Source organism: Pecten maximus, chromosome 5 (assembly GCF_902652985.1).
Source record: "Pecten maximus chromosome 5, xPecMax1.1, whole genome shotgun sequence".
Classification (NCBI taxonomy): Eukaryota; Metazoa; Mollusca; class Bivalvia; order Pectinida; family Pectinidae; genus Pecten; species Pecten maximus.
In genome coordinates, this window is record NC_047019.1 from 18,080,152 (window position 1) to 18,152,240 (window position 72,089).

Below are 72,089 nucleotides of genomic sequence, written 5' to 3' on the forward strand. Positions count from 1 at the left end.
AACCCAATCTAACTAACAACCCTAATTCGTCGCTACTCAATCCGACACCAAAGATCCTACGAGGGATACACTTGTGATGGACGTTTGTGGAATTGAAATGTTCCTGATTTTGTCTAAGTTATATCTCGAAATAGTCCCGAGAAAACCGAAAACACTTAAATGTTCCAGATGATGCACCATACGCGTTGCCTGCAGTAAAGGACAATAACTTTTCGCTCTCCATTTTGAATGCCATAGACTGTCAAAGTTATTTCCTGGTATGTATTATTATTTATTTTTTATCTCTCCAAGAGGAATCAAAGATTGAGTGAGTGAGTAAGTGAGTGACTGAATGAATGAACCATTCAGGTTTGGCACAATGTCAAAACGATATATTCTACTATATGCCAAAGTTCATAATTGTGCATAAGCTACTCTGTCAGACACCAAAGCCTAGTCTCCAACTGGTCATTAAAGCACTGATGGAATTAGCCACTGGTCCGAGACTATATGTATTTCTGATCGACCAGTAGGTTTTTTTAACAAGCTATCCACACAGACCAGGAGATATTTTGTCCCTCGTTATGTAAAAATCCAATCCCTAAACTAGCAGCATCAGTAAACAAACTATAAATACAGGAACTGGACATTACCTTACAATTTCGTTAAATTATTTAAAATTTAAGCAGAGTTGAAAAGTTTTATTTTAGGAAAAAAAATGTTCCAAATTGCACTTATGCAAAGCTATTGCTTTTAGATTTTACAATACTCCGGACCATCCTAAACTGAGCTCTAGCTATTGCTAGCGGATCAATGGGCCTTCAGCATTTGTATGATCGATGTGCTGGAACAGTGCACTTCCAATTCGTCAAATGGATTCATATTTCAACTCTCTTCGGGGAAGTTCACACATTTTTAAAATTCCGCCACGGTGACCGAGATAGACAATTTGAATGAATGCGATCGTTGAATCGTGATGATGTTATCTCAACATCGATTTGGTTGTCTAATTATTGGTTAATTTTCTAAACCGGTGGAGCTATTTAGCGGTTTTTTTTTCGGAAATTTGGTAATGGATTGACCTGAGCTATCTTGAAATCAAGGAATATTCTTTACATTCTAAAATACATTTGTTTTTCAGCTATTGTTTTTTTTTTTTTTTAAACCGAAGAGGTATTTCATTAATTGTCTTACTCGCTAAAATACTCTGTCAATTGATGTGAAATTTATGTACTGCACGGTTTAGTGGAGATGCTGGTTATTCAGAAAGTAGCTTTGAAGAACAGACGCATCAAAAGATAGGGAGAGAGATATGGTATCCCATTCTGTCCGATTCGCCTGGAACGAAGAGGAATTCCCCCTGTTTATTTAAACAGGGAAGGTGCGTTGAGTTCTACACCAGATTTTCTTTTGTCTCTTGTCATGCCCTCTGTTTGTTCTTGTTTCGCCAAGAACTAGGACGTTATCTTTCACATTGCCAAAGTCTTTTGAACACTAGTGCGATGTACATATTATTTAGGATCGTTATAAAATCGAAGTGATTTGTTTGCAGTGATGTTGACAAAAGTGAGACATTAGGGAATTAAGTATATCTACCTTTGTGCGTTGTTGATTAATTATTGTTATGTGATTTATGTATAGTAATTCAAATATTATCGATGTAAGTGAGTATTTTTGTAATTATTTCTGTGAACGAGTGACCACGAATAACGTTTGGTGCTAAAGCGATACTACCAAAAATTGAACTTTATTAAAATGAGAACGCTATCTAAAATAGAACAATTTTTGAATGTTCAATACCATGAAAGTGTAAGTGTACTAAAAGGAAATCAATTAAAGCGACTTAATCGTCTTGACAGATCCCTGGTCTGTCAGGTTTTGAAATGGGGCAGCCTGGGCTGCCAAAGACGAAGCCCCCTCTTTGGAGATTTGTTGGCATGTCCCTTCAGCCCGTAACCCCAATACTGAGTGGAAAAATGAATTCTAGATGATGTAGTTTCCTGTATTCTAATTCACTCTGAGCACAACAATATTAGATCTTACACCAAAGGGTTTTATTTAGAAAATAAAATAAAATAAAAATAAAATTATTGAAGTAAATGAAGAAAACCTATCTGGACATTAAACTTTTGACTGAAAATGTTGGCAGCCCACAAGGCTGCTGGTCTGGACATTCTAGCAGCTCGACCACATTAAAGGCAGTCAAGGGCTGCATGGCTACTCGATCCCTTGAACTCATTAGTCGATCCCTGGACCGCAGATCTCATATTAATAAAAAAGATGATTAAACGGTGATATTATATCTGATAATATTTTCAAACAGTGATTTTGAAAGTTTTAGTCGTTATAAGGGATCAATCTATTTTCTTTTGTGTATCTCTTAAGCTCGTGTCTTTTGTAACTTATAAAAATAACGAGAGTGAAATAAAGACCATATCCAACAACCACTCGTTGTTTAACCTCTATAAGTAGTAGGTAGTTACATTGGATGGTTAAACTAGAGAAAGCAGTACCCATTACGAAGTCTCTTCTGGAATTCCAAAGGATATCATCTGAAACGTCATCTGGCGAATTATATACTAGCGGGTTGAGCTCAATAAATCTTTAGATACTATCTTTTTGTTTCTGTAACACATTAGCCTTTTCAATTAAAAAAAATAAACAGGAATACTTATGTTTCTGAATAAAACTTAACATTATCACAAACAATTTAAAACACTTTTTTCAGCGTTTCCTCAATGACAGTCGTTTTTTTCCGAAACAGAGGCAGTGACTATAAAATTTGCACTTTTGCTTAGAAACATAGTCGAGGTATTGTAATGTCTTCCTGTCTGAGTCAAATGCATGCTTTTCCTGGATAGGTCATCGCTAATCGGTTCACGAGAGGTTTTTAATCAAGACTCGGCAGATAAAGATATCGATCTGCTTAAACAAACGATAATTGTTATGGAAGGGGATGAGTTTCTATTATTGTTTAGCTTTATCATATACAAACTAACGACCTGGCGAACACCGAGGCAGTGTTGCGTGAAAAGATAGAATTTCTAGGGGAAACATGATAGATTGTGCTTATAAATCACAAAACAAAATATTTTGCAATCGATTAAAACAAATAAAAAATCAATGAAATCTCCACTTCCTCTATTTCACAGATTCCAAGATGGTGTTATATGTATGCTATGTATTGGGTGATGTTGAGATAATACTGTGGTAAGGGAGGTAAGCCAATCGGCAATTCCGGATAATGTTGCATCCGCATCCTTTGTTTATTATTATGTAATGATCCGGGTCACGGATATGCTTGGGCGAGAATAAACGATATGGCATCCCACAAAATTTGTTCTGCTGTATATATGACCATAAAACCCCCAAATTACTATTTTCTAGGTCGGCTCTGGTTTCAAAATAATTAAAAAAAAAATTCAATCATACGAAGTTAATTTGATCAGAATAAAAACAAACCTCCCTACCACCGCTATTAGCAACTGCTAGCAATTTTTATAATGGTCACTAATTCCCAAAATATGTGAGCTAGTTTGGACAATAAAAGAAACAGATGAACGACACAGGCCTGGTGGGACTCTTAAACAAGTTATTGGTTTTCCTTCGGGTTTTTTATGCATATTTCTGAGTCTAATTTCTGTTCTGTCCTTGTCGCTTGGTATTTCTTTTGTTTTTTGCCATGTTTGTTTGATTTAGCCTGTATTTGGATTATTTACTTTGGATTAGCTTTTTTGTGATTGTTACGTTTGGGTTGTATATTTTGTCATATAATGTATTTGTGTGTGTTTTACTGCTATGGTATACTTCGGGATGTTATTCTACCAAGGCAACATGTATCGGAAATCGAACAGCAATTCTGGCCAAGTCGAAAACTTCTATTTACAGAGAAACATCGATGAGTCCCGATTTTCAAACATTGGACATATTGAACTTATATAATACACATCAAATTTAATGCTTCTTCTGTGTCCCCATGAACACATTATGGCAACAAAACAAGAAAACAATTTGATAAATGTATTAATTTTACTGCTGTGTCGTGACGCAAGGGAGTTTGGCTCTGTGCACTATTCGCTTATCTACAGATATCTGCTTTCAACTGTTTCAATGTGCACATGATCGATTAATTCAAAGCTTAAATGCCCTTTAAATACCCGATAAGAGTTAATTTCGACTGTTTGTCTGGCGTCAACATTTCCCTTTCTCTTTACACAAGAGCTAAAACACACACGGCGAATCCTTTTATGATCGTGAGTTTATTTTTCACTTGATAAAAACAGATATATGAAATGTATGATTTCCTAAATATTGATCAAAAATATGTACAAAATGCTATTATTATGCATATGGTATTCTGAACAACTTCCGTTCTTTCCCTGGCCTATATCAGGAGGCTTAGGTAAAAATATATTTCTATAGAAATCAATGTTAGGAAAAAACGAAGGTTAATGTTTGCCTGAACTATTACAAACAAGCTTGATGCAATATTGTCTCGACCGAGGACGAGGGATATTGTTAGTAGCGATTTTTACGGAAACGTCCTTAGACGAAATTTGATGTTAGACTAACAATAGATTGAATATTGACCGGACTAAATTTCTTTACATAATTCTTTAAGCCAAAGAGCACCAGAGAACGAGCTACAAACATTCATGTGTTCGACGCAAATAGTATAATTAACAGTGATCGATTTCATGCCTATAACTTAGTGTGACAAATTCTGCTATCGTCTATAACGTTAAACTACAAAGCCCCTTGGAAACAGTTCGCCCTAGACAAAGCTCGGAGTTTGTAACACCAAGTGTATGATCCGGAGAGTTCCGTTTTCATTTATACATTAGATATGGTATTACATTTAATCATGACAGTGGAAACGCGTTGAAGATATTGAAGAATATTTTCGTTGAACTATATGGATATAATAATGATAATAATATTAATTAATTTATTTCAATTTTGATCTTCAGTTCGATAATAATTATTGGCGATTCATGGAAAGTGCATAAGTGATGATCAACAAGACCTTTGGAGAAATACATTTCGATCTGGGATATATTTGGCGACCAAAGCAAACGAATGCTTACATTATATCATATACATACTTGGAACTAATTATTTGCTATTTTTAAAGGTTTGTTATATGATCATAAGTGAATTAGTCAACTCCTATGATCGACCTGGAATTTATTTGCCGACGAAAACAAAGGCATATTTTGAACATTATTATATGACTGCAGAAACGAAAACGTTTAAGTGGTAAATGTTGATATCTAGTGTTCCGGATGTTTTCGCATGCTAGATGTGACTGATTTATATTGTGACTGTGCATTTTTGTCACTGGTTGGTCTCCCGGAGTTGTCTGTTACCTGGTACCCAGGTGGGGGAAACATTGATCGACCTTTACGTAAGCCAAGGATAAACAGAGAATGTACCAAATACTTTGATAGGGGCCAAGTACAAGGATTTCTAGTGTTGTACCTGTCATGGCGTTAGATTACCTGCACAGGTATGGGGATAAAACAGATAAGTGAATGTCTGTGCGTCTACACGTAACTAATTACACCCGAGGACATCCAAATGAATACCTTGCAGGTTTACATACATTTAGAATTCCAAAGGCAGTGCTCGTATCTGTGTACCTATCGATACGCACGAAAAGTAACAGTTTTACAGGAAGAAAATTCAAACAAGAATACCAACGTGTAAATACCTTAAACATGATTAATGATGAGATCTAAGTGCGAGATACACAGACTAAAGGGGAAACTAATATTTGAAGAAAGGTAATTTTTCTAATTGTAGAGAAGATAAAAAGGGTAAAAACACTGATGTATTGAGAAGAATGAAGATTGAATGAAAATATATGCATATAAAAGAAAGCGAGAGTAATAATATGTATATATTTACATAGAGAACACAGCGAGACAACATAAAAATCCAACGTATTATTGTCGGTAGCTCTTACTGTTCTACGAACAAACAGAGAAATATTGAGGTTCATGACAGTGACAAAACCTTTTGAATTGTATGTTGAATTTTAAATTCCATACAAATCTGTTGCGGCTTTATAAACCCCAACGTGAACACGGAGAGAGTGAAGAGGTATTGTGCTGCGGTCGGATACAGTGAAGTACATATACGTGTTATGGAGTTTTTTGTATCAAACTTATAAAAGTTGGTTGAAACCCACTCAATAACAAACTCCCGCTCCTTCTAAACTATCGACTGGAGTGTCATATTTGTTTGCATTCAGAACAACAACACGTGAACCTGGAGAACTTACGTCGGGCTTTTGATCATGACGGTGGCGGTTTAAATCATGAGAGTTTTAAAGAGGAAAGTTTTGACAGCATCTGTGGACTAGAGTAAACAAGAGGATAAGCGAATCCGTCCAATCCGCTATCGGTATGTCAACATTGAGTATACCCGACCGCGGGTCGGAAGGAATATTCATACGACAAAACTCAAACAAACCAAAACAGTCTACCAATAAGTTCAGGTTAACAGAGGGGGAAAGGAAGCTACCAAGACCGATCGTTTTTTGGAGCGATAACGAAAAAGATGCATTCCGGCGTAACAAAGTGGTACAGACGCGTTATTACATGCTTCTGGATGATATAGACAATCAGAAACGGTCAACCCAGAGAAGTATTAGGTTTGAAGCGCATAAATTTCGACAACGGAGTTCAAGACTAATGCAGGAGAGAAACATTTCGGATGGTAGTTCTTATCTCGGTTCAGAAATAATGAGCCAGTCTTCTAGGAATATAACATCCCAGGATCAGGATACACAAGACGACAATAATTCCCTAACGTCGTTTGGAAGTTCTGTGAGAGAGACAGGGATTTGGGATCATTCGCCTCCAAAGGGAGTTGTTACGAAAACTAGGAAACCAACTGTCAAATTTTCTGTTTATCGGGAATACATCCCATACGAAAATTCTCGTCTGAATGTAGAACATAAACCCGTAAATAAAGACATACAATTACGGAGTTTATCAGCATCCCATCCTCGGAACATTTCAGAACCATCCATATTCCCTAAAGAACGGAGTAAAAGTGTGATACCGGATGTGACGTCAAAGGACAAGATTTCACGTGAGAGCACTTTACCAAGTGTTTCTGGTGATTTGTCAAAACTCAGACCAATAAGATCAGCTTTTTCAAGTTCAAATACTCTGACGTCAAGTAATGACGTCAAGAAAAGTACTGCGGATATTAAAATGCGAACTCCAAACAAATTATTTTTTGATAAATCACAAGCGGCCTATCAGTTACGCAAAGAACTTCAACGTCTCGCAAGAATCAGGAAACAAAGTATTGCTTCCTCACCGTTCAGTATGGAACAAGCACTTAAAGAAGAAAAGGAGAAATACATTGCTAGCAGGGAAAAAGTCACGGAATACTTACAGCGAATGGACAGAGAGAAACCTTCCGAGTGGATATGTAGTAAGTGGAATTCACCGGAAGTAGAACAAAATTAGTAAGCATGATGGAACCTTATCGTGTGCAAAAGTGAGCTGAAACCCGACATATAAAGATATTACGTACATCTCTATGATGTGGTCTATGTGTGGTGAGGTGAAGTTGTATTAAATCTGATATGGTGGAAAACATTGCATGGTGACTTCATACACATGCTATTTGATATTGTGGAAGACATTGTCTAGTGACGGCGTACACATATTATATGGTATGGTGCACATTTGTGCCATATATTATCCTCTGTTATTTATTCAAAACATTTTTAGAAGAAAAAAAGAAATTCTTTAGTGACATAAAACCTTACTCTATACTTCAAAAAGACCAATCAGGAAACAAGTATCATTTAGCAGCACGACATTCTCTATTGTATACACTTAAAACCTATGTATTCAAGGGTCATGTAAAAATCAGACCATCATCGATATCGCTCTGTATACCGATATTAGTTTTGTTTGGTCCGAATAATTTGTAGGACTGAACATATCCGATTCAAATGTTGTATTTTTGATATACTATTCCTAATATATCATCTGAAGTCTTGAATCATTGATTTACATGGTTTTTAACCGGTTTGATATATATTCACACAAACTGGCATACTGATTCATACACGATTAATGTAAAAGGTGTTTTGGTCGATTAAACAGGTTTTACTGTGGATATGTTTGTACTCTTTAAGTTTCGGTTTAGACTTTCATTTATATTGCACGAGATCTATACATGATGACATGTCAGAGTGACAAATTTCTCTTCGTGGTCTTAAAAGGCACTGCGGGGTATCAGACAAAGGCAGTGGGGTCGGTATCCGTCACATTATTAGCATTAATATATATGCCAACACACTCAGGTACACAGAAACTCACAATGGTTGTTTATTTAAGGTGTATCGCACCTATAAATCAATCGATTGACACTTCGTCATCGGTTATTGTGTTCACAATCAATCGACAGTTACCAAGGTCTTCATTTCAATAACGAGACTTCACATAATGTTTAAGAACTCAGAACTAGATCTCGTCCGTGACATCTACAACACATGTTGTATTTACTTTTGACCTGGAAAAACACAAGCGAATACTAAAACTACTTTTATATTTTTTTATGTTTCGATTGTCTAATTAACGTCTCAACTATACCTTGAGTGGCATCTGACCAAGATTTTCATTCACTCTGTATTTTAAATGATGCACGTGTGTCAGTAGGATTTAACTCAATGTTATATTTATTATTAATGTAGACACCTATTCCCAAAAAACATTTGAAGATGATAAAATCTGTTTCATGAAAGAAAGTGTGTCAAACTGTCTCGGATTTTACTTATTTCCGGGGTATCGTATATCCGTGAAACGTATATAGATAAACAGCTCAAAAATAATTATCATATTAACTTCTGTGTTTATCTTCATTAAATTCCTTTCAAATCTGCTCATTTACGTCAGCAATTCATTAGTTAGGTACGTGTATGTAATGAACATCACAGTTTGCGCATGCGTGTATCAGATATTTTCCGTGGTCCATTTACATATAAAGTGAAGCACTGCATTAGAGATTCCCTGTAATTAGTGCGTATTTCCTGTTTTAATTGCAATTATGAAAGACTGAGGTATTGATTCTCACATTATATAATCATTAGAGTATTTATTCTATCATTCAACATATTTTGGGTGGTTTTTTTATGATTTTTATGTTACGAAAACAAGGGCTTTAAGATATATTTTAAACTAAAGTACGTTTAATGCCCCACATTAGACAAATTAATTAAGGAATGCATGTAAAATATACATATACTTTTATGTCTATCCCATTTTGGATATTAACTGCTGTGGGGACCAGTAATACAGACAGAAATCTGACCTTACAGCTAATAAAAAGAAACAAATCCAGACTGACTCATTGTAAAACTGATAGTATTGGAAAACGGAACTCTGTGGTTATAACATTCATTATACAACCCTGGTTAACAGCAGAGACAAACAAAATCTAATTAGGGTTGACTGGCGGATATTGCTTAAATAGGGTTTATGTGAGCGGAAAAGCAGTCCAGGAATTGCCTGGGAACCGACCCCTGGTCGATCCGGTCGTCATGGAGTCACTTCTATCCGCCGGAAATATAAGGATTTCTAATACGAAATAATCTTGTAGGTTCAAAATAGTTCCATTTATCACCAACTAGAAATCGGAGTTTAGCAGTTCATTACATCAAAATCAGCTTCGCTAGTAACTGATAATTTCACAGACATCATACAACTAAATAATTATCGAGATTTATGGAACTTCGTTCTCTTGATAACGAATCGGAACCATTGATGCTATTTCATTTTAGGTTCATACATAGTAACTCATAGTCTTTTCCTTGAGTTTAGTTTTGTAAACTTCCCAATCATCCAATTAATTATCTTTTGATTTGTCACCGGCTCAATGGTGGTACATTATGATACAGAATAACACAAAGCATCTGTATCACAGCAATAATTGAACTGAAACTTTTGATACCAAGGGAAATAATATATACCTAACATGACATATTATTTTCGTTGAGTGACATACTTAATCACGTTAACTATAAATATCTACCTTATCACGCCTGGTGATTTACATAATTTCTCATATATAATATGCCATAAGTATGTTGTATGCGTATATAAATGTTCATTTTGATATCACTCGTGACCTGATAAAAGGCAGATAAACATGTATGAAGTATACTCAAAATTCTCAAGATGTTTGCTTAACCTCGCCGAATTTCTGTTTTGAACATGTCTCGACCATAGTTTTACTAAATCGGACAAGAAGGATTTATAATCAAACGCCAAGCCAGGAAAACGGTATTTATCACCAGTACATCTATCTCCTGTGGCATGGATCACACATAATAAGTGTTACTTCTTCATAGCAGAATTATACATGATGAGTAGAGAAACAGTTACTGTTGTATTAAGAGGAACCCATATGTAATCAGTAGTTTACTTGAACTGATACACGCCTTTTTAAAAGCTATTAGTTTAGCATAGAAAAAATGTATAAAGAAACAAAATCTCAAAGGTCATTTGGGGATGTGACACCAATGAATAATGGCGGGCACATGTTCATTAAAATATAGTTAAGAATTAAGGTTATTTGACGGAGTAAAGTTTATGTACATTCGTAACACGCAGATATTGACACAACGGCCTATCACACAAAGGTGAGAATGTTCCTGAATTTATCTCTTATTGACACGATCTCAGGTTGTGTATCCGATATGTATTCTGACAGATATATTATTATAGTTTATGGCGTATGTACTATCCGGTGTTAACTACATATCAATACTAACGTGTTTTAGCAAGACGTTGTCTGTAGGTAGGATAAACTGGTGTATACAACGACAGACATTCGTCCATGTCCTCACACCACGAACAGATACAAAGTATAGAACTGGTATAGGAATATAGTTTATAGTATGAAAGAAAAGTCTCGCATTTTCTCATATTTCAACTTATCAAAATCAAAGAAAGTCCATTTCATATATCAAAAACGACATACGATAGCTTAATAACAATAGGCCGGTATGTTTACTACACACTGATGCAACAAAATATTGTCCTAAAGTTTTCATTATAGCTCGGCAAGGCTCACAAACAAAAATAAATAATTAAAAAATAAAAATCGTTCAATCAATGAAAACTCGTTTAAGATCTTTTATATTCACCAGTTTTCATTGAGTCTTCGATTAAAAATTTATATTAACATGGAAATTTCATAAAATTAAAATATTTCTACCACAAGGAACAATAATAAATGAAAATATGATAACAGGAATATGGCTATCGGAAAGATAGTCATCTTTTCCTTACGAATGTGAATGATATATAAATGTACACATTTTTAAGCATCTGACTACGATCAAGATAGCAGTAACCTACTTCTTGTATGCGGCACACCATACAGACCAACACATTCCGGAATCACATACAAAAATAAACGGAATATACAATATGGTGTCTTGTAGCTGACATGAAACACGACAATTTGTTTATTAATCACGTTTTATTAATCAAGCTGGTAGTTTTTAATACTACGTCATATAAAAACATTGCATCACTATTACTTTGTATACATATAGTTAAAGTGATCTAAATGTAAATAACATGCGAATGGAGCATGCAGTAAACCTTCACTTGATACTACAGTAGCGAAGATAAAACCAACACCAAGTTGGTGTTACATATAACAAACAGTAAATAAAATTACAAAAACAATATACGCCCGTCGAATACCACATAGTGCTAAATACTATCTGACATTGAGATTAGATTCGAATCACCTTTTGGGTTGTTAGGTGGCATGCTTTAACATCTACCTTTACTTTCACTACAAGATAACTGTTCAATTTTCTAACAGTTGGAGGAATACAAATAATCATTTTACACCATTTCAAATCATGATCATAATGCATAATATGTTTTAAAGAAATCCGTAGCCTGTAGAAAAAGTAGGAGATCGGACAGGATGTAATTATATAAAAAAGGAAGAAAATAAGGTGGGAATACCTTTTGCAAAATAGTCGAATCAAAATGCCTCTCAGAACATAACATGATTAAAAAGCCTACGAAGTTACACAGAAATCCATTGAAAAATGTAGACAAGAAATCAAATACTGAAATGAATAAAAGGGTATTGCAAAAATAGTGGAATCAAAATTCGTTTCAGGGAAACACAAGTGCATATCATGATTATAATGTATACCGAATATCAAAGATATAGGTCGATAAAATGTAGGGAAGATATCCAGACAAACAACAGTTTACTCCGAGTTGGACGAACGGACGGACGCACGACGCTATATCATAATTCTCTCTGCAAATTTTACGGGTGCATAAAAAGAACGCCATGCACTTAAACATTCAGGGTGAATATTATCAAACACAGAAACGAATATCATCAGAATAAGTTTACGGGTGGCTAAAAAAATGTGATGTAGTGTATATGTTTGTTGATAAAAAACAAATTCTTATATTTAAATTTGGTCCCAGCGGTAAATCCGGTAAACACTATGGTATACTTGCAATGAATATATATATATATAGCCAGCTATCTTAACATTCATTTACCATCAACCAGTTTTTGTCTCCATCTGTCTTTGTTAATACAACCTGCTAGAATTGCATACGTAAAACGTATTACGTACCATAATTCAAACACTACATACCTGTACAGGACTCCCAATGTAAAAAAATCTGTTACTATGAAAACTAACGTTTTTGCATCAAATAAATGATAACGTGTTACCCTGGTTACAAGTAATGACTAATACTAGGAATGGCTTGTGTATAAATAAACACGTAACGAGCTATAACTTTAATTGGTGATCACATTAGGGACAAATGACTTCAGCTGAGTAATTATACCACAAAGTAATCCGTACGTCATGCACTGCTTTAATCACCGATATCCTAAAACGTTTATGCAACGTAACAATAATTGAGATATCCAGTGGCCTTATAATACAGATATTGATATCAGGATAGTCATCAGTTCACTCTAAAATCGTATTCTAACTGAAATATAAAAAAAAGAAATAAGCATATACATATATATATATAGACTGGCACGAATACAAAACCTTGATCTGCGATGTAATGTAGCCATAGAAACGAGATAGTCAATGGTTAAGATGTTTATTACATGACCAGTCAATCTAGCGAAGGTTTATTTGTATCCAGTTAAAAATACATAAAAGATAAGTTAACAGATTACTAAAACTAAAACATGTACTTATGTACAAAAGCGTTTTTTACGTTAAAACACTAGATCATATTCTCAAATCAATACAAGGTAATTGTGATACAATTTATCCTTGCAATCTAAAATTACGTATTGTTACTCATCACAAAGAATGACCTTAGGCATGAAGAAATCTTCAGGTGAAAGCAATATCCCGATCAAAGTATTTTCAACATCATTTATATTTTGTTATTAGCTATTCAATCATAGGGAACGTGATAATGAACCGTTAAATAGAACGCAACGTTATTCTATGCTATATTCATATTTTAAATCTCGAACAGCTGATCAGAAGTGAGATTTAAGTTGTTAATCGAGAAATGATGCGAATTATTCATGTATTTAACAATGACCCTATTCACAAAGTCTTGCATAAAGAAAATTGGTATAATTTTCTACAGGATATAAATATCCTATCCTACATAATATATGTTGAATTTTCTTGTTTCGTGTGTAGTGTTTTCAAGGGTGTCATCAATTTACAACATTTTAGCCCGACATTGATACTTAGTATACAGACTAAAGAAGTAGACAGCATTTAACACGATAACAGTATTGGCGACATGGGGAAAATATAGAGCCCCCTTAATTCTATTTCCAATACCTTTACTATGCTGTTATGATTAAGGCTGTATTCCCAAGGGTGCTATTATTCCCTTTTGTTAATGATGTAAAAAAGCAGAAGAATTAAATACATATATATATATATACATATTGAAAACAAAACTAGAGAAAATGTTAAGCTTTAGATTTTGACAAATAGTTTATTCTATTTGCTTGTAAACTTGTAACAATCTGAACAATCGACAAATACCTTTCTATCATACTGTGTTCATTTGTTCGGCATTATAGAGAATATAATTTCGTTTTCGTCAAACTTCACCTATATTAGAAATTCGTGGACTAGACAAAATGCAATTGTTCTTTTGTTTTCTTAATTATATGAAGTGTAAAGAAAATTAAATCCATAGACACCAAAACTGTGTAAACATCATATGTTAAAAGTAAACGGATTCGGCAAAAAATCGAGACAATGTAACACGGCTAAGACCTACAAATGTCTGATGACGACTAGAGTATATAAGCAATGTATCTATTACAAGATATATCAGTTAATAGGAATCTGTCATTAAACATACAATTAATATATAGTATATAGTTTTCATAGTATGTAAGTATATGCAATTATGAAGGGGCTGCTAACGATTACCTACAGTATAGTATAATGGTTGTTTGCAATGTGTGTTCATAACCAAACACAGTCAATAACGAAAACAAGCTAAAAGATCAAACTAACAACCTATATAATAAAGGAGCCTTTTATAATTGTGTAGACTTGAGAATTAGTTAAACCTATTGAATGTGTAAAGTAGCACCGGTAACGAATGTACAGCAAAGAGATCTACAATAGATTCATATTATTCTCTGTAGGTACAAGGTGCGTAATTATACAACCACAACGGACATATTCTCACAATGAGAAAACAATAACAACGATATGGCATTAGTGCTATAGTAATCGAACAAATTAATGTCGAATTTGCATTGACATTCATTGGGAAGACATATTCAGCATAACCAACGTTTATGATCCACTCAAAGTACAAAAGATCTGACACCACCACTTTCTTACCTTAAAGAGAAGCTATGATAATAATACTCAATGGGCAGTAATAGCGAAATGATTCGTAAACTTATTTCAAAATGAATACTGAGGCAATATAATCGATATCGCATAAAAAGAAACTACATGTAATTATAATTTTGTTATTTAAATTCACGTTTAAAGGAAGTTCCAAAAGATGCGAAATCTACAAGATATGAAAATCAAATTGAGAATAAGTTGAACGTAGTATTTAATAAGTATTCCCAGAAAAGTTACTTTTTAAATAAAACCTGTAAATTCAAAAGGTGGAAAACTTTGGAGATTTACAAGCAATTTGAACATTTGATATTAATGTAATCACATCAAAATTAACAATAAACATATAAAAGTAGAATACATCCTTCGGGTAGTAGGCAGCATTTGAAAAACATAAAAAAAAACACCCAAAAAATCCTAAAAAACAATACTTGGAGGTGGGATTTCGACGAGAAAATTGCATTAACCGATTTGCGATGGACTACTCGCACTTAAATCGGTTGTTTGTTTCTACGGAGCTCAGCATCCTTGCAACAGCCAAGGTTATGAGGACGGTTACTAGTATGGACTTTTTTCTCCGCATAAATCTTGATAATAATATAAAAAGAGGGACCTTGTCTGTGAAAGGGTACGCGACCCAGCGGTTGCGTGTAGCCTCTAAACTTCACATGTTGTGCCATGTCTGGTGCTGATTGGCCATGGACGGGTTGTGGATCATGGACTCCATGGAAGGTACAGACACGGGCGGAAGCGGCGCTATGTGCTGGGCGAAGTTGAGAGCGTAAGCGGCATTGTAAACTTCCTGTTCGTGCGAGGTTGGAGGTGGCAAAGAGTGTGGTGTAGGATGGGGAGGCGGGTGGGGCAGATGTTGTGTGTGCATGGTGATTGGAGAGAGTGCGGATCCCGGGGAGTGTGACTGATGAGTGGATTGAGATGTCTGCGGTACCGAGTACACAGCTGACAAAGGCAAAGTCTGGGCAAGAGGAATTTTCATTGCTGCTGAATGAGGTACAGCATGTGGTATCGAAAGAGCTGCAGAATGTTGTGTTGTCTGTTGCACAAGATGAACAGCGGTAAGAGAAACCGGATGTGGTTCAACAATCGGTATCGGATGTGGAGAGGGAAGACCTGCCTGCGGCGGAACGGAATGCTGATGTTGTGGCGGGATTTGCTGGAGCTGTTGGTGGCTAACCACCATGGAATCGGGAGCCGGAACATGCACTGTCACAGTGTGATTTTGAGAGTCTACCTCAACCTCGGGGTTAGGGTAATGTGTATGCTTGGAAGATGACCCCGTATGTGTCATCATGTGTTTTTTCAGGTCTTTGGTGAACATGAACGATTTTTCACAGATATGACACGCCTTGGATTTATCTCCCTTATGGTTTCTTACATGCGTACGAAGATTGCTGCTGTCGGCAAAAGACTTTCCACAGATCTCACAAGCGTATGGTTTTTCACCGGTATGGATACGGATGTGACGGTCGTGGTTATGTCGCTCACGAAACACTTTGCCGCAATATTCACACTTATGCGTCTTGAACGAGCACGACGCCAGCTCCTCTGCACTCATATGCTGAGCGACCATATGTGTTTTCAGGGAAGACTCCATCTTGAACCCCTTTCCACAGTGTTTACACATGTGCTCGGGATGTTCTGCGTGGACAGACTGATGATTACGGAGATGAACAGGACGATGAAATCTTTTCCCACAAGTATGACACATGAACTTTTTAAAAGCACTATGGATGATTTTATGATTCCTAAGAGTATCTTTGAGACGGAAGGTGGCGTTGCAGATATTGCATTTGTACGGTTTGTCGCCAGTATGAACCCCGGCGTGGTTGGTCATTTGTTTCTGCGTGCGGAACGCCTTTCCACACTGATCACAAATAAACGGCTTCTCGTTCGTATGAGTGAGATAATGAGAGTCTCGATTTCGTCGCTCGAGGAATCCCTTGTGACATACGTCACATTTATAGGGTTTCTCAGGTAAGTGTATCTTGGCGTGTCTCCTGAGACTCTCCATAGTGTTGTACCTCTGTCCACACGTTTTACAAATGTACGTGCCTTTCCGGTCGTGTAGCTTCCTGTGTCGGTACAAGGCCACTGGACTAAGGTATTCCTTACCGCACATTTCACACGCGTGACTCTCTCTGTGATTGTCATGATTCTTTATATGGATTCGATAGTTTCTCAGGGCTGTGAACTGCTTTCCGCACCGTTCACACGTGTACCAAGGACGTCCAGCCTTGGGTTGATTCTGAACAGGCTCGAAAGGAGGTTCCTCCTTCTCGATATAGTGTGCAGGTCCAATGTCCTCCTGTTCTCCTTCGGTGGCAACAAGCTCCCTACTCTTGTTAAGAATTTTTACGTCATTTTTGTGGCAATTCTCGTGACTTTTGAGAGAGTAATACGACCCACACGTTCTTCCACAGATGCTGCATTTGTACGATTCCGAATTGCCTTTACCGGGTCCTTTTTCTCCATGGAAAATTATGCCGTGAATTTTCAGTCCGCCTTTACTCTTAAATGACTTGAAACAAAGGTCACACTTATACGGCTTCTCGTTTGTGTGTCGTACTATATGTTTGGCAAGGTTGTCTGAATCACGGAACGCCCTACCACAAATGTCGCATTTGTAGGGACGTTCGTCAGTGTGTGTCAACATATGACGTTTTAAATTAAACCTTGTTTTAAAGGCGGCGTCGCAGGATTCACATCCGTATTTCTTCCCGCCTTTATTAACATTTAAAATCTTTCCAACTGGAATTGGCACGGGTTTTTTCGTCATATTAACTTTATGAATTCTCTTTTTATGTCGAATCATTCCATCTCTAGTTTTGAATTTTTGAGAACATATGTCACAGTTGATTCCTCTATCCTTTGAATGTGATGCCATGTGTCTGTCAAGTTCGCTTTTCCGGGTGAAACATTTCTTACATCTCACACACGGGTGACTGGTTTTGGAGGCATGATCTTTAACGTGGCGTACTAGAGTCAAGTAACTTTCAAACGCAGCCTGGCAGTGAGGACATTTGTGAGAGTTCACTCCCTTGGCAGTAGATCGCGTATCACGTCGAGCCTCTCCTGAAAAAACATATACAGTAACGTTTATCAATATGATCTAATATATGGTTTAAATACTGTTTACGTTAAAACCCAATTTCTTATTTCAAATTTTAATTACGTCGTTTTTTTTTTTTATTAAACATTACAATGAATCCGCCTGTGGATTCCTTTATGGTAAGGCCATTCCAAATTAGGACTATAAGATACACAATGTAAAAATTATCGTCAGTTATTCCGGAAATTTTAACCAACTCTCCGAAAGAACGACGGTCGATTAGTAATGTTTAATATGGACACTGTGTCATAACTACTACATTTGTCTTGACGATATCTACCAGTAATGATGAAGTAATAATCCAGACCTCACTGGAATACTTGTTGTTACCAACAGAAGCAGTAGTACATAACCTTGCTAAGTGAACGTGACTTAAAAAAGAGTGGTCGGGTGCACGTGGCATAGTGGTAACACACTTGCCTTACACCTAGGCGGCCGAGGTTCGATTCCCCGATCGGACGCGAGAAGGTATGGGGTCACCTGCCCGACCACGTATAGTAGGTTTCCCCCGGGTACTCTGATTTACTCCGACAGTAATTATAAGAACCCTCGCGCGCTTCCATACGGGCCAACAAGCGTGATTAATATATATAACTTGTTTCGAAATTGTTGTAAAATAAATAAAGTTTACATTAAAATAGTACATCTTACATTATGTATCCTTAGTAACTGGTTTACAGTCTGTACGACTTATTGCTGGGTTCATTGACTATATGTATTTATCCTATATCCCACATATATATTTATCCAGACTATTTATGTATGTAACGTATAATGCATGTATTTTCTTTTGTAGTATAAATGTACACAGTATAGCAATAAAAATGGTAATGTGTATCAATTCGACCATATTTATCTGTGTTTTACGTTATGCTAAAAAGTCTTATGTTCCCATGACTTTCCAGGAAGAGTACACATTATTCAATACATTATCCTATCCATCCAGAGTACACTGTATGCAATGTTACCCTAGCTATAGCCATCCAGTGAGAGTACACAATATTCAATACGTTATATCCTAACCTGACAGAGAACATTATATTCAAAGTTGTTCTATCAGAGTGTACAGTATTCAAAACGTTATCCTATCCAGAGTATATAGTATTCAATAATCATAATATCCACTATCCAGACAGAGTACATTATATTCAATACGATTTCCTATCTAGAGTATACAGTATTCAATACTTTATCTTGACCCGAGTATATAGTATTCAATAATTATTCTATCCAGACAGAGCACATTGTATTCAATGTTATCCTTTTTAAAGTATATATACATATATTCAATAGCTATACTATCAAAACCGAGTACACGGTATTCAATGTTATCCTTTCAGACAGAGCATAAATTATTCAATAAGTGATCCTATCCATAGTACATAGTATTCAAAATTATCATATATCCTTCCACATATAGTACACTATATATTCATTCAATATTAATCCTACTCATACAGAGAATTATACTATACCTTTTTCAATAAGTTATCCTATCTAGAGTACACAGTATTCAATACGTTATCCTATCCAGAGTACACAGTATTCAATACGCTATCCTATCCAGAGTACACAGTATTTAATAAGTTATCCTATCTAGAGTACACAGTATTCAATGTTATCCTATCCAGAGTACACATTATTCAATGTTATCCTATCTAGAGTACACAGTATTCAATGTTATCCTATACAGAGTACACAGTATTCAATGTTATCCTATCCAGAGTACACAGTATTCAATAAGTTATCCTATCCAGAGTATATATTCAATAGTTATATAGTCCTGAGTAATCTGTATTCAATATACTATCCTTTTTGTTGTGGAAACTGGGCCGTAAATAATTAAATCAATTTTCCCTATGGCAATGTTCATGAATCAAAGTTATCAGTTCAATGAAACTTCATCATTCCTGTGAGTGATGAAGAGCATTTTACATAATGACATCACAAACTGATGTATTTTAAACTAGCGGAAGTCCAGACAAACCAGTGAATAGGGTAACAAAATCACAAACAATAGAAGATGTGCATGCATTTATTTGACATACAAATGAAATATTCAGCAAATACAGTGTTTGGTTTTATTCCATACGTGCATGCATAAAATAATATAATTATCTACATTGATTTAAGTACCACGTACATAGCACAGTGTAAAATTGCACTCTAAAATTAAACACAATGTAGTAAACATCAATTGTGCACAACACACAACTTCAACATATACTCAACCAATTACATATTGCTTGCAATTCTCTTAAGTCATAATTATATTCTAAAAGGCTGAAGACACTGATTCTTTAACATCTAAGGGCTATAATTACTTATGATTCATTTCACTGATGAAGTTAAAAATAATGAAGTAGAGTTTTTTTACAGGTTATATAAGAACACTGGCAATCATATTTGGAATCATAGTCCAGCTATATATCCATTCTGATTTTGAAATAGTTTTCTGACTGTCAAATGTTTTGATATAACAAAATATATGTTAAATTAATTCTTTAAAGTCTGAACTGAATTTTTACATCAAGCTAAATCCATGATTTTTGAGTTATCAGAGTTTGAAAATAACAAAGTTTGACAGTTCATTTATTCCAGAAGAAATTCAGATAAGTAGGTATATATAGGTAATTAAAATTAACAAGTATGTCCCCTCTAGGTACATTCATGTAGTAAGTAGCAGCAGTGTAATAATAAGCTTATTATTATCAGGAAGATTTGATGGGAAGCATTTCAAGATATTGAAGGAAATCCGGTAAAAACAAACACTTTTATGACATTACCTGTCCAGACATTCATACAAGTACAATCAATGATAGCGAAGCTCACCGGCAGCAGCAAAATCACACTATGTGCTATTTTTTTTATGTATGGATACGCATTTTGAAATTGTCACATAACCTCACTCCTAGACCTCTAATGAATGTATAAACCAAAATAGAAGAGTGACATGTGTATACTTTTGCACTTACAAGTTTTCCAAAAACTTTAAAGTGGGTTTTGGTGGCAAAAAACTAAGTTCACAAAATGGTAAAATTCGAAAAAATTATAATTTTTGTCTGCATGATTTTGCCATAACATCACTATCAGATATCTAATGAATGTATAAACCAAATTTGAAGGGCGTTAGACGTGTACTTTTGGACTTACAAGCTTTCCAAAAGCTTACCCCAAAACTTAAAAAATTCTTGTGGTGGGATTCATATTACTACATGTACATCCTAAAAAAAAATTTATGACATTACCTGTCAAGACATTTGTATTGCTACATGTACATGAGGGGATGCTTAGTTTTTGTAACCACAACCAGACACCAATGCTGTATTAATCTTAATTGTTTTTCAGCCCACCACCCCGTATATGATCTATTTAAAGTGACACCTTAATCCACTGCCCCACATTTATATGTAAAATAACATACAATACATCATGCAGAAATCACTGGAATTCCTTTCCTTGTTTGATTGAAGCTTTAAAGCAAGAGACCACTCCAAAATAGTTTGTGCAATAATGACTAGCTAATCAGCAGTTTATAACAATTTGCATTTCAACATATAAACTAACGTTTTAAACTGCTTGTTTCAATATCAATGAACACATTATACTTGAAGTGAATGACCCTTCAACATGAATGCTGTTGCTCAAAAATCAAAACTTTTGAAAATTGAGATTATATACATGTAGTATTAAAACTAAATGCAGTGTGATAAATTCTGCACACTAATGGCATTTAGGACATGGACCTCTATTGGTATGAACCTCTATTGTACTACATTCAGATAGTGGAATTTCTAGTACACAATGAAAATAAATAAAATATATGAAAAATTGCCACTGTGACATGTACAGTACATGTGAAAATATATATGAAGATTTGTTTTTTTTTGTGCATGTTATCAAATCCATTCCAAAGTCAACATGAAAATGTAATTATACAAACTCTGATACCAGATATACCATAAGAATATGTTAATATACAGTTGTATAAGCGTGGTATAGAGTAAATCTTTTATCAATGGCACATGGATATGTATATATGTAGAAGTGACAAACTCAGGATTTCTGAGACAGGGTTAACGTTGGGTACACCAGTACCAGTTCTATTTTCTTACCTTTACACTTTTCTGAATAAAGAAAGGCCTATATCCTATTTTAACAGAAAAATCCAAATAGTAATGAAAATTTATATCAAATGGATGCTACATTCATATGAACTTTTCATAAAATTGATCAAGTGATGTTTTATTTCTAAATTAAAAAGGTAATATTTTGTGATTTTAAAATAAGTTGTGTCATTTGTTTTCACACAAATGAATTTAACACCAGATAAAAATACCGCCAAATCTTTTTCCTGATGTTTTAAGACCATAACTGAAGCAAAAAGCAAATGTGGCAAAAAAAAACCAGAGACCCACAAAAATCAGCAGTTTTTGGTAATTTTTCACAGCACAGTGTATAAAAAAAAGTGTATCAATCATGAATCTAGTATCCTATAAAATTGACAAATTATAAATAACCGGGTATATCCGTACAGGAAAAATATTTACATACATTTTTTTTATGATGTAAAATTTAAACTTTATGTGTGGATAGATTATATATACATGTATATATAAATGTGTAAATGTTCTTCAAAGCTATCATTTTCTCCATTTCATTTCCATTGTCATATAATCTATAAATTAAACATACGGTATTCATATGCATATTATTGGAAATAACATACTGGTTATGAGTTTCTAAATACCACTATGTATACAAAATGTGTCGTTTCATGTTATTCTCTAATATACATTTTATCAGACTTAACACATTACATTATACAAGGAGTAAAAAGTTTAATAAATGTCCTAATCTTGAAAATACCAAATTATGACACACATAATGTATATATATCTTTGGGAGAAAATATTTCCAAAATACTGAATTCAGTATAAGTACTGAACAATTTCATCCTTGAGAATACTGAGATCTCACATTCATAAATATGGGATGTAATTATATATATATATGTATATATAATTAGGAAACAAGATGTACATACATGTACAGTTATAAATGTGTGAAACTTGCATAATATTCATATAGTAATTATTAAGACTAGATTTTCCACTGGCAGTACATTATAGTACACATACAGAAAATGTATGATAAATAGGTACATTCACTGTAATTTAGACACAAGAGTATATATACAAGTTGTTTTATATATATATGTAAAAGTTAACAATACCCCTACACAATATTAACATGCATATGTTACAGCATGATACAGTATGAACTTATTACTGTTTCAATCATATGTACATGTAAATATGCACTACACGATGAAGTATGATATAATTACTGTATATATAATTATATATATGTATACAGTAAGACCAAAATGACTTGAAGTATTGAACTTAATAAATAACCGGAGATTTATTTTGTACACGCTTCTTCCTTCAACTTATCAGTTACACTATTACATTACCATATTTTTTTCTCAAATGAGCTCCTCCCTCTTGTGCAGAATTTGTTTTCTACAGGTTGAATTGGTGATAGTTTATTTGTGAATCATGTTTTGGTTACTGTTTCAAATGGAAGATTCAGAAAATTCTGTATCACTTAAGAACAGGCTTGCTTGTGGATAGGGGCTTATTTGGGGATAAAGTTGGTACACCAATTTGGTAGTCACTCAATTTCAGTGATCGATCTTTCTATATACCAGTATATGGTTCCCTATATGAATACGGATCACTCGCCTGTAATCAATATGTTAACCAATTGTCAGGTCATTTTGTTCCCCTATATATATGCCTTACATTATACATGATATGCACATGTACAGTAATATCAATAGATTACTCGTAGATTTAAAACATTCAATTTCAGTATCTGGCCTTTCTACAACTAAAAATTATAATATTATTCTGATTTTTACTTTTTAAATTCAAGTATATTTCAAATCAGGTAAAAAAAAATTAAACTTTTGTGCTGTAGTTCAATGTGCAATCACACAAAAGTATAAGCAGTTTTGGTATATCTACTTTGTATACAATGTAGTGCATATATCTCAAATATAATTCTTCATATATATACAAAACATACAAAAGATATCTTGTTACATGGTCATCCATGTCTGGTGTGTAACAGGGTGAGATGATGATGGCATAATGGACTCCATATGTGTCACTGCTACTGGGGGGAGTGGCTGCAGATGCTGGGGAAAGCTGAGAGCAGCATATGCTGTGTTTAATGCCTCTTGATCAGCGACAGACATAGCCTGCTGTTGTTGGTGTGGTTGGGGAAGAGACTGTGGGTGTGGCTGGGGGAGAGGCTGTGGGTGTGGCTGCAAGATGGGCTGAGACATAGGTGGAGCCACCATGGTATCCTGGACGACCATCTGGTTCTGTATACTAGGGTTGTGTAACCTTTCAGTCATATCCTGATACAATGGCTGCGGATCGTTGTCCGAGTGTGTCAGCATGTGTTTGCGTAGGTCCTTGTTGAACATGAATGATTTGTGGCAGATGTGGCATGCCTTCGACTTATCTCCTTTATGATTTCGAACGTGAGTGCGTAGGTTGCTGCTATCAGAAAATGCCTTACCACACAACTCACATGCATAAGGCTTCTCACCGGTGTGCATCCGCAAATGTCGGTCGTGGTCTTGGCGCTCTCGGAATATTTTTCCGCAGTACTCACATTTGTGGGTTTTAAAGTTACAATGTGCCAACTCTTCAGCTGTCATGTGGTGAGCCACCATGTGGGTCTTCAGGGAGGTTGCCATCTTAAATGCCTTTCCACAGTGCTGACAAACGTGTTCCGGCACATCCATGTGGACAGATTGGTGATTTCTTAAGTGAGCAGGTCGGTGAAACCTCTTGCCACAAGTATGACACATGAACTTCTTAAAATCGCTGTGGACTAATTTATGATTTCTGAGTGTGTCTCTAAGTCTGAATGTCAGACCACATGTGTTACACTTGAATGGCCTCTCTCCGGTATGAATGCCCTGGTGATTCTTCATTTGCTGTTGAGTCCTAAAGGCCTTCCCACACTGGTCACAGATGAAGGGTTTCTCCTTTGTGTGGGTCAGGTAGTGTGAATCACGGTTCCGTCGTTCAATGAATCCTTTATGACAGACGCTACACTTGAATGGCTTATCCTCCAGATGTGTCTTAGCATGCCTCCATAGACTCTCCATGCTGTTATACCTCAATCCACAGGCTTTACACGTATAGGTACCATCCTTGTCGTGCAGCTTGCGATGTCGGTAAAGTGCAGTGATGTTAAGATACTCCTTCCCACACAGATCACAGGCGTGACTGACACGCTGACCAGCATGGTGCTTCATATGGTTCTTGTAGTCCCTGTTACAAGTAAACTGTTTATCACACTGATCACAGCTCAGCAGATTCTTCTTGGCCCTTGTTCTCAGATTTTGTCCATCTTCTTGATCTGTGCCAATGGTTTCAAAAACAAACTTTTCATCCATTGGTTGGGTCGACATCTCCATAGATGAATCTAACTCCATCCCCGATGACAAATCTTCAGTTGAATCTTCTATGTCAGCAGATCCATCATTCATTTCAACAAGTTTCCCTGACTTGCTCAGGACTTTCTCATCGTTCTTGTGACAGGCTATGTGACTTTTTAAAGCATAATAAGATCCACACACCCTCCCACATATGGCACATTTGAAGCTATCACCTTCAATCTTACTGAGACCTTTATCTCCATGGAACACGATGTGGTGTATTTTTAGTCCGCCTTTACTTTTAAATTGTTTGTTACAATCCTCACACTTGTATGGTTTATCTGTACTGTGTCGGACAAGATGCTTGGCAAGGTTGTCAGCGCCACGGAAATTCTTGCCACATATTTCACAAGAAAATGGACGAGAGTTCATGTGAACCATCATATGACGTCGTAAATTGAATCTAGTTTTAAATGAAGCCTCGCAAGTATCACAGTCAAATGACTTTGGTTTATCGAGAGTTTCTGATATCTTCGCTGAATCTTGATGAATGAATTTTTTATGCTTGGCGACACTCTCTATTGTTTTAAATTTCTTATCGCAAAGGTCACAAGGTACAAGTCTATCTTGAGAGTGGGAAGCCTTGTGTCTTTGTAGCTGGCTAGCTGTGGTGAATTCTTTATCACATTGTGGACATGAATGTCTTTTATTGAATTTTGTATGAGTAGGAAGATGTTTTTGTAATTTTGCCATAGTTTTAAACCTTGATGAACAGTAACGACAACTAAACATTTCTCTTGGTTCTGCGATTTCCAGAACTCCCTCCTCTGTGTCAGATGTGTACACATCAGCTTTTTCATCTGTAAAAAGAAAAACGAAAGAATTATGAAAAAATATCAATACATTTTTTTGAAAATTCAGATGTTGTAATGTTCGTGAATTTTCAGAAACAGATCTGCTTCCTTTAAAAACCATGATATAGATATGGTTTAAGTAGGCATTTTTGCAACAATATTTGTATAACAGCCTAAAAAAGGATGTTCATCGCTGTTTATTGCCAAGAGAAAGCTCAATATCATTTTATCAAAACATCTATCAGTTTAAAACATGGTAATTTTTACAAAAACTCATTTTGGATGCAGCATATGAACAATTTAGACCAAATTTAATTTTTATATTCCAAGGGAGATAACTAGAACCATACAATTTGATTAAACTCACCTGAGCAGATTTTGGCTTTACTTCTGGATAAATTCTTTCCTGGTCTTCCAAACACCTTGTAATATCTCGATAAATTTGGCAAAACGTTACGACACATTTCTTGTTTTAGTTTATATGAAGCATCCAACATGCATTTTGTCACAATTGAAAGTGATGTATTTCTAAAAAAGACAATGTTGTCCATAGTGTATTAGTTTTGGCAATGAACATCCCGAAGTCCCTAACTACAAAATATCTATGTAAAATCTTGCACAGTCAATGCACATAAAATCTTGTCCATTCAGCTCCATAAGTACTTATTTATGTGAGCATGCAAAACATACTGTTCAATTCATGAGATTATTTGAGAAAAACCAGTACATCTTATTGACTTAACTAGGTGTATTGTATCTATATTCTAATATTATAATTGTAGGGATATTTCATTTTCTTATCTTAGAATCCAATCCAATACACAGTCACAGGTGTATCAATAAATGAAGTGGATTTCGTTAGTTCAATTGGCTTTAGTCAGAAAAAGTGACAAAGGAAAATACTGGACAAGGTGTACTTTTGGATGGTTAGTGTAAACTGTGATATAAAATAAAAAAATCCAAACTGCAAAACTGTCATCTTTTTTATAAGCTTTCAAAATAAATTGTCCAGAGTTAAATACTGTTAGCTATATATATACCTTCAATTTCAAGTCTTCAGGAAAATCAAGAGACAAATTACTCAAGACATCAGTTAAAATTCATATGATAATAGTCAATATCTACATTAATTATATAGCGTATGATTTTATTTGTGAAATGAGCATTATATTGATTCCAAGAATTTAATGTAGACCTCTATACCTAAATATATATTGTTATTATATATTGATGTGAATATTGATAGTGTTTATGTTTATGAAGATATCACAAACAAATACAGCTAATTTGTTGAACAATGAATTACTGTTTGTCTGAACACTCACAATAATTCCAAGTATTTTTGTGTTTTTTTTTAAAAAACACAATGATTTCAAGTTTCTTTTTTTTAATGACTGAAAAGTCAAATAATGCTTAAAGTATGTAATTACCTTCTCCATTCTTGGTGCTATCGTCTACCGTCTCAATGGCATTGCCCTCTGCTTCTACACTTTCTACTTTCACCGACGATAACTTCAGTTTGATTTTCTTCAGTGGTGTTTTAGATTTGACGTCCTTTTCTGGTTCATTGGTTTTTGATACCAACTCTACACTGTAGTCTTCATCTCTTTCATCATCATCACCCCCAACACTTTCTAAAGGATCTGCAAAATCATCATCGTCCTTGTCTTCGTAACTGTCTTTATATGTAGCAGGAACTTTTCTCTTTCGTCTAGGACGTCTAGATGTTGTTGGACGGGCGACGCTGGCTCTTGTTACACGTTCAGGAGTCGTTTGGACATCAGAAACATTGTAATTGTCTGAATGATGAAAACATGTAACGTTAATAATTGAAGTTTCTCATATATAATTCCTAATACATACATGATGAAATTTGCCTACACATAAATTGTCCATTATCATCATAAAACATTTTAGCAACATTTGAATCATCAGAAATTTTAAATACTTAAACCTTTTCATTCCAGTATCAATGAAGAGGTTGAAAATATTTTACAACATTGTTTACAGAAAGTAGATTTTGAACCATTCTACTAGTCAACTGATATCTTATTTTATATTTTCATTTCACAAATTAAGCTCATCAGATAAATGTTGAATTGTTGTACCATTCAGTTACTTACACCTATATAAGACTGTATATTTACAAATAATCATTTATTCCAATACGTTTCATAAATATTGGCTCTTGCCTCTACATCATTTTTTTTCTTCAAATAATTAAATGTTGCCACAAGAAAAAACAATTTTGTATTTCAACACAATTACCTCATTTGAAACCAACACAAGTTGAAATGCTAAAACTCTTTACACGTACCTTATAGACTTCCAGACGGTGGCATACAGATGAAAATATGGACACAATACACTGACACTTGAATTAATAATATAGATTGAGTGTATATCTTACCTTTACAGAACTGGAGGAAAGTGTCAGTGATATCTCTGGCGTACAGTACGCCGACACTAGAGCCGAAGTGGGTCACTTTTTCCTCCGATATACTGGCAGTTAAAATCAGGGACTCTTCACCTGCCAGCTTCAGCTTTTCACACTGTTTGTAAATAACCCATTACAGTATAGTGTTAAATGTGATGCTTATCAAAATATCTTTGCAAATTTTAGTGGAAAACCAATTTTTGGACAAGAAATGTGTATGAAGCAAATTTCAAATGGATGGCATTTGCTTTCTTGATTAAGCATCATGATATATTGCTATTAAACTCATTTATAACACCAGAAACACTTCATTCAGTCCAGTTTATTTATTGCCTATTAATTTGGATTTGAATACACAGGACTCCGACCCATTCCGTTGTTTAACTGCTTAATCACCTTTTTAACAATTTGGCCCAGAATTGTACTGTAATTAATCAATAATCATACCAATGTTGATTTTTGACAATCGATTACAAAGATATAAGGTAATTCTTTACTTTTTCATTTGGTCTGTCAAACGACCTTTACAGTAACAACTTTTGGGTTTGTGCTTTCTGGGAAGGTCATGAGAGTTGACATACATGTTACCATACAGTATATATAGTTATGGTGATTATTACATAAATGTTATATGGACAATAAAGCAAATATATACATAATTATTATATAATTACTATTAAATATATGATATATATATATACACACCAGTGCTTCAATGTCACTCCTGTAAATGTCAGCCATGTTGTCAGGCTATGGCTCCAGCCAAAATCTGTTAGTTTTGACGTCACTCCAGATCTGAAAATTTATGTATACGTAAATTATTAATGGTGATCATATGCATGGTAATTAATTATAATTGCAGCATATATCATAACACTTCCATTGTGAAAACAAATAGAACGTCAATACTGGATTCAATAACCTTTGTCATTTCAAAACTGATGATCATGATCGATCGTGTAAGGTTTACGGTTATATCGCAGTATATCGTATGGGTTTTACCACTGCCAGCTGGATGCTGTCAGTAATAAAAACGTCAGCGAATGAAACTGTTTCAAATCATGTAATAATTTCAACTGAGGGGCTGATTATTAAAAAATATTGATCTATTTTTTTTCAATAATTTTAACTTAACATGATTATTTATTATGAAATTCAATTGTAAATACATTTTATCAAATGATCATGTGCAAGTGCAACAACTGGTTATTTGATAATTTCAACTCGAACTGATTATCCATCATTTGATTTTGATATATTTTATCTATAGTTGAAAGCTTTCCTTTTGAAAATAGTGTAAACCGATTTAAATTCCACTATCCACGATATACATAGGTATTTTTGTCCGTGTACAGTAGACAATATAGAGTATGATGTTGATATTGGAATTTACCAGCATCACTAGGCCTACATACCATATAGGAATACATTATACATCATTTTATTCAATCGGAATCCACAAATTAATTTCTCATATCTGTCTACATCAAAAATGGAAATGTCTTTTGCTATTTCATTATGAAAACTTCTGCATATCAAATCAGCTTGGCCAATGGCATTATCAAATTAATGTTAATATTTATAGATCTATATTCTAGGACTAGGAGTACTAGTGTTGTCAACCAGTGGCAATGCATGTTTTCGAAATATGCAATATTCTGTGAAGAGTATATTTGCCTCACTACTGCACAGGGACATGTCTAGTTTAAGACTAGATATATAGCACTAGACATGTCCCTGTGCTACTCAGCCTACTGTCAGTTATCTTGTACATGCCCCTAATGGGACCCTGATTGATGTTAATAAAACACAATTTACAACAAGCATCAACCACTTGCCACGGTTTTTTTTAAACGATTAAAGTGTTTAAACACGCGATAACGAACCGCATTGTACCACAGGTCTTATAAAATTTTATAACGGTATGAAATACAGTGAACACCGGTTGATCGACCTTGAATCATCACTCCAGCAGCTACGTGCGGTCAATAAATACTTGCCTGCGTCGTCCATTGCGGCGCACAAAACTGGGATAATACTATTGGAATTCAGCGACCAATTGGCATTTAAATGCAATTTCTTGATAAAATATGATACCCTGCACTATAATGCTAACGTGCCATGAACAACTTACCAAAATATAGATGGTTTCCTCACAATTAAGAAAACAACAGGCTCGACATTTATCTGACGAGCACCTGCGCCAGCAATATGGCGGCAGTGACTGGTGGGTGGTTCCCTAATGAAAATCTAGCCCATGTAAAAGTTCCGCCCGGATCATATTGCCAAATATATTTATGTTGATCATACTAATTATACACGAAAGTCAATTAGTCATAACTACATGACTTAACAGTTGTCGTCGTGGATTACTACTCTAAGATGGAAAAATAGAAATTAAAAAAAAAAAAAAAAATTCATGGCCAGTGTGGGGGTCGAACCCACGACATTCGCGTTATTAGCACGACGCTCTAACCGACTGAGCTAACCGGCCGATGTATAAATTTTCGACATTCTTGTTACTTCACTACAGACTACCTCATTTAGATTTGATAGACATGTCTCTGGTTTTACTAGCATTTATAGACTACTAAAAAAATGTGTTAATTAGAGTCTACGTCTAATAGAGTTCTTTGATTGGAATATAGACATCTCTCCTAAATAACAGATTTCAATTTGAAATAATGTTTAAAATGCTCTGCAAACACTCCTTTTTTTTATAATAAATGCATGAGACGACGGGAGGCAACCCTGTATTTCTTGTACTGTCATCATCAGATGTTCATCCTATGCCTCGTTAATGATGTTTTAAAGCCGCTATAATTCTCTTGTCATTGTTTATCAAGCACTATGCTGTATATATCTTGATCTTTAAAACAAATATTATCTTATTAATATTCTGACACTATACTTACAAGTGCATAATACTTTTTTTACTTCCTTTGTCAGCAATCCTGTACCTGTCCTATCACGTAGGCCTACAAATATTTGTTCCTTTAAATCGTTGAATATTCTTCATTCCTTGCTGTTTTCTAACTACCAAATAGACAAATGAAAATTATTTAATAATGAATAATAAAATAAAAAATAACAGAACACTATATATCTTCCATAATTTACATGTATCTCATGATTATTACTAGTATCACATTTCTATTCGTTATCATTTAATCATTATTTTAGCTTCCATTTTATTTCCACGATCTAAACATACAATATGCGAATGCTTTTAAAAATGAACACATTTCGATACCACTTTCCCGCCACCGTAGCATATGATGTCCCTTGCTCTATATACAATATTTGTATATAAGTTGAGAAAGTATGTAGCTGTAGTATCATTTTTTTCGTCCTTCAGAGATAGGAAGGACATTGATTATATATTAGATACAAATCCAACTGGAAAACATTTCCTGCGGGGTACAAACTTAGTTTAGGGCTGAATTGGACTATCAATTAATCATTGCTATACTCTCGAATCAGTTTCCAATGTAGTTCAAGTCTTCTCACTTTGTCAACATTCTGAATTTTGAGATATACAAGTAAGGTTATATGTAGGCCAAGTGAGACTAGGTGTGAAAGGTAGAACAATAAGAGATAATTACAGGTAAGGCCATTGACTGCTTCATAAAGCTTCTAACATTTATGAGAATGTCATCGTGATATATTAAGAGAAACAATTCAAGATATTCAGTAATACATGTATTTTAATTTGACATAGAACATGTTTTCAATAATAACACATAATCAACCAGATTTTCAATATACAGTGTACACATATAAGCATACACGAGAAAGGACACATAAAATAACTAGAATTTGAACATAGCCACTATTTTTCAATTATTTTAAATAAAAATATTTAAGGATTAAACTGTCTTTTTTGGTGTCTATGGTCGATATAGATGCCAGAGCTTTGCAAAAAAACGTGTCATATTGTGCGCTAACACAACTAGCGCACAATATGACACGTTTGTTTGCAAAGCTCTGGCATCTATATCGACCATAGAACCAAAAAGACAGTTTAATGCTTATGTTTACATTCTCGACACATTGTTTTTGTTATTTTTGAAAATTACAATGGAGATAGCATAAAAAAGGCTAATATTCAGCGACTTCGTCAATGGGGTTCAACAAATGGACAGCCTTTTTTCCAAAATTCATTTGTTACATGCAGATTGGCAAACAAAAACGTGCATTGAAATAACACGAAAAACACACAGTCTGTTCAATTGTTTTTATTATTTGTGTAACAATATTGTATAAAATTTCTTTTTGATACTTTTTAATTAACACAAAAAAACGACGTAGTACTGGGCTTTTTCACATAGCCATATGATTGTTTACGTTAGCTACAAGTAGTTACGGTGGGTGAATATATTCATTCGCGGCATGGATTGTTGTCACGTTTTGGGTGTCAATTATGCTCATATAGACTGCAAATCTTTTTACTTAGTTTAAAATATATATATATATATATATATATATGACACATAAAGTAACTAGATTTTGAACATAGCCACTATTTTTCAATTATTTTGATTATAAAAAATATACATAAATTAACTAAACACTAAAAAACATATATAAGAAGAGTTGAACTAATTTAACTCATCGCTAGAATGGTTTTTCACGATGCATATTAAACAGTACATGAATTCACTCGCTTTTCGAGTGCAACACAGTTAACGTAACTACTTCTTTCACTGTAAATGTAGCAAATGAGATACAGTATCAGCATAAGTAAGCACATCAATTTGTCCATTTCTGTACCGGTCCTTCAGATGACTTAAGCGAGAGTCAATGTGGCGGTATTTCCTCTTCTTTGGTCTTTGTTTACCTCCTGCCGAAAGCTGGAACATCTTGGCTTCATCGGTAGCTTGAATCTTCTTCAGCAGTTGAACAGCAACACAGATGTTTGGGTACGCATGCTGACAGAGCTTGTTGACCTTGCTGTGCCATCCCTCAACATGATTTGTTGTTCGTGGCCATCATCGTCGTAGTGGTTCCACAAAACTATGTGCTGTCCCTCAATCCAAGTTTCCGTAACATAGTCCTTAAATCGGGTAGTTTCAGGGCTTATGTCTTTCGTTGTCGTCAAGGGCAGAACACCACACATCCCCAACTTGATCAAGGGGCACCAATGGTAGCACACCTGCACGTCCAACTAGAGTTTTTAGTTCATCATCCTGTCTGTAGCGTCCAGCCAGCCCACATTCTTGTACTTTCCTCCAGATGCACTGTGTGTTATGGAAAAAGCATGCTTTCACAGTCACTGTAGGAAACACGGTTTCCACGGTATTCCTCGCTGCTATCTCAAAATCCAACATGACTGTCTCTGGAGCAAAAACTAAGTTCCTCTGAGCCACATATACTCTAAGTAAAATAAACAGTCTCATGTACGTCTGTCGGTCTTGTTCGTTAGTAAAGAAAACACCAAGGGGAACACAGTTGATTCAACACATCCGTGAAGAGAATATAACTGGCTAAAAACTTCAGGGCAAGAATAAAATGTTCCGTCTCCAAACACAATGGAAGAATCACACAATTTTCTCAGACTGTCATCAGTAGCAAAATCATAATTAGGTGACCATTATTTTCAGTATCATCACAGAGTAGAAATCTCTCTCCTGCTAGCGTTTCTGGCCAGCCGCCCTGTAAGTCAACTTCTTGTTGCGTAGAAGGAAGTTTTGGCAAAGTCTTGGAACGGGCTCTGAAGAGGGCATCTTCGCTAGCCAAGGCTTCTGATTACGTTACGCTCCACGAACCCTTGGCAGATATAGGCGTCAGTTCTGGCCCTCTAGCGGTGATTCGAAATTACCACCCTTCACGCATGAAAGTTTCGACCAATCAAAACAAGCGTTACCGATTTACTTCATCGGTGATGTTTACAAACACATATCGAGGTTTGGTGTCATTTCGATGAGATATGTGATCAATGACTTATATGAATTGATCAAACTCTGCGAATGTTCCCCCAAAGATTGTGATTTTTGTATTTAGGTAAAATGCCATGACATAGTCGGCAATGTAGCTCTGTACTGGGTGCCGCATTTTTTGTTTACTGCGAAACCAAGCCAGAATGTAAAACGCGATTTGATTGGGTGCCCTGGGATTCCAGGGTGCGACGGTTTGAACACGACTATATCCGCCAAGGATTTGTGGAGTGTAACGTAATCAGAAGCCTTGGCTAGCGAAGATGTGAAGAGGGATGATCTGCAACTCTCAAATGTAGGAATCTTCGAAATCATCTCACCAACATCATCATCAAAGTCTCTATCAAGTTTCCCTAATGCCTCATCAAAGATAGTTGGTATAGCAGAGATTTGTTCACGGCAACGTTGATTTGCGTCATTAAGAAACACATCTGCTGCTAATTTGATAGTATCTCCAGGATGGTTATGGTTACGTCCAAAGTTAACGGGAATGTTGTTGAGTGTTGTAATTGTGACCGGGCACTGTTTTTGTCCGCATCTCTCATAAACTCTGCCATTACGTCTGGTCCTGATGGAAAACTTGAAGCCTGCATTAAGGAGATAGTGCCCACCTCTTCCATTTTCTGTGAAGTTAACGTTAATCTGTGCATTTGCCATCACAGAATAAGAATGAGAAAAAAGGTTTAACACCAGACCTTTCATGTATTCTTTGTAATTCCAACCCAACCAAGCCAACAAGAAAGGGTAACACCAATCCAAGCTATGATGTCTTCTTTCACCACATCCATTTTTGATTAATATGAAATTATAACAACACTAGAATATTACGAAAACAGTTACACATTTACCATTATTTCACAAACCGGCTATCGAATGATAAAACAAAATTGAAAATAATTGACAATTCTATAAACAAGCTATAAAAGCAGTATAATGATTAACAAACAACTAATTTGAGATGATGTATGTCATAATTACTGTTATGCCTGAATACATTTTATTTGCATGGTTTGTTTTCTGAATCCATCATTTTGTCAAAAAAATTACTATTACTGTTCATACATCTCTTACTGAAAGAGCAATTTACACTCTTGAGATGACGGTTTCATTACAGATGTGGATTCGATAAAATTAATTGATTAATTGGATATATCTTAAGTATCCACTGCAAATATGTAAGATTCATTATAATAAATTTACCACATCAATTCATTTAAATCTTTTATTTTTCTAAGTCATATCAAACTGGTCATTTTCATATGTTTTCTATCATGAAAAAAAAGCAAAAAAAACTATAGCTGAAGCTCCCTCAGGTGTAAAAATTAACATGTTGGCCAGGTAATACAGGTAAATTTCAGAATGCTGGCTAAGTGAGAATTAGACAAAGTTGAAGGGTATACATATCTAGGTATATTCTTTAACTTTAATGGCAGTTTTTTTTTAAAGCAAAGAAAAAAGTTGCTGACCAAGCACAGAAGTCAACTTTTGCTATTTACAAGAAACATAGAAACATATCACTTCCTGTAGATCTCCAATTGAAAATATTTGATTCATTTGTCATGCCAGTTTTATTGTACTCATCTGAGATATGGAGATTTGAAAATATAAATATAATAGAAAACCTCATTTGCAATTTTGTAAAAACATACTTAAATTAACAAAGTGTACAGCTAATTTTATGGTCTATGGCGAACTAGAAAGATACCCTCTTGACATTGAAATCAAATGTAGAATTATATCGTTTTGGCATAACTTGATAACCTCAAAAAAACTGTCAAGTAATATCGTTAGATTGATGTATACTTTACAGGAAACTGGATCCATGTCGTGTAAATGGCTGTCATACGTTAAAGATATTTTATCCCAATCTGGCTTAAACTATTCTGTATAAACAAAATCAATATGTTCTTTTTCAAGAGATGAAATAAACAGTCTGGTTAAAAGTAGATTGAAGGATAAGTTTATACAGACATAGTTTCATGATATTGACAATTCTTTAAGAGGACAAACATATTCTATATTTAAGACACAATTTGGCATAGAAAAGTATTTGTTACAGCTAAATGAAATATTATGTGTAAATTTCGATCCTCTAATATTAAACTACCAATAGGATCATGCAGGACGATGGCTTGCCATACCTCGTCACGAGAGCATTTGTAATTTGTGTATATCAGATATTGGTGATGAATTTCATTACATATTTAGATGTGAACATGAATCTGTAATATGTTTGAGGCAGAAATATATTCCAAAATACCCCGAGTCGAGAAAAAATGCAAGGGATGTTCACAATATTTACTCGTAATGTTTATACAAGAATGTGAAGATTTATAGAAAAACTAAGTAAATTAATTCTAAAGTGATTTTTGTATCAATCAGTGCTCCTCCATTCTTTAAGGTTTTGATAATTATCACAAATATATATTGTATAGAATATTGTAAGATAGCATAACTGTACGCCATGTATCATTGCTATTATATATATGTTATCTCTTGTTACACAAGTTAGTGTGTCGGAGTGATACCAATAAAACCTTGGGTTGTTTACTACTAATAACACCGATCTATACCGATTTCGGCTATATCGCGTTGTCGCGTTCGCGAGACAAAAGTAACCCACCAATACGACACAGAAAGTAGGTTGCGTTGTCGCGCTAATTTTATCGCGTTGTCACATTTGCGGGGGCACCAACGCGATGACGCGAGCGGGCCGAAATCAGCCAACATATATAAACAAGCGGCCCTACATCGTTTATTTCCCCAGTGCTTGTACTGAAACTATCTTTTTACTACATAATTATTACATGTATGGGTATAGTCAGTTGCCGAGTTATATACAATAACGTAGACCAGAGTGGACAATACATGTATATTTGTGCGACGGTAAGTGCGTAGCTATATAGGATGTTGTCAGGTTAGGGTACTATTCTAGTGTGTAGGTTAGGGTTTATTTACATGTAGTATATGCTGGTATGAAAATCGTGTAAGGTTTGTTATTATTGTATGTTGTTGCCTTCGCCTATTTATATTTGATAAATGTTCCTTGTATTGTTTGTCATGTCTCGAGTTTTACTTGGTACACTGGCTTGTTTTACCCAATAACATGACATATGACAATAAACGAAGAAGAAGAAAAATAAGATTGATTTTTATTTCTATAACCACACTATAACAACTTTTTTTTCTCAGAAAAATTCAGGTACGTTTATTACGTGTATATCACATTACACAAGACAATATCACTGGTTATTTATATCTAATGATGGCAGTGACCAAATGATCCGAGGGTCGTTTTACAGGTGAGACCGGTAACACACGGACACATCTCCGTGGTAGGGGAGGCCATACAGAAATGGCCTTCACCTGCCAGGTCCCTACAGCTGAGACGGTAAGCAGGCTTAGGTCCCGGGGCCTCGGGAATGTACATCATACCCTGAAAACGAATGCGAGAAAACTATTTATGACATATGCACAGCCTGTAGAACCGTATTGTTCCATGCCCAAGTTTCATCAATATTAATTCCGGAATAAAAAAGAAAGGAACCATAGGAAAGCATTGCAGAATTAAAGAACAAAGTTCCTTTAACACTTTTCCCTTTAATCCAATAAGGTTTCCAATTATGGAAAGGAATGTTGATGAAACTGCGATCAGATACATTCAAAAATGTAAAAAAAAAAAAAAAAAAAAATCACAAAAAAAACCCCCAACACTTCCGTACACAATTACACTCATATTTATTTAAAGATTTCAAGAAGTGTTTAAATAAAAGGTTTGCTTCAAGAAAATAAATGAAGCTATTATTTTGATTTTTCGTTTCGTCTGGTAATAAATAATTTCAAATTTACCTCCTCATGTTGTATGCGACATAGTTACCTCTTTCACGCAGCATTTACCATCTCCACAGGAGTTCGGATCATTTGGGTCACAATTGTCCACGACCAAAGTGTCTCCGTGGATAACTCCGTCCTGGTGACTCGGAGAGCCTCCGATACCACCACCGAACCCAATGTCTCCGGCGAAGTCCAGTCCCACGGACACCTGTGGAGCCAACAGGAACTAGTTAGTGCGGCATTTGTTAATTATGTAAATAAAAGCCATCGTATTAAAATGTCTGTTAAGACACATCCACATATTGAACTGTTTTATGGTGGACAATCTCTTTATATATTCCTATCAGAAACAATATCGGGATTGACCAAGGCTTTTTAATGTATGGAATATGGTATACACGAGTACGGATGAAAATATAACTGTACAGTGTTTGTTATAATATGATAATCTTTGTCACATTACATTTAGGGATTCTAGAAAATGTTGACAAAATAAAAATGAAATATTTCTACTAACCTTGGTCAGAAGGGCGACCCCGACAACAAAAAGGAGTGTTTTAACCATTGTGATATGTGGCAATGATTGTAAGGTTCACTGGTACCGGGACTACAACGCCTTATCAGGCCAGGAACCGCGTCATTGTCTTATCAATTATACCATTTCGTGTATTATTAACATCCGTGTGGAAGTCTTAAAAATTCCTAACATGGCATAGATTGTTCACATTCTTACATTAAGTTGTCCTGTTTTTGAGAATTAGACAAACAAGGTGGAATTCGTGTTTTCAATGAATTTCGAAAAGACTGCTACATCAGTGTTCAGAACACGCAATAATAACATGATTCCTCGTTTGTTCTATAGGAGGAAGTATTACAATCATGCTTTGTTTTTCATTAAATTTAATTGGTACAGTACATGTTTTACCTTCGTGTCATTTCTCTAACCTTAATCTTACTGTTCAAAGGGGACACATATTGTTTTTTTTTGTTTATGTAGTAGGTATACTATCTCGACCCCATCAGCATCGCTGGAGTGAACGAAATGACGTCACTCGGGTAGATCAGAATGAGAATGAATGTGTAATGTTATTAAACTGATTTCACGAACGTTACAGCTTTTTTTTCTGATAATTTGAATGCAATCACAAAATTTTTACGAGGCGTAACGTAAGGGTTTTATGCGAATTTTGTGTTTGTGATTTAAAATGTATACAGAATAAATGAAGTACCCGCGACAGTGCGGACAAAAAGAAATTAACCAAATATTTGATTTAATTTATCTTTGTCAAGACACAAAGGCACAATTACATAATTGCATTACCTAGAAAATACTACTAAATTATTCCCTACTGATCAGGAAACAAATCCAAAAAGGAGGTTACATAATACACATGTATAATGCACCGAAAGAACAATGATATTGGCTGGGAGGCACAATACCCACTACAAAGTAGTAGTTTCAATGGTCCGATACATGGTTATTGAAGTTTCATCCGGATAAATGTAAAATTATAACAATTGGAAACAATGGGCCAACATATATCCTACCGCTTTATATGTACAACGACGGGAAACGAGTTGAATTGGAAAAAGGTTTACAAGGAGAGGGATCTCGGAATAATCACAGACAGCAAACTTAAATTTACGGACCATATATATGAATTAGTCAATAAAGCCAACCGGACTATGGGAAAAATTAGAAGAACATACACGTGTTTAGATGAAAATACTTTTATCTTCTTGTATAAAGCACATGTTAGGCCACACCTGGAGTATGGAGCAAGCATACGGAAGGATTCCTCAATGTAATTGTTAACAAAAGAACAAGAAGTCATAGTCTACCACTATAGAGAAAGGAACATGTAAATTAAACGTGAGGAAATATGCATTTAAAGAAAGAGTGGTTAATCATTGGAACTCTCTGCCAAATGATGTCGTCACATCACTGACACTGAAAACACTTGAAGCCCGGCTGGATGAGTACTGGGGACAACCAGAATGTTTTTTTTCAACCATGAAATAGACAATTAACTTATCCACTGTCGGGAGAACATTTGATCTAGATATACATGTATAGGCATTTGCCTGCGTCCAGTATTATTATTATGAAGGCGCGACCAGCGGTCTTTTTTTACGATCGGACTTGAAAGTGTAATTTGTCTGAAATCGTGGGTGTTATCCGAAAACCCAGGTAACTACATTTTACTTAAAAATGAACTCCAACCTGCCCTCTTCCATCCGGGCCAACGACAGTTTACGGGCATTACGTCATCGCTACAGCTAGGTTTCTGTGAAAACGAGTGCCAAGGAGAAACCTTGAGTAAGAAAACAAAGCACATACAGACAGAACAGTCATAAAAGAAAGGGAGATGTAATATTCTAAGTGTTAAAAAGAGAACAAAAGATTTATAATAAATACTGTAAAATCAATAAAGCTTTTAGATAATGTACGCTGATGTATCCAATTGAAATATGGTTGGTGTTAGCAAATATTCATGCGGCCGCCAGAAATCCGAAGATGTTAAGCAGTAATATATCTTTAGATGACTGTATTACGTCAAACATCACTACATAGTTTAATTTGATTTGAGGGTTGTAGATAATCCAATAGCTTACGCAATTCTCCCGAATCTCTGTCAGGAGGTCCTATAACAAAACAATCAAGAAACCCAGCTAATGTTTTTGATGAAGTTTTTGCCTCAATTTTTGTTTCAATTTTAGATTAAATCCTATATTCATATCTACCTGATGTAGCAAACAATATTGTGTGCTATTATTCCAATGAGAGACAATGTCATTAAGAATAAGTTTTCTACTACAGTATATACATTTGACACGCTATCACGTAAACCTAAAGACGTCAATAATTGGACCAACACGATTTACTGTTGGTCTTCTGTCATATCAGTGTCACGTTTTGTGTATTGAGCGAAGCGCAGCTTTATAGTAACACTTGTACTTAATAGCAGAATAGCTAACATATTTCAATTGCAACTAAAACCTCACAGTCCTTGACGAGAAATTTCACAAATAAGATCACTGACATTTATCCCTTTTCAAACACTTGAAGGTTATCTACCCGAATATACCTGTAAACTAGAGTGCGACAGCTGACGGGGTGCATGTGAAAATCCAAAATGTATTATACTGCAAACAAAATACATATTTGTACAAAACTTAGCACCAACTCAATAATCTGATGGGATTTATATCTGTTTGTTGAGTGTGCTTTAATATTTTTGATCAGACTTAACTGCCTAGTATTGGTTCTTATAGTACATGGCCTTTGACAATGTGCCTTTATCAGAAATGCCTTTATATGCTTATATAGTCAGAGAAACGAGATTTATTGAATCACGAATCGTATATTGTTAAAATCACACCAAACCAGAAACCTTGTTTTCCGAAATGAACTCCAGAATTTTAAACACGTTCCTAGGATTTATGAGACACGATATGATTACTTGGTTAAACGTTTTTATGTATTCTGACAGGGTTACCTTAAAAGAGTACTGCCATTTATACATTAAAAGCCTATCTCGGATACTGTCAATTGATTGTATTTCGTTAACTTTCCTCTTGAGACATATTCACGAATACATTATTTTGCGACCGCTCATGATCATCTAGTAATAACTTGACAGTATATCCGCGAATAATAAGCTGTTAGAGCCATCGGCTCTGTAAGACTCCCATATCGGTAACCGATAGTTTTGCCGCTATCTAAAAGTGTTATTTTTAACAAAAAAAAAAAAAAAAAAAGAGAAGATAATCGCGAGATTTTTCTTGTAAAATAATCGTGGAAGGGTGTGAACGTACAGAAATAAGTATGCAAAGTTGTTATTTTTGAGATCAAGAACATAGTCATGTTAGTAAATTACTGGTAACTACACTGTATACTTGGAACCAAGGCATAGTAATGTTAGCAAATTACTTGTAACTATACTGTATACTCGAGACCAAGAACATAGTAATGTTAGCAAATTACTGGTGACTATACTGTATACTCGAGACCAAGAACATAGTAATGTTAGCAAATTACTGGTAACTACACTGTAAACTCGAAACGAGGAAATATAATTATGTACGCGACAAAATCAGAAATATTAATATCGAATAATTCGAAACTATCTAAGGAGTACATATCTTCCTAATAGTTTATATCGAACCTCCCTGGGGTAGTTATATTAAGACAACCGCGATAAGAATGAAACCCTGTGAGAATAAAGGTTTTAATTTTGTCCAGTGTCAGTTGTCTATATCATTAGATTGGTTTATAGATGAGCTGCGGTCTCACTCTTTATTTGGACAATATAACACTATCTCCGTACCTCCATGATAATCCGGGGTTTGATAAAATGAGCTCCCGAATTACCTCCCCCTGGGACCTAACATGGAAACCACTAGACAGGTCCGTGAAGCTGGAATTTAATAAATTTACATTCATAAGATAATATAAAAGTTTACTCGAGTTTAGTAGATACTTAAATGTGTATTGATAATCAAAACGTGTTAAGAATCCAATGTAAGATTTATAAGGAAATAAAGCTTTTTTCAGTGTAGCATGCTCTAGATCCCTATTGACGATAAGTGGGCGATAAATATTCAATATCGAGTGTGAAATGAGTAACACTTAACACCGCTATAAACATACATGCCGACCTACCTTCATGATATACTTCTCGAACAGAACATTTATTAAATGGGGTTTTCACTGATAACTATCTTTCATATTAAATTTTCTACTTTCATGCCATTCTTTTTTATGTCAAAATAAATACCACGACTTTTGATTAACGCCCATAATGTTTGGCGAATTTTGACGACGTATGATATCTTCACCAATAAACATGCTTGCACGATTCTTTGATAAATTAGATGAGTTAATGCAATATATTGATCTGTGTCCTGGGTCGTGAGAAGGAGGGGGTCTTTTTATGGAGATAGCTGGCCACTAATCCCTCTTCATTCCTCGTAAAATGATTTTCACACTCACTTAATCATTACAAAGTGTGTATTACAATATCACTAACATACCCATTTATCACTTTCAAAACTGACGTTTTTTATATTATCTTAAACACATCTTTAATATCAAGGCAGTGTTTGAAATATTTCTTCTCCACTCAAGAGTGTACAATGCATTTGATTGGTTAATTCATTTTACTACAAAATATCCGTGTATACTTCAAGAGTTAAAGAAGTAAATTTATAACATCTGTTTCTATTCATTATTCAATAATTTCAATCTGTCGTATGATTGAAATACGAGTGTATTTTTAATTGTGTTTTCTTAGTTTGACTACCATTCCGTGAAAGATGGGGTTTTCTATAACTGAACAATATGATATGTAAACATGTAAAATATATGTTTTACCCCGTCCACCAAACTCTATGGAAGTTTATACTATTGTTATTTTCATTCTAATTATTATTGGTATACCTTTATATATATTTATATATATGCATTTTGTTTTAAAATTGTGTTTCCATTTGCTGAATATATCATTTGTTGTTTAGTACACAGTATTAGGTTTAGATAAGTGTCCCAGTTGTTCCTATTTCCCTTTGTCTTTACTCTTCATTTAGTTATAACATGTTTGAACTGAAATGAAAAAAAGAAAAAAAAAGAATTAAATGAAAGATGACAGCGAAATTTCCACGTACATGTATATCCAAACACATACCGGAATACAAAGAAGTCATTACAATAGCTATACTAAAACCTACATGTAACCATATCACAAGGAATAGATCAAATATTAAACTATATACAGATATAAAGTGAGAAATACCCATTTATAATTGTCATGGGCGATATGAATTTAAACACACGTCCGGTTTTTTCAGTAGGTAGGTTAATAACATATATGAAATCTATTTCAAAGAAAACGGTAACAAAAGGTATGGAATTTACCCATTCTGGTTTGTGAAACCTATCGGGATTACCGTGGGAGCAATTCAACGTCAGGCCGTACACAGTTATGATAATTAAAGGCGATTTATGTCAATACGTGGACAGAATCTTTCTTAAAATTCAAACATTTATTCTTTGTGACGGTGAAGTCTATAAAGTTATATGCCCTCAATCAAAGGTAAAACAAACAAAGTTTAGCCGATACATAATCAAACCGATACACAACAAAAGCCGAGTTCTTAAACCGTCTTTGTATCCTTAAATTGTTGTCAAATGAAGTAAAAACATTTTTTCAATCTACCACTTCAAGATTTCCCCTGGGTAAACAATACGATTTCGCAAACAATTCATTACGCATGTTTCACATTGTATACTGTTATTCTCCCCGTGATATTGACATTTGACAGGTAGGTATTGGCCAATCATACACCTGAACACATAGGTAATGGATAGGTCAACGGTAGTCTTGTGTGTAACAAACATGTATACTGTTATATTGACCAATCAAAGTCTTAATGATAGCGATCATATGCCTGATCGATTTTTTTGTCATGGATAGATTCAAAAATCACTACGCTTATAAGTTTTAAAATCGATATCGTGAAAAATACTAATTTATATACATACCCTTAATCCTATATCTAGGATCAGTGTGATTGGATATAAACTGGTGACATATTGAACCCAATACCAGTGAAAGTCGGGTTGTTTAACGAGATTCTGCACCGTCGTGCTGTGCCCTGACATCAGGCTCGAGGAACTCTCGGGGTTCATGTTTGAAGTAAGATACCCAGCACTTATGCGTTAAGTCACCGAGATTATGTCGACTTAAGAGGGACATAGTGAGCAGATAAGACCCACTGGGAAAAAAGTGCGGGTGTTAAATTGAATGTGGACCTGGTAGCGTGCGAACATTATTTTGTATAAATATTACAACATTTTCCTGAGAAGGTGCATGTGGACTGATATACAAGTGTAAACAAGATACTCAGCCAAACTGAAGCCACCCGGACTTGCTACTGATAAACACAAGCTTCTATTGTATGCATTTCAGAAGAACCACTTCGTAATGGTAAATTTTAGAATATGGACTAAGATTTATATCTAACAGTTTGCTAAAAGTTTCGAAAGAAGATGACTCGAAAGTACACCGACAACGAACTGTTAGCCCTGACACGGAATAGGCGAGAGGCAAAGGCGCTGAAAACCAGGATGGAAAAACTTGACGAGGAAAGGGCCCTGTATCATGACATGTCTGGAAAGGAGAAATCAAACATGAAGAACACGCATAAGGAACATCGGCGTTCATCAGGTAGTAGTCCATTTCTGTGGGACGACCCACAAGTTAGAAACCAGTCGGTAGATCCTGCTCTCATGCGGAGGTTTTCCAAACCATGGTCCATATGTCCTGCCGAGACGACCCATAACATAATGTTTAAGGAAATATCATCGGTAAGACCCATCTCCTCTATCAATACTCCCAGGCCAAAAAGTGAGCCGAACTGGAAACGGAAGTCAATGACGCCAAGATCTTCATTAAATGGTCGAACGGATGTGATGAGTAAAGAGATATCAGTTTTTACAAAAGATAACCACTCTCTTAACAACTGCAGTTCTAATTCAAAGGAAGAGAATATAGAGAAAAAAAGCGAGGAGAGGAAATGTGACAAACTCATATCGGACCATGCTCAGGGAAGTGAAAATAAGTCTGTAGAGGAAGAAACGAAAATGAATAATGGTGTTGAAAGACGTCATTCCTCGGGAGTTATATGTGATGAAATAACTACCCAACAGGATTCCAACGGCAACATGGCAGATAAACAAATAATTCAGAGCGATGATGTAGTGAATGGAAATAACAATAATGTCGAAGGACAACAATCTTTAAATCGAACCGATAATATGAAGCCTCGAACGCTGAAAAAGAAAAGGAAATCTCTTTCTAAGAGACCAAGTACAGCATTTATGACCGTTCTACCCAGTGTTTCTGAGGCAAATAACCAAGAATTGCCTGTTGGCGAGGACAAAAATAAAGAGACAGAAAACGATGGTCTTCCAGTGTCAGCATCAGATGGTGAAAATAAAAACAAAATCGACGGAGACAATACTGAAGGAGTAATTACAACGGCCGTCGAAGAATTTTCATCTTTACATTTTTCTGAAAATGTTCCGTCAACAGAGGATAAGAACATCGTTGAAATTAACCCAGCAATCAATTGTGATGTACATTTCAATGAGGATAACATAGCAGGTAATGGTACCAACGGAATCGAGATAGAGAGACCAGTTACGTGTGTCGTTACGGAGCGCCAGACGTCACGCGTGAGTGCTTCTGCGTCTGTTCAGCACGTGGAGCCACGCCCTTCCACTGTAGCGGGAGGCGAAGTTCTGGACTTTGAAAGTATCTCCGACGCTGAGAACGGATCAAGTGTCATATACTTTAAAGGCCAAAAGTTACGTAATTACGTCAGTCCACAACGACGTTACAAACATGATCCATTTCGATTCAAAAGGCGTGAAAAACTTTTCACAAAGCTTGCAAAGGATAACCCGGATATTGTCGAGGAGGTACGCAAAGATAGTGTCAGAGTAGATGTTCGCTTATCGAAGTCTGCTCGGTCAAGGTTACTGGAGCAGCTTGTCACGGAGAACAGTCAACGAGAGACTAGCAGACGACTTGCTCAAAATGACAGGAATATGGACGGCAGGATAAAGAAATTTATCGGCTCTGTATCTTATCTGTGTAGTGAGACAGACGAACGGAGTAAACAGATGCATCCGTTGTTAGCATAGCATGGCGGAGCGATACAACGTATTAGATTGGACGTGTTATGAAGATTTAAATGGTATCTAACTAAATGTATATACATAATTAAATCGGCGAGTTTGATGTACTTTAGTACATTGTGTTCGTCAGGTAAGAAGGATTTACAATGCCGGCCGGTAAATAGACGACATTGTTGGAGTGAATTGAATGTTACATGTATACACTCACCCATGAAGGACGGAAGTATATATGATTTATATTGCTGGACATATAAAGTCGGCTTCAGTAAAACATCCTCTAACTTAGAGTGCGTATCATGGAGTTTTTATCATAAAGGATATCAAGTAATTAATTCTTCGATTTCCAACACTGTAGAGTATGCTAATTAAAATACTACAAATAAATAAGAAACGCAATGCCTTTCTGTCATGATTACGAAATTTTACTGCATGTGTAGCTTGTTTATGCAGGGACGTATATTGTATGTAAATATTTACATTTACACTGCAGCCCAACTTTGTAACTTACCAAGCTGACTTAAAGGTTACGCGTCCATAACTTCCAAACCTTTATTATCACGCCATAATGGTCACGTCTACGACAACAAAAGTTGACTGTTGGAAATTTGTTCATTCATAGTAGGAGCGAAATTCCCGGGTATAGTCTTTAAAAACCGTTGTCAAATGTAAATATAAGCATTGAACTGCATTCAGGTGGAAGTTATGGGCTGATGAATGCTAACCGGATAGTTCAATAATTAGATATACGTCCCGCTATATATTGTTAGGCCTTAGGAATAATTTGTGTGGTCATCTCGTCACTTTCACTTAAAGATAATAGGTACTGATAAAGACAACGCAATGATTGTTTGGCAAAGGAGGATTCATGACTAATTACTAGTATAATGTGTATGTAGTGAACATTATAAGTAAACCCATATTTCCCTTAATATCCATTGAGATTTAACATACAAAAGATATCAAGCATCAATCTACATTATCATTGTAATGATAGGATCTATTTACAGTATACATGTGAGATGTCTCTATTTCAGATCCTCTTATATAAATATAAATTAACGTACGATATATGTACAATGGGTATGTTGTTTTGTTTAGTATTGTTTATATAATTAATTCCTTCCAACAGCTATGGTCATTTAAGGACATCTTCCCCGAGTGCGATATCTTTGCGATAGCGCGAATCAAACGTCGGCGTTATAGTGCTGCATACTAGGTATAGATGTGTGCATCATCACAGTTCATATTACCGTGACCTTCCTCACAGACTTGTTAGAAAAGTATGGTGTTTTGCTTTTAAAGCAGAAATATGGCCATTCTAATTAAAATCTAGATCCCCATTCTCACTCCGTTACATGAACATCTAACAAAATCCAATAAGGGGTCACGTCAGGTTGACCTTTTGGATTAGTCAACCAAATGACTACTTTTGGAATCTTGGAAGTGAATTTTATGTGTGCGAACTAGCATGACTAGAGTGCATTGCTTGCATAATCTGTCAATTTGTTTCAAGTCATTTCGTCTATATATGTTGTGCTGAAATGGTTTGCTTCAGGTGCATGTTGTGAAGAAATGAATTGCTTCGATGAAATCGACAAATTGACAATTCGCCCTGAAAGTGAAATCACACATCACGAAGGTCATCAGAATGTGACCCCTTATGGGATGTTGCTAGATATCCATGTAACGTAGTGAGAATGAGGATCTAGATTTTTATTAGATAGAAATATGGCCTATTATTAGATTTGAAGATGACGATGAAATGGTGGAATATTAATTCTGGCCAGAAGGAATATATTGTTTAGACTGGAATCCGCATTTTTGCCACGATTCCTTTCGTAGCTTTGGTATACATATGTAATTACTCGATCATCATAGAGTCAAATCTAGTATTGTGTGTCATTCTGACGATGTCAATGTGTACCCTGTGTATTACGACCTGGAACATATCGGGTATTATGTATGGTACTTTGTACGCTCAACATGTTTTAGATAAAACAGATATTTGTGTAATAAGTGAACATTGGGTAAACTCGAGCCAATGTTCAATTTTTATATCAAATTCATAATAATTTTACCGCTAAATCTAGGACTATGGAAGTACGCCAACATTGCACAATATCCGACAGTTGAAGTTCTGTCAGAGCGCCTATATACACACAGGGCCACAGTTTGTGAAATTTTTGATGTCGAAATCTGTAAAACTGTACTAAAATTATGTTTAGATACTAACTTGATTTGTCTAAAACATGAAAATTGTAGAAGTAAATTTGGTTTGGAATTGCTTAATAAGGAAATGATCTTATTTCTGCGTGTCTGTTGTCATGTGCTATAGTGTAGTTAACTTTACGTTAAGGAACACAGATTTGATTCCCGTACTGACCAAGTCGTTATTCCCGAGTGTATTAAACCTCTGTGGTGAAGTATAACATAGACGAGCGGTATCCCTATGATGTATCATATGATTTAAACATGTTTATTGATTTATTTCCAATTCAACAGACCCGGGGGTCCACTTACAGAATGGATAACAAATACAACATAAGTATGAAATATCACAGTTCGTTATGAATGTAACACAGACATATATGTACAAAAAGTATTGAACTAGTGGGAAAAAAATATGCTGTAATCGAACTTTGAACCCAGTGAGAGACAAATAAAACATATCACAGTCTGTAACAAGATCAAAAGTATTAAAATTACATTGAATCCTGTTTAAAACACTATACTTTCTAATATTTATACGACTTTTCTGACAGTAAAACTGAATAAAACGGGATGATCGTAGATTACGACCGGGTACTAAAAGACACATTTGCTCAACTAAATAAGGACATTCAAATACACTATTTACACATTTGAAAAGAAAAACACAGTCTAAATATGCTCGCCTTTGTTCGAGGCTTGGAAGTTTAAAAAACTTACAAGTTTCAGCGTAAGACATAGAATTAAAATCAACGTGTGCCTTAAAACATAAAAATTTCAAAAGAGAGGTTTGGTGAGGAGACCAGATCTGACAACAGTATTCTAGCTGGCTCCTCACGAGACTTATATATAAAGACCTTAAAACAGACACTTGAGTAAAATGTTTACATGTACGTTTGATAAAACCGAGCATTCGCATGGACTTGGCAACAGTATGCCTAATATGTGTGTTAAAACTCATTGTAGAGGACAGCCATACACCAAGATCTTTCACGCACGTTTCATTCTTCAGGTTCTCTCCATTCATACTATAACTAAAATCGATACATTTCTTGTTGTTTGCAAAAATGACCTGGCAGCACTTTTTCACATTAACTTCCATTTTCCACAACTTACACCATTCATACACTCTATCTATGTCACTCTGTAACTGCTCACACTCGGACAACGTTCTTGTACACTTAAAAAAACGTACTGTCGTCTGCAAACATTAGGGTAGTAGAACATTTTGCAAGACTTGGCAATTCATTTATAACTATCAAAGAAAATAATGCAGCACTGTGTATTCAACTGGCATCATACAACCATTATAGGCATCAAACAGAGACTACTGCTGATCAAAACAATTTATATACAAGTTGTCATTATATGGCTGATATAATTCCAAGTCCTGAGGTATAGACTATTATAATAATCCTCTGACTCATTTCCATGAGTGGGGAAATCCGAATATGACGGTAACGATGATGTGGTGTCTAATGATACTTATAACACAAAAGTCGTAGAGTTGAAAAGTAATCAAAAGTAGCTAACAGGTAAAAAGCGCCCGATCCTGATTTTATCACAAATGAAGTTGAAGTTTTTAACCAAAACGATGATGAAATTCCTGCATATTTTTTATCAAATAAAGTAACAATCAAAATGATTTGTGAAGATTGGAATAAGATTGTGCTAAATATTGCAAAAAATGTAGATCAAATGAAAATCAAAATGAAGGAAAAGGTTTAGCTAGGTAAAAATGTTTTCAACTACATGTAATTGGAAACTTTCTTGATTTGGCAAGAAGGTGTCATATGATAACACACACATATATATGAGTTCGTGCTAGCCATATGACACAGATCTTTTGTATATAATTTGGGTATAATGATAATTATTGCATAATCAGTATTTATACGTTCATTAATTCAGCGGGATGAAGCATATTCCTTTTGTGTAAAAACTAGGGGTTATAACATTTTTACATTCATATGAAAACTGGTCCTGGAATGGCGGGGCCACTGACGGACACTTTTATAGTGCCGTCACACTGAACTGTCACACCTGGACACGGTTCCGTGACACATTATACAAACAACCAACTAATCAGTCCTTTTCGTCAAGTTTACTGTCTCCGCTCAGGCCAGGGGACAGAACCCATATAATTTTCTTCCTCGCTTAATGAGAAGAAGTGAGCTATTGCCAAGAAACACATTTTAGAACTAGACAGAATTACATGCATTCTGCAGGAGGGAGGCGGTCACAGGTCACAAATTTGACGCATATGACGATGCATTATTTCCCCATCCTAGACCTACACACCTGAAGTAATTACGATAGTACTGATATATATATACGGGATGCAATGTTACAGTACATAATACCTGGGGTATATAAAGTGAACAGCAGCTGGACTGACCTCCCTTCTCACACTACAGTAAATGAATAATACTTAATATGATGTTCTTCCTTTTTATCAAACATTGTGATGGTTTGTTCAATTATATTGAATATCATTTCAAACATAAGGTCTTTAAACGGTTGCCATACAAATCATCTTACAAAGGGAAACAACTCGTACGGCCATACGCTCTACATATCTCGTTATCGCTAAAACCAATTACGATATTCAACTACTAGACACATCCAAACTTATTTTCTTATCCGGTTTTTTTTTTCTGTATAAATAACTATAACTAATGTTAAACATATTGAAAGGGGGAAATGTCTATTATAAATTACCCTGTTTACGGGAAATAAACTGATGTTATAGAATGACATAATGGTGTGAAAGATAGATAAACACTCTGTCGTCTGTGCAAATGTCATCCATGCAAGTTAAACAACACCTTCCCTCCACTCTCCCTCCCCACCCCACGAAAGTAGCAGAGTAATCAAAAGCAAGAAGAAAAATTAAGTATTCTATTATACTTATCACATTACTGTATATGATGTATCATGTTTAACGACACAAAGTGATGTGACGTTTACATTTATCCTCTTATGTTGCATTATAACATTTAGAGTATGATAAAGGTATTCATTGTGATTAGAATATGTTATTTTAGATCTCAATTTATGTCAATTTTATTGTGGAGGGGAATTTTTAATGCTATAATAGCTTGTACTCAATCCGTTTTCTACAGTGACGCAATAAACTATGTAAAAATCTAAATTCATTCCTAGGTATTTGCTCCTGATTAATAATTTCTTCCTTAAAATTCAAAATCCAAAATAACAGTTTATATATACACTACTATGTAAATGTATTTTCAATATTCAACCATTATCAATTGCACATGTCTTTTATAAAATGATCTTTTTCTTTTCTTTTCCAGGATATTTTTCCAGTTTGATTCCATACAATTCAGAATGACGTACTAATGATATTCTATTTCTGATGAAATATTCATTGTATATTTCGTTTATGAACTTGATGAATATTTCTGTAATGGATTAAAGGTACGTATTTTTCGAGTAATTGGGTTTTGCATGGTTCTCGGTATTGCAAATAAAATGTGTTCAATTTCAAATGAAATATGTATCACTGTTTACGTGTCTACATACATGTAAATACAAATGATGATAAACCTAACTCAAATATGGACTCACACTGTGGTATACGTCAGGGACTCATACTGTGGTAGATGTCAGGGACTCATACTGTGGTATACGTCAGGGACTCACACTGTGGTATACGTCTGGGACTCATACTGTGGTATATAACAGAGACTCACACTGTGGTATATAACAGAGACTCACACTGTGGTATACGTCAGGGACTCACAATGTGGTATACGTCAGGGACTCATACTGTGGTATACGTCAGGGACTCACACTGTGGTATATAACAGGGACTCACACTGTGGTATATAACAGGGACTCACACTGTGGTATACGTCAGGGACTCACACTGTGGTATACGTCAGGGACTCACACTGTGGTATACGTCAGGGACTCACACTGTGGTATACGTCAGGGACTCATACTGTGGTATACGTCAGGGACTCACACTGTGGTATACGTCAGGGACTCACACTGTGGTATATAACAGGGACTCACACTGTGGTATACGTCAGGGACTCATACTGTGGTATATAACAGGGACTCACACTGTGGTATATAACAGGGACTCACACTGTGGTATATAACAGGGACTCACACTGTGGTATATAACAGGGACTCACACTGTGGTATACGTCAGGGACTCACACTGTGGTATACGTCAGGGACTCACACTGTGGTATACGTCAGGGACTCACACTGTGGTATACGTCAGGGACTCACACTGTGGTATACGTCAGGGACTCACACTGTGGTATACGTCAGGGACTCACACTGTGGTATACGTCAGGGACTCACACTGTGGTATATAACAGGGACTCACACTGTGGTATACGTCAGGGACTCACACTGTGGTATACGTCAGGGACTCACACTGTGGTATACGTCAGGGACTCACACTTTGGTATACGACAGGGACTCATACTGTGGTATACGTCAGGGACTCACACTGTGGTATATAACAGGGACTCACACTGTGGTATACGTCAGGGACTCACACTGTGGTATACGTCTGGGACTCATACTGTGGTATATAACAGGGACTCACACTGTGGTATACGTCTGGGACTCACACTGTGGTATATAACAGGGACTCACACTGTGGTATACGTCAGGGACTCACACTGTGGTATACGTCTGGGACTCATACTGTGGTATATAACAGGGACTCACACTGTGGTATACGTCAGGGACTCACACTGTGGTATACGTCTGGGACTCATACTGTGGTATATAACAGAGACTCACACTGTGGTATACGTCTGGGACTCACACTGTGGTATATAACAGAGACTCACACTGTGGTATACGTCTGGGACTCACACTGTGGTATACGTCAGGACTCACACTGTGGTATACGTCTGGGACTCATACTGTGGTATACGTCAGGGACTCATACTGTGGTATACGTCAGGGACTCACACTGTGGTATACGTCAGGGACTCACACTGTGGTATACGTCAGGGACTCATACTGTGGTATACGTCAGGGACTCATACTGTGGTATACGTCAGGGACTCATACTGTGGTATACGTCAGGGACTCACACTGTGGTATACGTCAGGGACTCACACTGTGGTATACGTCAGGGACTCATACTGTGGTATACGTCAGGGACTCATACTGTGGTATACGTCAGGGACTCATACTGTGGTATACGTCAGGGACTCACACTGTGGTATACGTCAGGGACTCACACTGTGGTATACGTCTGGGACTCACACTGTGGTATACGTCAGGGACTCACACTGACGTATATGTCAGGGACTCACACTGTGGTATACGTCAGGGACTCACACTGTGGTATACGTCAGGGACTCACACTGTGGTATACGTCAGGGACTCACACTGTGGTATACGTCAGGGACTCACACTGTGGTATACGTCAGGGACTCATACTGTGGTATACGTCTGGGACTCACACTGTGGTATACGTCAGGACTCACACTGTGGTATATAACAGGGACTCACACTGTGGTATATAACAGGGACTCACACTGACGTATATGTCAGGGACTCACACTGTGGTATACGTCAGGGACTCACACTGTGGTATACGTCAGGGACTCACACTGTGGTATACGTCAGGGACTCACACTGTGGTATACGTCAGGGACTCATACTGTGGTATACGTCAGGGACTCACACTGTGGTATACGACAGATACTCACACTGTGGTATATAACAGGGACTCACACTGTGGTATACGTCTGGGACTCACACTGTGGTATACGTCTGGGACTCACACTGTGGTATACGTCTGGGACTCACACTGTGGTATACGTCAGGGACTCACACTGTGGTATATAACAGGGACTCACACTGTGGTATACGTCTGGGACTCACACTGTGGTATACGTCTGGGACTCACACTGTGGTATACGTCTGGGACTCACACTGTGGTATACGTCAGGGACTCACACTGTGGTATACGTCAGGGACTCATACTGTGGTATATAACAGGGACTCACACTGTGGTATACGTCTGGGACTCACACTGTGGTATACGTCTGGGACTCACACTGTGGTATACGTCAGGGACTCACACTGTGGTATACGTCAGGGACTCACACTGTGGTATACGTCAGGGACTCACACTGTGGTATACGTCAGGGACTCACACTGTGGTATACGTCTGGGACTCACACTGTGGTATACGTCTGGGACTCACACTGTGGTATACGTCAGGGACTCACACTGTGGTATACGTCAGGGACTCATACTGTGGTATACGTCTGGGACTCACACTGTGGTATACGTCAGGACTCACACTGTGGTATATAACAGGGACTCACACTGTGGTATATAACAGGGACTCACACTGACGTATATGTCAGGGACTCACACTGTGGTATACGTCAGGGACTCACACTGTGGTATACGTCAGGGACTCACACTGTGGTATACGTCAGGGACTCACACTGTGGTATACGTCAGGGACTCACACTGTGGTATACGTCAGGGACTCATACTGTGGTATACGTCAGGGACTCACACTGTGGTATACGACAGATACTCACACTGTGGTATATAACAGGGACTCACACTGTGGTATACGTCTGGGACTCACACTGTGGTATACGTCTGGGACTCACACTGTGGTATACGTCTGGGACTCACACTGTGGTATACGTCAGGGACTCACACTGTGGTATATAACAGGGACTCACACTGTGGTATACGTCTGGGACTCACACTGTGGTATACGTCTGGGACTCACACTGTGGTATACGTCTGGGACTCACACTGTGGTATACGTCAGGGACTCACACTGTGGTATACGTCAGGGACTCATACTGTGGTATATAACAGGGACTCACACTGTGGTATACGTCTGGGACTCACACTGTGGTATACGTCTGGGACTCACACTGTGGTATACGTCAGGGACTCACACTGTGGTATACGTCAGGGACTCACACTGTGGTATACGTCAGGGACTAACACTGTGGTATACGTCAGGGACTCACACTGTGGTATACGTCAGGGACTCACACTGTGGTATACGTCAGGGACTCACACTGTGGTATACGTCAGGGACTCACACTGTGGTATACGTCAGGGACTCACACTGTGGTATACGTCAGGGACTCACACTGTGGTATACGTCAGGGACTAACACTGTGGTATACGTCAGGGACTCACACTGTGGTATACGTCAGGGACTCATACTGTGGTATACGTCAGGGACTCATACAGTGGTATACGTCAGGGACTCACACTGTGGTATACGTCAGGGACTCACACTGTGGTATACGTCAGGGACTCACACTGTGGTATACGTCTGGGACTCACACTGTGGTATACGTCAGGGACTCACACTGTGGTATACGTCAGGGACTCACACTGTGGTATACGTCTGGGACTCACACTGTGGTATACGTCAGGGACTCATACTGTGGTATACGTCTGGGACTCACACTGTGGTATACGTCTGGGACTCACACTGTGGTATACGTCTAGGACTCACACTGTGGTATACGTCTGGGACTCACACTGTGGTATACGTCTGGGACTCACACTGTGGTATACGACAGGGACTCACACTGTGGTATACGTCAGGGACTCACACTGTGGTATACGACAGGGACTCATACTGTGGTATACGTCAGGGACTCACACTGTGGTATACGTCAGGGACTCACACTGACGTATATGTCAGGGACTCACACTGTGGTATACGTCAGGGACTCACACTGACGTATATGTCAGGGACTCATACTGTGGTATATAACAGGGACTCATACTGTGGTATATAACAGGGACTCACACTGTGGTATATAACAGGGACTCATACTGTGGTATATAACAGGGACTCACACTGTGGTATACGTCAGGGACTCACACTGACGTATATGTCAGGGACTCACACTGTGGTATATAACAGGGACTCATACTGTGGTATGCGTCTGGGACTCACACTGTGGTATACGTCAGGGACTCACACTGTGGTATACGTCAGGGACTCACACTGTGGTATATAACAGGGACTCATACTGTGGTATACGTCTGGGACTCACACTGTGGTATACGTCAGGGACTCATACTGTGGTATACGCCAGGGACTCACACTGTGGTATACGTCAGGGACTCACACTGTGGTATACGACAGTGACTCACACTGTGGTATACGTCAGGGACTCACACTGTGGTATACGTCAGGGAATCACACTGTGGTATACGACAGTGACTCACACTGTGGTATATAACAGAGACTCACACTGTGGTATACGTCAGGGACTCACACTGTGGTATACGACAGTGACTCACACTGTGGTATACGTCAGGGACTCACACTGTGGTATACGTCAGGGACTCACACTGTGGTATACGTCAGGGACTCACACTGTGGTATACGACAGTGACTCACACTGTGGTATACGTCAGTGACTCACACTGTGGTATACGACAGTGACTCACACTGTGGTATACGTCAGGGACTCATACTGTGGTATACGTCAGGGACTCATACTGTGGTATATAACAGGGACTCACACTGTGGTATACGACAGGGACTCATACTGTGGTATACGTCAGGGACTCATACTGTGGTATACGTCAGGGACTCATACTGTGGTATATAACAGGGACTCACACTGTGGTATATAACAGGGACTCATACTGTGGTATACGTCAGGGACTCACACTGTGGTATATAACAGGGACTCACACTGTGGTATACGTCAGGGACTCACACTGTGGTATACGTCAGGGACTCACACTGTGGTATACGTCTGGGACTCATACTGTGGTATACGTCAGGGACTCATACTGTGGTATACGTCAGGGACTCATACTGTGGTATATAACAGGGACTCACACTGTGGTATACGTCAGGGACTCATACTGTGGTATACGTCAGGGACTCATACTGTGGTATATAACAGGGACTCACACTGTGGTATACGTCTGGGACTCATACTGTGGTATACGTCAGGGACTCATACTGTGGTGTACGTCAGGGACTCACACTGTGGTATATAACAGGGACTCACACTGTGGTATACGTCTGGGACTCACACTGTGGTATATAACAGGGACTCACACTGTGGTATACGTCAGGGACTCACACTGTGGTATACGTCTGGGACTCACACTGTGGTATACGTCAGGGACTCATACTGACCGGTCTATTTCTTACATTTTGACTTCGATTTCCAGTTAGTTAAACGTTTGTGCTAGAAAAATAACCAAGATGGCTCATAATATAAAAAGTGAAAATTTACGTACGGTAACCGAAGCAACCCTTACACTTTCTTTAAAAATGACGTCAGCCGATTGCAGCTAATGGCTATGGAGTAAATCAATTAGTCATTAAAATATAATGTAATTGTATAACTGTTTACCGGATTTTTGTTATATAATAGCAATAATCAATGTAAACATTGTTACATTTTATGACACCATGCACCAGTCGGGTACAATTTTGACATGTTTAATCAATATGATTTAGGGTCAGTCAGTCTGCGACAAAGACAGGTCATGTGTGTTCATATATCCCGGATATCAAACGTCCATGAAGGGGTCGTGGGAAGGCCAACTAATCACTTTTTATAACTTACGGTAGACTATTATATTTTATGAGTTTTAACGTTGTTATTTTTTTCTTTTATTTCGGCTAGTTCGTTTCGAATCCCTTGAAATAAGCCGAGGGAAATGGAAAATATGAAAATTTGTTTTATATGGTGAAATATCGATACAGACCCGAAACATATTTCCTGTTAAAGTTCTACATGCGCTTTAACAGTGCGTAGGGTTTAGATAATTGATTACTATAATTTCTTCCATAGTAAACATTTTTTTTTTTTTTTTTTTTTATTTGTTTGTTTGTTTTTTTTTGTTTTTTGTTTTTTTTTTTGCGAAATTGCTTGACATGGGTATACTATCAGTATTACTGAGCGAGGCTCATTGCGCAGTGACTGTACGTGAAATAATACAATTAACTGATGTAAATTCAATCCGGAGATATTGGCACGTGATGTGATTGGTTTACATGATATCTGGAATATTTTAACATATTGAACGTAACACGGATATTGACATACGTATAAATGAGCTCACTTCCTGCAGTGATCACACCTGATGACATTTTTCTAAAGTCACGTGAGATGTGTAACCTTGTTTGTAAACAAATGTGTACCACAGCAGCAGTTGTAGCCACTGAAGCATGAAAGGAGATAAACTGATAGTGCATTCGAGCGTACGAATTGCGGCTAACCTTGGGTGCAGGCTAAGGGCATACTATCACAATGTCGTGACGTCAATATTAACAGGGCTTCTGTGGCTGATGTCCGGCACACCCATAGCATGATTGAGTAATTTCAACATGAACCAAAAAATGCAATTTTACAATATATTACATGTACCTAATATGTGTGTAGTACGCATCATTTTATATAGACTTAGGTAACTGATGACAATTTGTAAGTAATCGTTAGCAGAAACATATTTAACACGTTTCTGTCGTTAGTTAGAAATAAACTATAGATAATTGCCATGCTGAAAAAAGAAAATGTAAAGCATTTGGTTGGTTATCACACTAGTACACTTTGTGGGTAATACAAACTCACGCGCAGGTTATATTGAGTCGGGTGCGAAGTAAGAACGATAACTCCGCCACACATCAACGACATTACTGCAAAAAGTACATGTCTTCTTTTAATAAATGTTTTGCCGGATAAAAGGTAATGTTGGTTATTTGAGTTTAACTAATTTTCGTTTAATATAGACTCTGCAGAAATTCTTTTGTTTTAGGTTTTGGGTTGTTATTATGTCTCGTATTACCTGTCTCATATTTCTCGAGCCATGTCGAGCGAAATATTAAATCCGTATGAAACTACCGGGTATATCCTGTCCAAAACCAAAGTAGCTTATTATATACGCTTTACTGATTTATTATCGCTACCCTACATCATACTAAAATATAGCTAGATATTCCCGCTTCCTATAACACCAGATATGACATCATACAGTATGTATGGAAATCAGTATCAAATAGAAGGAAAACGAGAAAATTTCAACTTCTCCAAAAAATTTTACGTCAGATTTCATCTAAAAAACACTTCTGGAGTCACGGACGCGATACACTCTGGGAGCCTCCATCGTGAAACTGATAAAGATAGTATGAAATATATTCCCATAATGACCTCCTTGTAGGGTCAGAAGGGTGCATCAACGAGAAATCTACAGCACCAAATGTCGACAACAATACTTTTCAAACATAAATAGTTGTCCGTGCCTGACCTTAACTATTATTAAATAACAATGACATGTTCAAAAACCATTTCCCTTTCTCAAGACAGTATGTCATTAGATATTTTACCCTTACCGCTGCATTCGCCAATATCTTGAAACCTTACCGATAGTCAGTATGACATTGACTTTTATCACAATATCTAAGAAGAAAATTTCTTTAAAAAAAAAAATAAAAAAAACCTTGCGATGTTTTATTTGCTCCAATAACAAAATAGAATTTTAATATTTGTAACAAATAGAATATGTTAAAGAACGGATCATACAAAATAACTGTACTGACAAATTATTGATCTAGTAAAGCGTGTACTTTGTTTATCGATATGGTGTGATAATGCTATACTACTGGAGCCAGCCGTAGTTATAGTGACTAATAGTTGTAAACAACGCTTGGGGTGTTTTCTGGAAATCCCCATTCGGGAATTCCCCTGTCAGCGCGGACCCGGCTGCTCCAAGCATAGCTAGCTTCATGGCTTGACGAAGACATTATTAAAAATGCAAGTTTGGGAATGGAAATCAGAAGATTTGTGATCGTATTTTGTGATAGAATTTATCCATTACTTAGGGTTCATAAATATTCAATTTTAGGCCTTAAATATCTTCATTTTTAATGTTTAATATTATGCAATAATTTGTTGGTAAGTTGAGCATGCTTTGAAAATCAGGCCTTCTGGTGGTTCATTACCATCTGGATGATGAGACGGTGTCATTAAGTGCACTTTTCCAATAACAATACACTCGAGTTCCATCAGCCGTGGAGCATTCATACATGTGGTATAGTCTTACTTACAGGTGTCAAGTAAATATACTGACATACCATGCCAAGTACTGGCACTGTCCCCAAAGTTTTATATAAATTGTAAACATATTAGTCAGTCGTTCTTGACGGTCAATACACTTTGAGAGTGGATGGAATATTACAATGGTCTTAAATGAGCTAATCTCTCAATATTAAACAGGAAATAGCCACTTACTATATCTACCCGTAGGTTTGTTTACAGAATCATCTGTCAATATAAGCAATATTTTAACTGGAGTAATCGAGCAATACTAGAACAACAAAACGGAACTCACTGATCTGTATCACAAACAGCTGCAAAAATAAAGTGTCCCAGCAGTGAGGTCACTCGGTGCAAGCACGACGTAAACATTCAGTGGGTGAGAGTAAAATGAATAACAGCGACAGTATATATCAAATGGAAAACACAAAGTCGTGTCGGTGATATTAAACCGATAGTGTATAGATGTAAGCTCGGAGTTAAATACATGTTACCAAGAGGGCAGACTAGATAATTTAAAAATAAGGAAATAAATCATACTGTGTATATACAATTGTATGCATCTGTATGCGTAGTCAGTCGTAGCTTCTCTAATTTCAGAATATCATGGTACTTCAAGCGCAATATGCATGATGTAGTTCGCCTGATAATATTGAAATGAAACTGAAAATGAAATTCTTGCAATATCGTTTATCACGACAAGCCTTTATCCATGTGTGTATTCAATTTGTTTACAATCTTACTCGTGCGGAACGAAACTATTTTCTATCATAATAGATTTTTCAACGAATTAAATGTGTGTGAACTGATTTGAAATCCTTTTAATTTAGATGTTGGAGACGTACTTTCTTCTTATTCGCATGGTGATGAGATCGGGGAGATGGCGGAGTGGTAGACAGTTGGGTGTTAGACGGTTGGGTGGTAGACGGTTGGGCGGTAGACGGTTGGGTGGTAGACGGTTGGTGGTAGACGGTTGGGCGGTAGACGGTTGTTGGTAGGGGGCGGTAGACGGCGGGGTGGTAGACGGTGGGTGGTAGACGGTTGGTGGTAGACGGTTGGGTGGTATACGGTTGATGGTAGACGGTTGGGTGGTAGACGGTGGGGAGGTAGACGGTTGGTGGTAGATGGTTGGTGGTAGACGGTTGGGCGGTAGAAGGTTGGGTGGTAGACGGTGGGGTGGTAGACGGTGAGGCGGTAGACGGTGGGGTGGTAGACAGTGGGGTGGTAGACGGTGGGGTGGTAGACAGTGGGGTGGTAGACGGTGGGGTGGTAGACGGTGAGGCGGTAGACAGTGGGGTGGTAGACTGTGGGGTGGTAGACTGTTGGGTGGTAGGGGGCGATAGACGGTGGGGTGGTAGACGGTTGAGCGGTAGACGGTGGGGTGGTAGACGGTAGTGTGGTAGATGGTGGGGCGTTAGACGGCTGGTGGTAGACGGTGGGGCGGTAGACGGTTGGTGGTAGGGGGCGGTAGACGGCGGGGCTGTAGACGGTTGGGTGGTAGGGGGCGGTAGACGATGGAGTGGTAGACGGTGGGGCGTTAGATGGCTGGTGGTAGACGGTGGGGCGGTAGACGGTTGGTGGTAGGGGGCGGTAGACGGCGGGGCGGTAGACGGTTGGGTGGTAGGGGGCGGTTGACGGTGGGGCGGTAGACGGTTGGTGGTAGGGGGTAGTGTTGTAGACGGTGGGAGTGGTAGACGGTGGGGTGGTAGACGGTGGGGCGGTAGACGGTGTTGTGGTAGACGGTGGGGCGGTAGATGGTTTGGCGGTAGACGGTGGGCGGTAGACGGTTGGGTGGTAGACGGTGGGGCGGTAGACGGTGGGAGGGGGGGGGGGGTAGAGAGGTGGAGGGGTGATTGCCTCAGTCGGTTAAACACGTTCGATATTTTGAACCCCAGACGACTTAGTAGTTAGTACTCTTAGTACTACGGTTGGGTGGTAGACGGTTGGTGGTAGACGGTTGGGCGGTAGACGGTTGGTGGTAGGGGGCGGTAGACGGCGGGGCGGTAGACGGTTTGGTGGTAGACGGTGGGGCGGTAGACGGTGGGTGGTAGACGGTTGGTGGTAGACGGTTGGGTGGTAGACGGTGGGGAGGTAGACGGTTGGTGGTAGATTGTTGGTGGTAGACGGTGGGCGGTAGACGGTGGGGTGGTAGACGGTTGAGCGGTAGACGGTGGGGTGGTAGACGGTAGTGTGGTAGATGGTGGGGCGTTAGACGGCTGGTGGTAGACGTAGGGGCGGTAGACGGTTGGTGGTAGGGGGCGGTAGACGGCGGGGCTGTAGACGGTTGGGTGGTAGGGGGCGGTAGACGGTGGGGTGGTAGAACGGTGGTTGGGTGGTAGACGGTTGGGTGGTAGACGGTGGTGGGGGGTGTAGAACGGGGGGGGCGTAGAAGTGGTGGGGTAGGGGGGTAGACGGTGTGGGGTAGCGGTTGGGGTAGACGGTGGGTGGTAGACGGTGGGGGGTGGTAGACAGTGGTGGTAGACGGTGGGGCGGTGGTTCGGTAGACGGTGGGGGTGGGTGGTGTAGACGTGGGGGTAGGGGGGTGGAGACGGTGGGGTGGTAGACGGTGGGGGTAGCGGTGTGCGGTAGCGGTGGGGTGGGGGTGGTAGACAGTGGGGAGGTGACGGTGTTAGATGGTTGGTGGTAGCGGTGGGGCGAGTAGAGGGGTGAGGGCGGTGGGGTGGTAGACGGTTGGGGTAGCGGGGGGTAGGACGGTGGGGTGGTAGACGGTGGAGTGTGGTAGAGGTGGGGCGTTAGACGGTGGGTGGTAGACGGTGGGCGGTAGACGGTGGTGGTAGGGGGGGGGGCGGTAGACGGCGGGGCTGTAGACGGTTGGGTGGTAGGGGGCGGTAGACGATGGAGTGGTAGACGGTGGGGCGTTAGATGGCTGGTGGTAGACGGTGGGGCGGTAGACGGTTGGTGGTAGGGGGCGGTAGACGACGGGGCGGTAGACGGTTGGGTGGTAGGGGGCGGTTGACGGTGGGGCGGTAGACGGTTGGTGGTAGGGGGTAGTGTGGTAGACGGTGTTGTGGTAGACGGTGGGGCGGTAGATGGTTTGGCGGTAGACGGTGGGCGGTAGACGGTTGGGTGGTAGACGGTGGGGCGGTAGACGGTGGGAGGGGGTGGGGGTAGAGAGGTGGAGGGGTGATTGCCTCAGTCGGTTAAACACGTTCGATATTTTGAACCCCAGACGACTTAGTAGTTAGTACTCTTAGTACTACGGTTGGGTGGTAGACGGTTGGTGGTAGACGGTTAGGCGGTAGACGGTTGGTGGTAGGGGGCCGTAGACGGCGGGGCGGTAGACGGTTTGGTGGTAGACGGTGGGGCGGTAGACGGTGGGTGGTAGACGGTTGGTGGTAGACGGTTGGGTGGTAGACGGTGGGGAGGTAGACGGTTGGTGGTAGATGGTTGGTGGTAGACGGTGGGGTGGTAAACGGTGTTGTGGTAGACGGTGGGGTGGTAGAAGGTTGAGTGGTAGACGGTGTTGTGGTAGACGGTGGGGTGGTAGACGGTGAGGCGGTAGACGGTGTTGTGGTATTTGGCGGTAGACGATGGGCGGTAGACGGTTGGGTGGAAGACGGTGGGGCGGTAGACGGTGGGTGGTAGACGGTTGGGTGGTAGACGGTAGGGTGGTAGACGGTGGGGTGGTAGACGGTGTTGTGGTAGACGGTGGGGCGGTAGACGGTAAGGTGGTAGACAGTTGGGTGGTAGACGGTTGGTGGTAGACGGTTGGGTGGTAGACGGTGGGGAGGTAGACGGTTGGTGGTAGATGGTTGGTGGTAGACGGTTGGGCGGTAGAAGGTTGGGTGGTAGACGGTGGGGTGGTAGACGGTGTTGTGGTAGACGGTGGGGTGGTAGACGGTGAGGCGGTAGACGGTGTTGTGGTATTTGGCGGTAGACGATGGTCGGTAGACGGTTGGGTGGAAGACGGTGGGGCGGTAGACGGTGGGTGGTAGACGGTTGATGGTAGACGGTGAGGCGGTAGACGGTGGGGTGGGTAGAAGGTTGGGTGGTAGACGGTGGGCGGTAGACGGTGGGGTGGTAGACGGTTGGGTGGTAGACAGTGGGGTGGTAGACGGTGGGGTGGTAGAAGGTTGGGTGGTAGACGGTGAGCGGTAGACGGTGGGGAGGTAGACGGTTGAGCGGTAGACGGTGGGGTGGTAGACGGTAGTGTGGTAGATGGTGGGGCGTTAGACGGTTGGTGGTAGGGGGCGGTAGACGGCGGGGCTGTAGACGGTTGGGTGGTAGGGGGCGGTAGACGGTGGAGTGGTAGACGGTGGGGCGTTAGACGGCTGGTGGTAGACGGTGGGGCGGTAGACGGTTGGTGGTAGGGGCGGTAGACGGCGGGGCGGTAGACGGTTGGGTGGTAGGGGGCGGTAGACGGTGGGGCGGTAGACGGTTGGGTGGTAGACGGTAGTGTGGTAGACGGTGGGGTGGTAGACGGTGGGGCGGTAGATGGTTTGGCGGTAGACGGTGGGCGGTAGACGGTTGGGTGGAAGACGGTGGGGCGGTAGACGGTGGGGTGGTAGACGGTTGGTGGTAGACGGTGGGGCGGTAGACGGTGGGAGGGGGGGGGGGGTAGAGAGGTGGAGGGGTGATTGCCTCAGTCGGTTAAACACGTTCCATATTTTGAACCCCTGACGACTTAGTAGTAAGTACTCTGATGTGTACTAGAGGATTTCAGTGCATTGAGTACTAGATCTACTCACAACACTGGTACGGCGTTCGGTTTTACGGTCACGTGCCAACCAAACACAGTTTCTGAGAAGTCGCCCTACCTGTATATCATGAATTATTAGTATCTCGATACCCAGTTGGGAGCAAGTTTCGTGGAAGAACTGATTTTTATATGGTGGCGCAATACTATCTGGCACTTCACCAAATAGCCTAGTCGATGGATTATTTGTCACAATGTACATGTATAACAAGTATGATTAGCAAAGTTTTTTTTTACTGCAGTCTTCTATATTATAATAAATTTCCAATGCATATTTAAAAATAAAACAAAAAAATAAATAAAAAAACTCGACTTATGACATCATTTTTGAATTTATTGTTTTTATTTAACATAAATCTAAAAGTTATATTCATATGGAAGTGGTTCGATCGTTGACCTCAACTGTCACGGTACAATGTAAGTTATGTTTCATTGTAATGATCTGGTCGGGTACATACTCGCGGTACTAGCCTGCCACGAGGAAGTAGGCGGTCACCATTACGTATGCACGCACGTGAGTTCCATGTTTACTCAGACTGGACTGACAATGAGTAATGTAGACCGCAAAATACACAATCTGTTACACTCCAATAAAACAAGGGAGAAAACAAAAATACTGACTTCAAAATTTATTTCAATTGACCAATTAAACATTATAATACTTTTAAAGATCCACTTCTTTATCTCTAAGGATAAACTTCTGTCCTTAAGTCATTAAAGGCGACAAACAGAAAAAAGAATATAATAGTCTGTGCGTAAACTGATTTTTATCTTATTAAAACACATTCGCCGATATTTGCTAAAAGACAAGACGTTTTAGCCTGACTGATCCAATAAGCCCAGCTGTAAAAATGAGTACATGTACAAGCATAACGGGATGTAAGTCTTCAAAAGTTTGATATCCTTACAACATGTCTAGGAGAGAGAAATTCTTAATCAGTTCGTTTTTATTGGATGAGTTGAAAGTCAACTAACGTTAATTAAAAGAAATTAGAACTTAGTCGTTGTATTTAGAAACTGGTATAGTTTATACACGCACTTCTGCATTTGGATCAGAACACGTTCATTTTTATGTAATTATTAAAGTCAAATGAAAAGTAAACTTATCAGAATATTTTCCCTGTACCTGTACAGTTCTCTGTTCACGATTACATCAGTGTATGAGTACGAACTGTGAATGATGTAATATATTACTTAAATTTCTCGTATCATTATGTGGTTTATGACGAAAGAGTATCCATATGGTAAGTATAAAAACATGGATTTGAAAATGATCTTATATAGTAGAAAAAAAAGATGAACAGAGATATAACGGAAATAATGATATAATAATAATGATAAATGAAAGAAATATGAATACATTTGATAAATGAATGAAATTAAAACACCAATAAATAAAAACATGAACATGAACATTTTATGATTGATAAAACAAATTTGAAAAAAAAAAATAAATAAAAAGATTGGGTCCAATTATATCGGGCGGGCTACCAACCGGCACCTATTCAAGGGCGCGATCCCACTACTGTCTGACACGGGGACTTCTGCCTGCTGTGTTTCCACCCTGGGCCGATTCGTCCCTCCTTAGACAACCTGGTCACACTGGGCTCCCCCGATGTGGCCATATTGATACCAGACTTAGCGCGGACGCCCTATCGACACAGGACACCGGAGGGAAGGACCCCCGCCCTCAAACCGTCCACCAACCTCGGCCTCCAGGTAGCTGGATTACAGGAGCACGCCACAACTCCCGGCCGAGAGATATATGAACATATTGGGTATTTGAACTTACGTTACTCATGTGGAATAAAAGATATAGAAACCACGAGAAATTTTATTTCTTGTTAACTTTCTGTGTTGTTTTTATTTCCTATAATTCACGAATGTAAACAAAATTGAAATAATTTGAATTAGATATTCTCCTATTTATTTTGCACCTGTACTTGCCACGTATTCGAAGCAAATATATGTAACCTTTGACCTACGTGTATCACGTGATGCACATATCTTGCCCAAGCCCCGGGACAGTTATTCCTACGAAAAGTTATCTATCATATTGACGCGCCATTTTCCTACTCACACATACACACATCTGTTAGAAGTATATTTTATTCTCACGAAAATCTAGATTTGGGTTTAACCAGTTGGATTGCTTGCAAGTTATTTATTTTAAGTCATTCTTAAATAATCCGCTAAATGGAATATTGTTTAAGGCCGTATATGACAAATCGTACGCTATTTTTGCATGATTTATGTCACATCATACACCAAACTGTGGGGAAGTGTGTGGACAATACGACGATAACCATATTGATAGTGTATATATTTATAAACAAGTTATTTACAGTTTATTCCATATTTCGGGGGAAAATAAACATTGATTTAAATTATGTAGTCCCACACAACAGATATGGCTCTGTGTCCACTAAGTACATTTCACATTCGAAACCACATATATAAAGTAAAACCTCCCCTAACTTCTGTATGTCTGTGATATAGATACTAAACCTTGTAAGATTAATATACAAATGTAGTTTGGATGTCTATAGTATATTAATATCTGAATGTTGGGAATGTGCCCACTTACAATATCAGAAGTGGCCCAAATAGTATGTTTAGATAATAATACAATATAAAACCAGTAACGGAATAATGCAGTAGATTTATTCATGTAACTAGAAACAACAACTAACATCAGCTGAACACGTGCCGTACTAGGGCTGTCGTATTTTTTTTTAACATTTTCACTAAGTTTTGTTTTTACACAACTTAGACCATAACTCGTCAAATAATGGTATTTTGACCAAATTCACAGTTAAAACTTAAATTGTGGCAATCAAAATGAATAAATTCCACCTTTACCATCAACTATCTGCAGATCTCTCAATTCAACACGAGTTCTGTGATGTTTACTCTTTTCAACACCCATCATCTCCATCCGGAATGTCCATGCCAACGTAAAAAGTGCAGAATTGTTTTTAATAGACAGACGTTACGAAAGTGATTTTTTTCTTAATTTTCAATCATTTAAGTAGTTCTTCACATGTTTTATTAAAAAAAACCTTATATTCAAGGGGAAATAACGACATATAAAACTGCGTATCGATATATAGTAGCTTCCCGTTTCGTTTTCGCCGGTAAGACATGCGCATATGTGTACGAGAGAAACAGAACTATCTGTTGAAAATAATACGTAAATAATCCGGGTACCTTTTACTTCAAGGTATATATAACTAGTTACTTGTATTTCTCGCATCGATATGTTGTTGGTGATAAAAGAACATCGGAACGTAAGTTGTAACAGCAAAGACTTGGACATGAATATGTATTATTATTGGTGATTTACTTAAAAGTGAACTAGAACAACTAATGAAAATAATCTGAAGAAAAGAATGACCAATGAAATAAATGTGAATATTTTTTAAATAATATAAATTAAAAAAAAATAAAATAAAAAGATTGGGTCCGATTATATCGGGCGGGCTACCAACCGGCACCTATTCAAGGGCGCGATCCCACTACTGTCTGACACGGGGACTTCTGCCTGCTGTGTTTCCACCCTGGGCCGATTCGTCCCTCCTTAGACAACCTGGTCACACTGGGCTCCCCCGATGTGGCCATATTGATACCAGACTTAGCGCGGACGCCCTATCGACACAGGACACCGGAGGGAAGGACCCCCGCCCTCAAACCGTCCACCAACCTCGGCCTCCAGGTAGCTGGATTACAGGAGCACGCCACAACTCCCGGCCGAGAGATATATGAACATATTGGGTATTTGAACTTACGTTACTCATGTGGAATAAAAGATATAGAAACCACGAGAAATTTTATTTCTTGTTAACTTTCTGTGTTGTTTTTATTTCCTATAATTCACGAATGTAAACAAAATTGAAATAATTTGAATTAGATATTCTCCTATTTATTTTGCACCTGTACTTGCCACGTATTCGAAGCAAATATATGTAACCTTTGACCTACGTGTATCACGTGATGCACATATCTTGCCCAAGCCCCGGGACAGTTATTCCTACGAAAAGTTATCTATCATATTGACGCGCCATTTTCCTACTCACACATACACACATCTGTTAGAAGTATATTTTATTCTCACGAAAATCTAGATTTGGGTTTAACCAGTTGGATTGCTTGCAAGTTATTTATTTTAAGTCATTCTTAAATAATCCGCTAAATGGAATATTGTTTAAGGCCGTATATGACAAATCGTACGCTATTTTTGCATGATTTATGTCACATCATACACCAAACTGTGGGGAAGTGTGTGGACAATACGACGATAACCATATTGATAGTGTATATATTTATAAACAAGTTATTTACAGTTTATTCCATATTTCGGGGGAAAATAAACATTGATTTAAATTATGTAGTCCCACACAACAGATATGGCTCTGTGTCCACTAAGTACATTTCACATTCGAAACCACATATATAAAGTAAAACCTCCCCTAACTTCTGTATGTCTGTGATATAGATACTAAACCTTGTAAGATTAATATACAAATGTAGTTTGGATGTCTATAGTATATTAATATCTGAATGTTGGGAATGTGCCCACTTACAATATCAGAAGTGGCCCAAATAGTATGTTTAGATAATAATACAATATAAAACCAGTAACGGAATAATGCAGTAGATTTATTCATGTAACTAGAAACAACAACTAACATCAGCTGAACACGTGTCGTACTAGGGCTGTCGTATTTTTTTTAAACATTTTCACTAAGTTTTGTTTTTACACAACTTAGACCATAACTCGTCAAATAATGGTATTTTGACCAAATTCACAGTTAAAACTTAAATTGTGGCAATCAAAATGAATAAATTCCACCTTTACCATCAACTATCTGCAGATCTCTCAATTCAACACGAGTTCTGTGATGTTTACTCTTTTCAACACCCATCATCTCCATCCGGAATGTCCATGCCAACGTAAAAAGTGCAGAATTGTTTTTAATAGACAGACGTTACGAAAGTGATTTTTTTCTTAATTTTCAATCATTTAAGTAGTTCTTCACATGTTTTATTAAAAAAAACCTTATATTCAAGGGGAAATAACGACATATAAAACTGCGTATCGATATATAGTAGCTTCCCGTTTCGTTTTCGCCGGTAAGACATGCGCATATGTGTACGAGAGAAACAGAACTATCTGTTGAAAATAATACGTAAATAATCCGGGTACCTTTTACTTCAAGGTATATATAACTAGTTACTTGTATTTCTCGCATCGATATGTTGTTGGTGATAAAAGAACATCGGAACGTAAGTTGTAACAGCAAAGACTTGGAAATGAATATGTATTATTATTGGTGATTTACTTAAAAGTGAACTAGAACAAGTAATGAAAATAATCTGAAGAAAAGAATGACCAATAAAATAAATGTGAATATTTTTTAAATAATATAAATTAAAAAAAAAATAAAATAAAAAGATTGGGTCCGATTATATCGGGCGGGCTACCAACCGGCACCTATTCAAGGGCGCGATCCCACTACTGTCTGACACGGGGACTTCTGCCTGCTGTGTTTCCACCCTGGGCCGATTCGTCCCTCCTTAGACAACCTGGTCACACTGGGCTCCCCCGATGTGGCCATATTGATACCAGACTTAGCGCGGACGCCCTATCGACACAGGACACCGGAGGGAAGGACCCCCGCCCTCAAACCGTCCACCAACCTCGGCCTCCAGGTAGCTGGATTACAGGAGCACGCCACAACTCCCGGCCGAGAGATATATGAACATATTGGGTATTTGAACTTACGTTACTCATGTGGAATAAAAGATATAGAAACCACGAGAAATGTTATCATTTGTCAATTTTTCGTGTTATT

The 72,089-nt window shown here is 37.7% G+C and overlaps 3 protein-coding genes and 1 non-coding gene across 6 annotated transcripts; all 4 read right to left on the minus strand.

Annotated features, from left to right (window-relative positions):
* Positions 1 to 11,481: 11,481 nt before the first annotated feature.
* Positions 11,482 to 30,999, minus strand: LOC117327379 (zinc finger protein 708-like). Of its 3 annotated transcripts, none has more exons than XM_033884325.1 (5): positions 30,896 to 30,999; positions 29,467 to 29,556; positions 28,735 to 28,876; positions 27,755 to 28,123; positions 11,482 to 17,965 (listed from the first exon to the last, which is right to left on the minus strand). In XM_033884325.1, exons 2-5 carry the CDS (start codon positions 29,500 to 29,502, stop codon positions 15,540 to 15,542), a joined length of 2,973 nt encoding a protein of 990 aa, XP_033740216.1. In that variant the 5' UTR covers positions 29,503 to 29,556; positions 30,896 to 30,999; the 3' UTR covers positions 11,482 to 15,539. The 3 variants fall into 3 exon arrangements, with proteins under 3 accessions (XP_033740216.1, XP_033740217.1, XP_033740218.1); XM_033884326.1 differs by lacking the exon at positions 11,482 to 17,965 and adding an exon at positions 20,022 to 26,330; XM_033884327.1 differs by lacking the exons at positions 11,482 to 17,965; positions 28,735 to 28,876; positions 29,467 to 29,556; positions 30,896 to 30,999 and adding exons at positions 20,022 to 26,330; positions 26,692 to 26,852 and having other exon boundaries at positions 27,755 to 27,857.
* Positions 31,000 to 31,181: 182 nt separating this feature from the next.
* On the minus strand, positions 31,182 to 31,255 carry Trnai-aau. Its single transcript has one exon. It is a non-coding gene; the product is annotated as a tRNA-Ile (tRNA).
* Positions 31,256 to 37,876: 6,621 nt separating this feature from the next.
* LOC117328549 lies at positions 37,877 to 39,178 on the minus strand. Its single transcript, XM_033886081.1, has 3 exons — positions 39,049 to 39,178; positions 38,575 to 38,739; positions 37,877 to 38,133 (listed from the first exon to the last, which is right to left on the minus strand). Exons 1-3 carry the CDS (start codon positions 39,094 to 39,096, stop codon positions 37,957 to 37,959), a joined length of 390 nt encoding a protein of 129 aa, XP_033741972.1. The 5' UTR covers positions 39,097 to 39,178; the 3' UTR covers positions 37,877 to 37,956.
* Positions 39,179 to 62,423: 23,245 nt separating this feature from the next.
* LOC117328340 (extensin-like) lies at positions 62,424 to 67,859 on the minus strand. Its single transcript, XM_033885866.1, has 4 exons — positions 67,769 to 67,859; positions 64,866 to 66,119; positions 63,732 to 64,669; positions 62,424 to 63,374 (listed from the first exon to the last, which is right to left on the minus strand). Exons 1-4 carry the CDS (start codon positions 67,857 to 67,859, stop codon positions 62,424 to 62,426), a joined length of 3,234 nt encoding a protein of 1,077 aa, XP_033741757.1.
* Between the last annotated feature and the right edge of the window lie 4,230 nt (positions 67,860 to 72,089).

Excerpts from the sequence above, each read along its gene's own strand:
- LOC117327379 (XM_033884325.1), bottom strand. The coding sequence starts at position 29,502 with ATGGCTGACATTTACAGGAGTGACATTGAAGCACTG. Across the intron at positions 28,124-28,734 it reads TTTCCTCCAGTTCTGTAAAG|ACAATTACAATGTTTCTGAT; the intron begins GTAAGATATACA and ends TTCATCATTCAG. Across the intron at positions 17,966-27,754 it reads TAGCACCAAGAATGGAGAAG|GAGAGGCTCGACGTGATACG; the intron begins GTAATTACATAC and ends ATGTTTTTTCAG.
- LOC117328549 (XM_033886081.1), bottom strand. The coding sequence starts at position 39,096 with ATGGTTAAAACACTCCTTTTTGTTGTCGGGGTCGCCCTTCTGACCAAG. Across the intron at positions 38,740-39,048 it reads GGGTCGCCCTTCTGACCAAG|GTGTCCGTGGGACTGGACTT; the intron begins GTTAGTAGAAAT and ends TTGGCTCCACAG. Across the intron at positions 38,134-38,574 it reads GTAAATGCTGCGTGAAAGAG|GGTATGATGTACATTCCCGA; the intron begins GTAACTATGTCG and ends ATTCGTTTTCAG.
- LOC117328340 (XM_033885866.1), bottom strand. The coding sequence starts at position 67,859 with ATGGCCACATCGGGGGAGCCCAGTGTGACCAGGTTGTCTAAGGAGGGA. Across the intron at positions 66,120-67,768 it reads CAGCAGGCAGAAGTCCCCGT|GCAATCACCCCTCCACCTCT; the intron begins GTCAGACAGTAG and ends TAACCGACTGAG. Across the intron at positions 63,375-63,731 it reads CCCTACGTCTACCACCAGCC|GCAATCACCCCTCCACCTCT; the intron begins GTCTAACGCCCC and ends TAACCGACTGAG.